General features: G+C 38.0%; 2 protein-coding genes across 3 annotated transcripts; both read right to left on the reverse strand.

Annotated features, from left to right (window-relative positions):
- Nucleotides 1–25,569: 25,569 nt before the first annotated feature.
- pou4f1 (POU class 4 homeobox 1) lies at nt 25,570–28,968 on the reverse strand. Its single transcript, XM_026933502.3, has 2 exons — nt 28,500–28,968; nt 25,570–28,180 (listed from the first exon to the last, which is right to left on the reverse strand). Exons 1-2 carry the CDS (start codon nt 28,620–28,622, stop codon nt 27,137–27,139), a joined length of 1,167 nt encoding a protein of 388 aa, XP_026789303.1. The 5' UTR covers nt 28,623–28,968; the 3' UTR covers nt 25,570–27,136.
- Nucleotides 28,969–34,888: 5,920 nt separating this feature from the next.
- obi1 (ORC ubiquitin ligase 1) lies at nt 34,889–45,445 on the reverse strand. Of its 2 annotated transcripts, none has more exons than XM_034310133.2 (6): nt 45,101–45,445; nt 41,911–42,046; nt 40,500–40,591; nt 39,423–39,641; nt 38,428–38,516; nt 34,889–36,975 (listed from the first exon to the last, which is right to left on the reverse strand). In XM_034310133.2, the coding sequence occupies exons 1-6, from the start codon at nt 45,122–45,124 to the stop codon at nt 36,054–36,056; spliced, it is 1,482 nt and encodes a 493-aa protein (XP_034166024.2). In that variant the 5' UTR covers nt 45,125–45,445; the 3' UTR covers nt 34,889–36,053. The 2 variants fall into 2 exon arrangements, with proteins under 2 accessions (XP_034166024.2, XP_026788941.3); XM_026933140.3 differs by lacking the exon at nt 45,101–45,445 and adding an exon at nt 44,050–44,258.
- Between the last annotated feature and the right edge of the window lie 26,644 nt (nt 45,446–72,089).

Here is a 72,089-nt window from a genome sequence, read left to right on the forward strand (position 1 = left end):
GTGTGAGCCTTACAGGTCAAGGTTAAACGTTTTCACCCTCAACAATCATCACCAAAACCCTGACAATCTCATCTGATTGAGGTTGAATGGAAGGTTCATTAAATTCAACTACATCACAGTTAGGGCTGAAACAGAGCACTAACAACCAGTTCCAACAGTTATCAAAGTCTTATACCACAGCGCTGCTGAATGCTGGATTCTGGTTGGTCAGTAGGTGTTGATTAATTTTCTATAAAAGCAGTTCTGGCAGTAGTTCTGGCTGCAAAGTTTTCATTAATGAGCTAGTTTTAATATCTTATCATTTCTATAGTACCAGCATACTTATGGACTTGTACAGTGGACGCTCTACATAAATGAATTAAAAACACACATGTAATGTGAGGAGATTTTTATTGAACATTTTTGGAAGGGGTCTCCAGTGTCAGCGCTTTAGAGGTAAAGCTGTAACTTTGTAAGTTTTCTGCGAGAAAACAACTTCAAAGTTTATAGCTACTATAAGTCACAACAGGAACTAATTTGTTTCGTAGAACTCCAACATTAAACTTAACTATAAACAGATAAAATATACAGTATATGTTGTTCTTTCATAAATCAAAAATTGTAATCATTAGCAAATTGCTGTGATATAAGAGAATTAAAACACTTCATGACATGCTTTTATTGTAAAATAATCAATTTCGGGATGGTAACAGCAACTCCGCTTCACATCAGACCACTTCACACCACCTCTTTGTGGATTATTTTCCTATAACAACACATGCCCAATTGTTTTATTCCTTATTTAATACTAAACTTTATTGTGTAACAGGCTAAACCCAAAGCCCTATATGAAGGGATATATGAGAAGACGCCACAACCCGAGTTTAACCTGAAGATTAAAATCATACCTCTTTATAAACCCATTCCAATTCTTGGCATTATTATCATCATTACTTTAATTCATTTAACTATTCTGTGTGTTTTGGGTGGTTTTATGCCAGACGCACAAATCAGATATAATAACTAGTGTTAACCAGTGAAAGAGGTAATTAAGCAATTAATTAGAGTTTATAATCCTGGGGAATTGTCTTAATATTTAATTATACAAGGTTGCATTAATTAGGTTACTACACAAAGAGGCAGGTTGGTTAATTCATTGTTTTATATGGGTTTTCCAGTGCAGCTAATCATTTAAATTTATAATGCTTGATTTATTTAACAAATCAACCACTGGTTATACCCATGAGTATGACTAAAGTTTCTGTTTGTCTTAGCATTATCTTGACATTCACTTCCCTGTGTTTTACCTCCCGATAAATATTTGCATAATGATGTTAATTCACATACAAGACACTTAGTTGTTACACAACTTTTTCTTTCTTTTTTCTTTCTTCCATCTCTATTAATTGGGATTGGTTAAATCTTTATTAAAATCTGAGACTAGTTTTATGACCTTTTTGTATGTAGGTTATTTTAGATAATATATGATTCAATATTTTGTCTAAATGTGTAATGCAGCAGTAAAAAACAAGATGAAACACTACACAAACAATTTTTACACTAAAAACACTCAAATGAAATTTTGACTTTGTTACTTTACTTAGGTCAAAACATCCATGTTTCTATGCTAACAGCAGCAATTTAGAAAACAATAAGCTTTGCTGTTGCTATAACTACCAGTGGTCCACATGGGCAGCTTAGTAATATGATGATGAGCAGATAAAGAACCTGTGAAATTAGACAGAACCATACAGCTAGAACATTTCTCGGCCAGTCAGGTGGTGTGGGCTGGACATGCTTGGATATAATAGTTAATTAAACACATTTAATATGAGAATATCCCATAATGCACAGGCAGCTGGAGAGTTAGTGTAAGTAAGGCTCAGAAAGGTGGTGTGTGTGTGTGTGTGTGTGTGTGTGTGTGTTGGAGTGTGTATTAGTGAAAGAAAGCTTATGCTTGTATGAAGCACATGTGTGTGATCAGAGGAAGACCCATATGTTCATTAACCACGATCATGGCCAGACACACATACTCAGGAAATGTGTAGCTGCAGGGTGAGTGGGGGCAGGACACTCAGCATTACCCCATGTCTCTTTCTGTCTGTCTGTCTGTCTCTCTCTCCCTCTCTCTCTCTGTGTCTCTCTCTCTCTTTCTCTCTCTCCATAGCCTGCAGCTCTCCCCATCAGCACATTGATTTCCATGTAAGACTAATTACTGCTCATAATCTATTCTATTCATACGCACACACCTACAAACACATACACATACACTTATACTCCTAAAAAATAAACTCGCAGATACTCACAGCTCTCCCACAAAGTTTTGTAAAATATGCACAATGACACTGGTTCCACCCAGTCATCTGTTTTGTATCATGATTAAGTTTTAATGAGATTTTAACCAAATTCATCAACAATTTCCTAGTATTTTTTGTACAGTTTTTTAAGTTTTCAGAGGAGGGGTTTTAGGTTTAACATTATGCTTTGGGAGGGATTTTGGTTATGATGTACTGTGGGGGGGGTTTGGTTATGATGTACTGGGAGGGGTTTGGTTATGATGTACTGTGGGGGGGTTTGGTTATGATGTACTGGGAGGGGTTTGGTTATGATGTACTGGGAGGGGTTTGGTTATGATGTACTGGGAGGGGTTTGGTTATGATGTACTGTGGGGGGGTTTGGTTATGATGTATTGGGAGGTGTTTTGGTTATGATGTAATGTATTGGGAGGGGTTTGGTTATAATGTTATGTATTGGGAGGGGTTTGGTTATAATGTTATGTACAGTGAGAGATTTGGTTATGATGTACTGTGGGGGGGTTTGGTTATGATGTACTGTGGGGGGGTTTGGTTATGATGTACTGTGGGGGGGGTTGGTTATGATGTACTGTGGAGGGGTTTGGTTATGATGTACTGTGGGGGGGTTTGGTTATAATGTTATGTACTGGGAGAGGTTTGGTTATGATGTACTGTGGGGGGGTTTGGTTATGATGTAATGTATTGGGAGGGGTTTGGTTATAATGTTATGTACTGGGAGAGGTTTGGTTATGATGTACTGTGGGGGGGTTTGGTTATGATGTACTGTGTGGGGGGTTTGGTTATGATGTACTGTGGAGGAGTTTGGTTATGATGTACTGTGGAGGGGTTTGGTTATGATGTACTGTGGGGGGGGTTGGTTATGATGTACTGTGTGGGGGGTTTGGTTATGATGTACTGTGGAGGAGTTTGGTTATGATGTACTGTGGGGGGGTTTGGTTATGATGTACTGTGGGGGGGGGTTTGGTTATGATGTACTGGGAGAGGTTTGGTTATGATGTACTGTGGGGGGGTTTGGTTATGATGTACTGTGTGGGGGGTTTGGTTATGATGTACTGTGGGGGGGTTTGGTTATGATGTACTGTGGGGGGGTTTGGTTATGATGTACTGTGGAGGAGTTTGGTTATGATGTACTGTGGGGGGGTTTGGTTATGATGTACTGTGGGGGGGTTTGGTTATGATGTACTGTGGGGGGGTTTGGTTATGATGTATTGGGAGGTGTTTTGGTTATGATGTACTGTGGAGGGGTTTGGTTATGATGTATTGGGAGGTGTTTTGGTTATGATGTACTGTGTGGGGGGGTTTGGTTATGATGTACTGTGGAGGGGTTTGGTTATGATGTACTGTGGGGGGGGTTGGTTATGATGTACTGTGGGGGGGGGGGTTGGTTATGATGTACTGTGGAGGGGTTTGGTTATGATGTACTGTGGGGGGGTTTGGTTATGATGTACTGTGGGGGGGTTTGGTTATAATGTTATGTACTGGGAGAGGTTTGGTTATGATGTACTGTGGGGGGGTTTGGTTATGATGTAATGTATTGGGAGGGGTTTGGTTATAATGTTATGTACTGGGAGAGGTTTGGTTATGATGTACTGTGGAGGGGTTTGGTTATGATGTACTGTGGGGGGGATTTTGGTTATGATGTACTGTGGGGGGGTTTGGTTATGATGTACTGTGGGGGGGGTTTGGTTATGATGTACTGTGGGAGGGGGTTTGGTTATGATGTACTGTGGGGGGGTTTGGTTATGATGTACTGTGGGGGGGTTTGGTTATGATGTACTGTGGAGGGGGTTTGGTTATGATGTACTGTGGGGGGGTTTGGTTATGATGTACTGGGAGGGGTTTGGTTATGATGTACTGTGGAGGGGTTTGGTTATGATGTACTGTGGGTGTTTTGGTTATGATGTAATGTATTGGGAGGGGTTTGGTTATAATGTTATGTATAGGGAGGGGTTTGGTTATGATGTACTGTGACGGGGTTTAGTTGTGATGTTATGTACAGGGAGGGGTTTGGTTATGATGTATTGGGAGGTGTTTTGGTTATGATGTAACGTATTGGGAGGGGTTTGGTTATAATGTTATGTACTGGGAGGGGTTTGGTTATGATGTGACGTATTGGGAGGGGTTTTTGTTTTGATGTAATGTTTTTGGAGGGGTTTCAGTTATGACATAACAAATGGGATGTTGAGAGGGATGTTGAGAGTCAAATCCTGCTTTGGAGTGACGGCTGTATTTACTCTTGTATAATTTCTTACCATCCAGAGTGGTTTGAGTAATGTTTGAATGTATATAATTAACAACAACAATTGACAAATTGTTTCTTTAGCATCACCACCCACCCTACACCCTACCCACACACACACATATCTTCACGATCTGTCATATATGACCCTGTCTCTCTCTCTCTGTCCTTAATTCCAACCAAACCGTTATGTCTTTCCCCATGTTTTTATTTCTTCCTCTGTGTATGCGTGTGGGTGGGTGTGTGGGTGTGCATGCATATGGCTTATTGAATGGTTGCAGTTGTGGAATCATGTTCCGGGTTGTTGTTGCATTGAAAATTGGATGATATGGAGCGCACATACACACACACACACACACACACACACACACCCTGGATCACATAGCTCAGTTAATGTATTATTTAGCAGTCATTCACACTGCTGCTATTGATCACCTGCGTTCAGCACCTGTAGGAGCAAGCGGCTTACAGCTACTACTGTTCCATATTACAAAGAATCTTCAAAGATTCCCAAAATATGTAATATTTACTTTTTTGTGTAGTTAACATGCTTGCATGGGGCAGTGCATTGAGATACTACTCATTATTCATTAAATTGTAACACTAAATGTTTTATTCTGAAGGCAAATAACATTGAAATGTGATATATTATGTCAGACAGAGCGATGTCAAGCAAAAAAGAAAGACAGAAAGAAATATATAGTATTGTATAGTATAGTGCTTTTTACAATGGTTAATATTGCTTTTAATAGTATTTAGTACTATGGGAATGCAAATATGGAAACAAAAACATCAAATATCATGATAATTGAACGATTTCATGATGCACAATATGTACAGTATATTGATATTTATACCACAGCACTGTAATGACTTGTTATTATATGTCCCACATAATCTAAGACTAATAATCAGTGGATTTAAAAATATATATGATGTTTTAAATAAGGAGACATTTATTTAACATTAATGGGAAGAGTCACCAGTGTCAGTTCTTTTGTACCAGTCAGAGGTAAAGCTGTAACTTTAGGTTTTCAGACACAGGAAAGTCTGCATGACAGAGCAGTTTATGCATTCTAATTTTACCATAACATGGAAAGAGGTGTTTTTGTCTTACTAAATTCAAGAAAAAGGTGAGGCTGAGGAATGATTATTTATAGCTGCTATAATATAAGTGAGAACAGGAACTAAAGTTTTTGTGGCTATTTCGCAACATTAAATTGTTGAGAAGTTGCTATGGTATTAGAGGAATAAAACACTTCAGGACATGCTGTTATAGGAAAATAATCAACTTCTGGGTGGTAACACTAACTCTGGTTACAGCAACAGTATATTTTAGCTACATCTTTCAGCCATTACCTAGAGCAGAATAAGTTCATAATGTAATAGAAATGGCCAAGAAAGAAGGACTTCCAAAGAAGGGATGATTAAATTCAATTTTATTTGCATTGTGCTTTTAGTAGAAGTTGTCACCAAATCAAGTCAGCTTTATTTCTGTGTGCTATATTTATGTGCTATAGAAATAAAACTGACTTATCTTGACTAGACTTGACTTGACTTTATGACACCAAGTACTGAAAGAAAGATAGCTGGATAGGGTGACATATAGACAGGCATGTAGTTTCATTGAGTTTAAACGAAGCTGCTGATTGGTCAGCTGCAGTAACATCCATATTCAAATTTTTTTTTATTATTTCAATAGAACTGTATTTCAATAGGACGGTTTCTCAGCATGGACACACTACATAGCTTTTTACACTCTAACATCATGTAGAAGAGTACAGAAATAGAAGTGTACAGAAGTATGCAATTTGAGAGACAGATTAGGATTCATTGTGCGTCAGACCTCAGATTCCTGGAGTTCACCTTTAATGAGCTTTAATCATCTTCTCCGTGTCAGCATGACACCCGACACCAGGGGCTCAGAGGCAAAGAACTGTGGAGATAGAAAAAGAGCAACTCTTATATCCATCTTTTAATCATCACACTCACTTCAAAAGGTAGTAATAACTTAGTAATAGAGTAGCAGGATTTTATAAATAAATATAAAAATCTAACTGGAAATATAGTACCATCTAAATCAAAATATATTTATAATTAAAATTAAACTTTGGGCCACACCTCCTCTCCTCTACTTGAGTTTCAGTCGAAAGTATGTGCTGAGGAAGAAAGTGATTCAGATAAGAGCATGTTATCCAGAGTCAGAAACAACTTGTGACAATGATTTGAGCATGCAGTTTATACAATACTAACTTGGTACTATAAGGGTGAGTAATATGGAAAAAAAAACATGATGGTTGGCATGATGTACAATATGTATATTGATAATTATACAACAGTGCTGTTGAATTTTCAAATCCGATTCATTTTTTTGTAACAGCAGCTCTGAAAGTAGTTCCGGCTGTAATTCGAATCACAGGTTAATATTAATGCACTTGTTCTAATATGTTATCGTTTCTATAGTAACAGCTCACAGGGGCTTATTTGGCAGACATTCTACATAATCCATGAGCAATAATAAACAGATTCTTTTTTTTTTTAATGTTCTGTAATTTAACAAAAATAGGAAGCAGTTTCTAGTGGAGTTTACACTTCCTGGTTTCTCCGTTTATAGCTGCTATAACATAAGTGAGAATAGGAACTTGTAGATGTTCCACAACATTAAACATAACTATGAACATATAAATAGTATGACACGTCGTTCTTTAATAAATTAACAATGGTAATCATTGAAAATTGCTGTGGTTTCATAATCAATAATCAACTTCAGGGTGGTAATGGTAACTCTGCTTATCAATAAACAGGAGAGTAACAAGTTAAATCTTTGGTAAGAAAAGTAGCATTGACTAGGTTCACATTCATTTAACTACAGTGCAGTTTTGATTAGACAGTGTGACACCCTGGTTATTTCAGCTAATTAATTTGGCTAAAGGGCTTTTTACATGGCAGGCGACAAATCGCTAGCATGTGTGATGGAGTAACTATAGTGGCACCAGTAATAACAGCACATTCTACTCACATGCTATCAAAAATAGAAAAAAGATACATGCCTCCTATTGTCGCAGATTGAAACCTATATGAGGACGGGTGATTGTTGTCTTCCCTGTAAAACACTTTTTAATCTCCTTTTATAAAACCTGTAATTAATTTATGACCAGGTCAATATGATATCGTCATCATCCTTCAGTGGAGGCTGAAATTAGCCTCAAAGCTCCAGGAAAGAACTAAATACGCCAATTTCACATGCGTTGTATGTCTTAAGTTTTGGAATTTTTCCTTTAAGTTTTAGACACCAGAAGGTTGTGGGTTCAAATCTCAGTACTGCCAGTGAATTTAGTGCAGAGAGATGTAATGCTGTTTGAGGATTGTGATTGGATGGGTGCTGAGAGGTCTGCAGGGACAGACAGACAGAAATGCTGTTGCACCTGTCAGCTCACACACACACACACACACACACACACATACATACACACACAGCTGTCAGAGTGTCAGTCTGATGAGAGAGGGAGGAAATGGCCCAGAATGAAGTTGAGTGGAGAGTTTCACCCTGTTGCAAAAGATGCATGTGTGCGTGCGTGTATGTGCACAGTGATGGAGACGCAACACAGCCTTACTGCATTGCACACACTGGTACACACTCACATAACGCTGGGTTGTGTGTGTGTGTGTGTGTGTGTGTGGGAGAGAGAGAGAGAGAGAGAGAGAGAGGTGGACAGAGAGAGAGCCATGGAAAGATGGACAAAGAGAAAGATCCTGTAATTGAATCTTGTAGATGTTATTACACTCTTGATCCAGGACACACACAAACACACACACAGGAGTTAGTCACATGACCATGTGGTATGAAGTCATCAATGTTACCCCATGTTTATAATGATAAAATTTATTTTCACAAACATCACATCATCTGTGATAGCGCTATGATTGTCTCTCCCTCTTCCTCTCAAAAGAAACACTTGCTCTAGGAATATCACACAGGCAGGTGATCTCTAGTCTCTGCTTTCTTATTTTCTATGTCCCTAATTTACGTGTTCACTAGTTTACAAATGTTCACTAGTTTATAGATGGTCCATGGTTTACATGTGTTCACTAGTTTACAAGTGTTCACTAGTTTATAGATGTTCCATGGTTTACAGGTGTTCCCAAGTTTACAGGTGTTCACTAGTTTACAGGTGTTCCCAAGTTTACAGGTGTTCACTAGTTTACAGGTGTTCCCAAGTTTACAGGTGTTCACTAGTTTACAGGTGTTCTCTAGTTTACAGGTGATCACTAGTTTACAGGTGTTCCCTAGTTTACAGGTGTTCCCAAGTTTACAGGTGTTCACTAGTTTACAGGTGTTCCCAAGTTTACAGGTGTTCACTAGTTTACAGGTGTTCTCTAGTTTACAGGTGATCACTAGTTTACAGGTGTTCCCAAGTTTACAGGTGTTCACTAGTTTACAGGTGTTCACTAGTTTACAGGTGTTCTCTAGTTTACAGGTGATCACTAGTTTACAGGTGTTCCCAAGTTTACAGGTGTTCCCAAGTTTACAGGTGTTCACTCGTTTACAGGTGTTCTCTAGTTTACAGTGTCCATGTTGTACATGTTGCCTAGTCTACAGGTGTTCTCTAGTTTACAGTTGTTCAAGTGGGTTTCAGTGTTCCTATTTTACAAGTGTTCCCTACTTTACAAGTGTTCCTTACTTCCTTACTTACTTCATAGGTTGTCATAAGTTCCTTGGTTTACAGTGTTGTTTAGTTTATAGGTGTTCCCTTGTTTACAGCTGTTCCCTAGTTTACAGATGTTCTCTGGTTTTCAGTGTCCCTATTTTACTTGTGTTCCCTAGTTTATAGTTCTTCTCTGGTATTCAGTGTCCCTATTTTGCAGGTGTTCCTTAGTTTACAGGTATTCTCTAGTTTACTGGTGTTCTCTAGTTTACAGGTGTTCACTAATATTCAGTGTCCCATTTTACAAGTGTTCCCTAGTTTACTGGTGTTCCTTAATTTACATGTATTTACTAATATTCAGTGTCCCTATTTTACAAGTGTTCCCCAGTTTACATGTGTTCCCTAGTTTACAGGTATTCACTGTTTTACAGATTCAATTCAATTCAATTCAATTTTATTTGTATAGCGCTTTTAACAATGGACATTGTCACAAAGCAGCTTTACAGAAATAAATGGATTCACAAAAATATATTGTAAATATTTGAATTTATCACTGTGAATTTATCCCTAATGAGCAAGCCAGTGGCGACGGTGGCAAGGAAAAACTCCCCGAGATGATATGAGGAAGAAACCTTGAGAGGAACCAGGCTCAAAAAGGGAACCCATCCTCATCTGGGTGCAACGGATAGTGCGATTGTAAATAAATCCCTTCTATTGTGTACTATATGGACAAATAGTGCAATTGTGCAACCAATAAATTCATCACAGTTTTTGCAAGAAGTCTGGCTGGTTAAAATCTATCCACTGTCCACTGATGGAGTCCTGAGTACGAAGCTGCTCATGGCAACTGCAGCCCCAAAGCCACTACAGCAATCGCAGTCCCAAGCCATTACAGTACAGCTCCCCATATGTGATCCCCAAGCCATCTCCACAGCCCCCAGATGTTCATTGGTTTTCAGTGTCCCTCTTTTACAAGAGTTCCCTACCATTCAGTGTCCATATTTTACAAATGTTCCCTAGTTTACAGATGTTCATTTGTTTACAGTGTTCCTGTTTTACATATTCCCTAGTATTCAATGTTCATATTTTACATGCTTCCCCTAGTTTACAGCTGTTCCCTAATTTACAGATGTTCCCTAGTTTACAGATGTTCATTGGTTTTCAGTGTACCTAGTTAACAAGTTTTCCATAGCATTCAGTGTCCATATTTTACGTGTTCCCTAGTTTACGTCTTCCCTAGTTTACAGATGTTCCCTAGTTTACAGATGTTCATTGGTTTTCAGTGTACCTAGTTAACAAGCATTCCGTAGCATTCAGTGTCCATATTTTACAAGTGTTCCCTAGTTTACGTGTTCCCTAGTTTACGTGTTCCCTAGTTTACAGATGTTTATTGATTTTCAGTGTTCCTAATTAACAAGTTTTCCCTATCATTCACTGTCCATTTTTTACTAGTGTTCGCTAGTTTACAGGTGGTCACTAGTTTACAAAAGTTTCCTAGTTCACAAGTGTTTACTAGTGTTTGCTACTTTCCATGTTGCATGGTTCTCTTCTTCCTAGTTTCCAGTGTCACTGTTCCATATTTTACAAGTGTTTCCGAGTACCCTGGTTTTCAATATCCTTAGTTTCCTTGTCCTTTAATTCCAGGTGTTTCCTAGATTTCTATGTTTTGCCTTGCAACAAATGTACTTGATCTTCATTAAGAATCGTTTGGATAGTTATAGATTCTTTGCCTCCTAAGGGCTTTCTACATGAAACCTTTTCTGATAGAAAACCCCTAATATACAGGGTTCTGTTTAGAACCTCTCAGAGTTCCACCACAGGCACACCTGAAGAACCTTTAATGGTTCTAGATTTACCAGGATGTAGGATGTGTTTAGCAGGATGTGTTTGATGCCTGAAGTTAATTCATTAGTGCAAAAGTTATTACCAGGTTTTCACACACTATCAGAGTTTTACACTTGTTCGCACTGGGTGAAGGAGGAAGTGTACAACATGACTAAACCCATGTCCTCATTTAAAACCCTAAATCTCTCTCTCTCTCTTTCTTTCTCTCTGTACCTGTCTATCTCTCAGGCAGTAGATGAGTTGAACTAACCCCTCTGACCACACTCTTTCCTGTCTCTGCAGCACCACATGCCTCATGAAATATTTAATGTGCTCCACACTGACCTCTCTCTCTCTCTCCTCTCTCCCTCCCTCATGCTCCCTCACTCTCTAGTCTTCCTTTTCCTTTTTCCACTCATCCGTTCCTGTCAAGTTCACTCCACTTCTTTTCCTCTGTGCTTTGCTGCTCTTACTCACTCATTCTCTCTCTCTCTCCCTCTCTCTCTCTCTATCTCATTTTTCATTGATTCATATCCACCCCAATCACTCTCTTTTTTCCACTCACATCAAGTCTACTGTGATGTTCTTTCTTCATCACTGCTATTTTCCTGATTCACCCCTCATCTAGTCTCTCCTCTCTTCCTGTTTTTATTCCTCCACCTCATCAATTCTCTCTTCTGTTATCCTGTGAAGTTCAGTCTACTCCTCTTTCCTCTATCATTACTGCTGTCCTCTATTCATGCTGTCTCTCTCCTGTTTCATTCCATCATCTTTTTCTCAATATCCTCCACTTCACTTTCACATTATCACTTTCACATTTCTCCTTTCTGCATTCTTCCTCCTCTATTTTTCTTCTCCTCTCCCATGCTGTTATACCTCCTCCGTCTTTCCTCTCCTCCCCCTCTGTTTTTTTGCGTGAGGCTCTGAATTGGAGTGGATCTGCGCTGCTGTCCTGTTTAATCAACACTGATGAATATTTGATGGTGTGGTGAGAGCAGGCCGGCCTTTCTCATTATCACACACCGAGAGAGAGAGAAAGAGAGAGAGAGAGAGAGAGAGAGAGAGGCAGATGCAGAAAGATGGGGAAATACAGACTTTCGCTAGATACACATGCAGTTGAACACATAGTGTATATACACTAGGAGAGAGTGATATGACAAAAATCTATAAAATGATAGACATGAAACACATTTACATCACAATACATTATATTTGTCAGTATATTTAATTTAGCTTAAAACAGTAGAACCATCTTATGAAAAGTGCTCTGCTGTTTACAGTGACATCATCGTGTGAGTTTCTTCTGATTACCTAGTATTTGTAACTAGTGGAAAAACCAAAATCAATCATGGATGTTGTTTCAGCTATATCCCGCTAAAGGATAGACAGTATATATACTATCAACTGCTCAACAGTCACAACTTGGCAGTGTTGGGGCTTGAAACCTTGACATTCTGTAACCCGGAGCCTTAACCTTTGAGCCACCACTGCCTAATCATTGGTTGGGATGGATGGATGGATGATGAGTGGAAGGATGGCTATATAGATGGATGAATTAATGTGTGGATGCACTGATAGATATATGAATGGATGGAGCATGGATGAGTGGATGGGTGGATACATGCTTCAATAGATGCAGGATGTATGGATGGAAGGATGATGGATGTATGGAGCATACATGGATGTGGATAAATGGGACAGATGGATGGTTAGAAAAATGTATCAATAAATAGAAGAATGGATAGATAGATAGATAGATAGATAGATGGAAGGATGGTGGATGGATGTAGCATGGTTGGGTGGATGGATGAATGGATGGATAGATGGAACATACATGGATGGGGATAGATGGATAGAAGGATGGATGGATGGATGATATTGGGTGGATGAATGGAGCATATATAATAGATGGAGGAATGATGGACGCATGTGTGATGGATGCATGAATGGATGGTTTTATGACTTGATGGATACATGAATGGATAGCTGATGAATAGTTGGATGCATAGATGGAAGGGCTAAATGGATAACTTCAATTCAATTGTCACAAAGCAGCTTTACGGAAATAAATACATTCAAATTAAAATAAATCATAATAAATGTGTGAATTTATCCCTAATGAGCAAGCCAGATGCAATGGTGGCAAGGAAAAACTCCCTGAGACTATATGAGGAAGAAACCTAAAGAGAAACCAGACTCAAAAGGGAACCCTCCTCATGTGGGTGACAACGGATAGTGCAATTATAAATAAATCCCTTCTATAACTGTGTACTACATGGACAAATAGTGCAATTGTGCAACAAGTAAATTCATTACAGTTTTCACATGAAGTCTGGTTTGTTGAACCTATCCACTGTCCAATGATGGAGACCTGAGTGCTCACGGCACCTGCAACCCCAACACCACCACAGCAATCACAGTCCCAAGCCATCACAGTACTACTCCCCACATGAGATCCCAAGCCATTTCCATGGCCCCTAATCAGCACCATCCCCAGCAATCCCAATGATCTTCAGGCTGTCCATGTGGGGCCAACCCCAGCAGCAGCAGCAGCAACCGATGAGATCCCCAACCAGAAGTATGGCATCAGGATGGAAAGCAAAAGGGGTCAGGATCATTGGTATCTCAGGAGTAGCATGTGTAGCTCAACAAAGAGAGAGAGACAGAGAGAGACAATGAGAGAGAAAGATTGTTAGGTATGTTTTTGTCCAGTAATGGTTAAGGACAATGTACTTTGCATGCAGATTGCGAGCAGGGACTCTGGCAAGACTAGCTGTTACAGTATAACTAAAAGGGAGAGCCCGAAGGTAACACAGACATGAGGGTGCCCTGGGACATAAAGTGGCCTGCTACTCCACCGTCAACAAACCTGAGTGAATTTGTGAGAGTGGAGGGGGGACAGCATCCAAAGATCACAGTTCACCACAACACTCTATGCCTGTGAACCCTCCAGATATGCTCCTTTGCCTGGGAAAAAAATTATTCACAAAAAGCTTGACTAAACAAATATTAGTCAATGAATTAAACACTGAGACTGTGTCTGAGCCCTGAACACTAATTGGAAGGCTGTTCCCTAACTGTGTGACTTTGTAAGAGAAAGTGGTACCCCATGCTGTAGCCTTCACTATTTGAGGTACCAACAAGTAGCCTGCACCTTTTGATCGAAGTAGGTGTGGTGGATCATAAAAGACCAAAATTTCCCTCAGGTACTGAGGCACGAGACCATTCAGTGCTTTATAGGTCAATAGTAGTATTTTTATAATAAATACGAAATTTGATTGGGAGCCAATGCAGTGTGGATAAGATAGGGGTGATGTGGTCATATCTTCTGATTCTAGTAAGGACTATTGCTGCTGCATTCTGGACTAACTGGAGCTTGTTTATGCACCTACTGGAACATCCAGACAGTAAGGCATTAGAGTAATCCAACCTAGAGGTAACAAAAGTATGAACTAATTTTTCTGTGTGTAACGACATTATATTTCTTATCTTATCAATATCTCTGAGATAAAAGAAAGCTATCATAGTAATATTATTTACAAGACTGGAGTCAATAATTACACCAAGGTCTTTTATTGCTGCACATGATGACAAAGAAAGGCCATCCAGAGTTATTATATAAACAGGAAGCTTAATCCTAACTGCATGTGGTCCTAGTACAAGTACTTCTGTCTTGTCAGAATTAAGTAAAAGAAAATTAATAAGCATCCAGTGTCTAATGTCCTTTACACATTCCTCAAATTTATTAAGCTGGAGTCTGTCATCTGGCTTAGCTGGAACATACAACTGTGTGTCATCTAATTCCATGTTTACGAATGATTTAGCCCAGAGGTAGCATATATAAAGAAAAGAGCAGTGGGCCTAAAACAGAACCTTGCAGTAACAGAACTTTGCCTTAGTATGTGTACAGAGGACACCATTTACGTCTACAAACTGACAATGATTAGTCAAATAAGACCTGAGCCAGGAGAGGGCTGTTCCTTAATGCCTACAACATTTTCTAGTCTATCAACAAGAATAGCATGATCAGTGGTATCAAAAGCTGCACTAAGGTCAAGTAACACAAGCAAGAAGACACAACCCTGCACCATTTGATCAAAGTAGGCATGGCAGATCATAAAAGACCAGTAGTAGGTCATTTACCACTTTAACCAGCGCTTTCTCTGTGCTATGATGCGGCCCAAATCCTGACTGATACATTACAAGAATGTTATTCCTATGTAGGTATGAGCATAACTGCTGTGCTACAACATTTCTAGGATCTTGGAGATAAAGGGAAGATTTGATATTGGCCTATATTTGGACAATTGACAGGGGTTGAGGTCAGGTTTTTTAATCAGTTTGATAACTGCTAGTTTAAAAGATTTAGGTACATAGCCAGTGCTAAGGGAAGAACTGATTATTTTAGAAGAGGTTTGATTGTTTTTGGAATTATCTTTTTGAAGAAACACATAGGTAAATGACCTACTATACAAATTGATGATTTTGATGAGGAACTGAGTGAAATTAGTTCAGTCTCTTGAAGTAAACAAGTAAACTCTTGGAGTAAAACATTCTAATTGTTGATCTGATATTGTTATATTACTATCTACAGGGTTAGTTACAAAACCGTCTGGTTTTACATTAATAGTCTGAATTTTTTGCATGATATTTTCAATATTACCATTAAAAAATTCATGAAGTCATCACTGCTATATAATGATTCTGTGCATGTTTCTATTTTGGTCTTATTCCTAGTTAATTTTACATCATTATTAAATAAGAATCTAGGATTATTTTTGTTATCTTCAATTAGGATGTAGAGGTACATTGATATAGCAGCACTAAGAGCTTTTCTATAGCTCAGAAGGCTCTCCTTCCATGCTGTTTGAAATACTACCAATTTAGTTTGATGCCATTTACATTCTAATTTTCGAGTGGTCTGTTTTAAGGTGTGTGTTTTATCGTTATACCAGGGTGCGAGCTTTTTCTCTCTGATTATTTTTAATTACTAGTTATAAATGTATCGATAGATGGATGTATAGATGGAAGGTAAAAGGATGGATGGAGCGTACATTGATAGATGGAAGAATGATGGGAGGGAAGGAAGGATGATCTATGGATGGATGAATGAAGCATATACTGATGGATGGATGGATGGATGGATTGAATGCAAAAATATCTTCATAAAGACAAACATACACTCATACCATACACACAAATTCATATATACAGGAATGATGGATGGATCTATGGACAGATGGGTGGTTGAATGGATATATGTAGATGTATGGATGGATGGAAGGATAATGTATGGTTGGATGGATGAAGCATACATGGATAGATGGATGGATGGACGGATGGATTGAACACAAACATATTCATATAGAAACAATATACACATATTATACATACACGTTCATATAGGCACAAACCCAGACACACACACACCTCTACATGTTCTGTGTGTTTGAAGGCTGTGTATAAATCCACTGAATCTGATCACTACACTCACTCAGACTCAGGAAACTGCACTGCAGATGAGTGTGTGATGATGTGTGATGTCAGAGCTGATGTTTAAGATCTGGCTCATACATTATGTATCACATTATCACCTTCTTCCCCAGTGAGTGTCGACTTCTGAGATCAATAAGCCGTTCAGTGGGCGAAATGATCAGCTGACGATGTTTCCCACGGCAACTCTGATGTAATATCATTTACACACCGATTGTGTGTTTGCTTTAGGAACAAGATTATTCTAACATTATGTAAGAATGATGTCATTATGTCACAGCAGTCTGCATGTACATGAGCCACTCTAAATGCAGGCTGTAGGGTAAAATGAGTCTGCTTATCCCCATCATACTTTCCCCTAGATTTTGGAGCATGGCTGTGGGATTTATGTTCATTCAGCTACAAGAGCATTAGCGAGGTCAGACACTGATGTTGGGTGAGGAGGTCTGGGGTGCAGTTGGAGTTCCAGTTCATCCCACAGGTGGTCAGTGGGGTTGAGGAGAGGGCTTTATGATGGACACTTGAGTTCTTCCACGCCAGCCTTGGCAAACCATGTCTTCATGAAGCACAATTTGTGCACAGGGGTACTGTCATACTGGAACAGGTTTGGGCCTCTTAGTTCCAGTGAAGGGAAATTGTAAAGCTACAGCATACAAAGACATTCTATACAATTGTGTGCTTCCAACTCTGTGGCAGCAGTTTGGGAAAGAACTACATATGGGTGTGATGGTCAGGTGTCCACATACTTTTGCCCATATAGTGTCTTTTCTGTTAAAAATATATCAAAACATAGTATAAACTAAATGTGTACTTCCTATAGCCTTTGCAAAGTGGAAAATCGAAGCCAGGAATACAAACAAAACCATTCAAAATTCCCTCAGAAATTTAATTAATTATATACTTTTTTTTTCGAAATGTAAGTTTTTAAGTGTATAAGGAATAAAACACTCTGTGTTGTGTTGTTATAGGAAAATAATCAAAGACAGTTTGGTGTGATGAGTGTTTTATTCCTGTTATACCACGGCAGTTACTTACACTTTTTACATTTTACATTTTTTATATATTACATTTTTTATTTATTAAAGAACAATACTTTATATCCATTCATAGTTTTATATAATATTGTGGACCATCTGGAAAAGAAGTTACTTCCCATTATCAATTATGTTATAGCACTTATGTTATAAAAAGTCTTTGTCTTTTTTCTTTCTCTTGAAGTAAAAAAAAAATTAAAATGCAGCTTGTGCTACTGTTACCAAGAAACCGCAAAGCTTAAACTCTTCTGTCCTGAACACTTGCTCATGTTGGAAAACTTACTGGCAGGGTTACAAAGCACTGACACTAGAGACTCCTTCCATAAACGTTAAATAAATAAATGTCTCTGTACAGAAAAGTTCACCATATCAGCAGTTACACACGAATTATTAATCTCTTTATGCGGAGAGTCCTCCAAACAAGCCTGTGTAAACTGTTACTATAGACAAGATAACATATTACAATGAGCACATAAATATTAACCTGTGATTTGCCTTGCAGCCGGAACTACTGTCAGTTGCTTTTATAGACAATGAATCAACACCTTCAGATTAATCAGAATTGAGAATTAATCAGATTAATCAGAATTGAGAATTAATCAGATTAATCAGAATTGGGACTGATTGGAACCACAGCAGGACTGTGGTGTAAAAACAAAATATATTACAGTAAGCATCTTGCACTGCAAACACTTCTTTTTGTACAATAAGTGCTGCTGTAAATTTCATATATGCTGCTGATGAATTACAGCAAATGAAACAAAACACAGCGCACTCAATGTCTTTCAAAACAATTAAAATTTATTTATTTTATTTATTTATTTTTTCATTACCGTTATGTTGACCAGATGTAAATGGTAAATGTGGCTCTACTGCGTTGTCCTGCAATAGTCCTCCCACTACTTCGAAGTAAATACAAAAAATACAATCAGACACATTTGCACTGTTAAACTCTAAAATTAACACAAAATGACTTGCAGGTTTATGGTGTGTCTGACCACAGACTGGTGCTCATTTGAGTGGGACATTCGTATTTGTTTTATAATAGCCAGCTAGCTGGTATTAGCAATAAAGATCTATGAATATAACTTTAAAATCCACTCAGAAATGTTGAACAGGTTAGATCACAAAGTGTGTGGAATACACACACACACACACACACAGGCATGGCAGAGACATCCCTTTTTTTCCATATCTGGGCTCAAAGACAAGCCCACGTTCCTATATATGGCCGTCAAGTCATGCCCACTTAGACACTCTAATTTCCATATATGGAAACAGACCCTTTGTTTTGAGATACACACACACAGAAAAATTGCATGTTAGAGCCCAGGATATAAATTGGTACACAGTGTGATTTCCTTTCAGCTAATATGACACTGCGATACACATCCACCTGATACACTGCAGTCTCTCCTCTTCATCAAACTCCTCAAGCATAAAAAGCATTCGAGAGTTTTCACAGAAAACTGTGTCCATTTTGTTTAGTTATTTCCACCATGAACACGAACGCCGCACTGAGTGACTCCAATTTCTCTCTTTTTTTTTAACCCCCACTTTGCTCCATGTTTGTGTGGTTGTGTCCCGGAGCTGCTTGGGTAAAGATCTCAGTGCTTTGGGGAGAAGCAGGCACGAGCGATGGAGTCCGCAGGCGGAATGAGGATAATGATGAGGGGCGAGTGTGTTCAATAGGGAGGTCAAAGAGACACGACGCCCAGGGCCTTCAGAGAGCTAAAGAGACAGAACAAATGAGAGGAAGGGCTTTGGCATTTATACAGCCGATCATACACACACTGACGACTGACGGGCTGTAGGGAGAGGATGATGCACAGGCACCTGCTTTACCAACACACTGCTGCTAGATATGGCATTACCTATTCATTTCTCTTCAAATAGTTTGTATTTTTATGTTTTCTGGCTGTTTTTTGTTGTTGTTTAATTTTGTGCTTGATCTCTTTGTATGTTGGATTGTGTTGCTTTAAAAAAAATCTGATCTGGGAATGAAACAATGTTTAAATAAACTTTATTCTGGATCATATCATTCTTTCTGAATAATTCCAATCACAGGTTTATATTAATGCGATCATTCTAATATATTATTGTTTCCATAGAAACAACTCAATCACAGCGATTTCTATGGCAGACGCTTTGTTCTGTGGCTTGATAATCAGTGATATAGTGAAGCTTTCTGTAAGGAGACATTTATTTATCATTTATAGAAGGAGTCTCCAGTGTCAGTGCTTTGTAACAGTTTGTAGGTTTTCCACTTTTTCTCTAATAACAAGACATGCTGCACTTTTTGTCTTATTAACTTCAAGACAGAGAAAAAAGAAAGGCTGGTAAGGGAACGACTGTTTATTTCTGCTATAATGTAAGCAATAACAGGAACATTAGCTAGTTTTGTGGATGTTCCTTAACACTAAATGTAATGGTTAAAAGTTGTAGTTTAATTAATAAAAAATTGTAATTGTTGACAAATTGTGGGATAATAGGATTAGAAGATAATCAACTCTACTTTGCATTGGGCCTCATCACAGCAACATGTCTTGGATTTTTTTCCTATAACAGCATATCTTCAAGTGTTTTATTCCTTGAATTCTGACTTTATAACAACAAAAGCATCTCATTCTGCTAAAGTCCCATTTTAGTCATTAATGTCTTCCTGAAAAGAGCATTTTTCAGACTGGCATGCTATTTTTAAGGCTTAAGCTTGAACATATAGACTGGGCTTAACAAACACGTCCCATTCAGCCGGCACATTTTCGGGGTTTTATAGGTCATATTATAAATGCACCCCATGTGCTTTCATCTGCATGGGCCATTTTGAAGGGCACTTTAAAGATCTTAACCTTCATTTCACACTAGCAGGGGGCCACGTCAGTAAATACATGCTCCTTCCTACAGGGGTCAAACCCGGCTTATCAAATATTTTTCGACCAAAATGATGGATTTATTAAACAAATACGTTTTGCGGCTGACTCCGAAGCCCCTTGTGATTGAAATTTGCTGCTGTGTCAACTGGAGCTTGGGCTGAGATTACTGAGCAAATACGAGCTGGAGATGAACATAGATCCGGCGGAGACACTTGACACACCCTTATTTAACACCCCACCCTTCACAGCGTCCTCCATGAGGAGAGAGCATAAGGGACAGAGAGTAATAATAATAATAATAATAATAATAATAATAATAATAATAATAATATGATGATGATGATGATTATGGGTATAATGGTTTTGGTAATAACACTAGTGATGATGATGATGATAACAATGATGATGCAAATATTGATGATAATACGGAGAGCAATGGTAATGAGGATGATGGCAATGACTGGGATGTTGGTGATGACAGAGTTGGTGATGATGATGATGACGATGGTGGTGGTTGTGAGTGATAAGACAACAGTGCAGTGATGGTGGCTGTGATGAGAATGTTGATAATAATGAGGATATCAGTGGTAGTCATGATGATGATGATGATGATGGTTGGGTGGTGGTGGTTGTGGTTGATGTGATAGTGATAAGACAACAGTGCAGTGATGGTGGCGGTGATGAGAATGTTGATAATAATGAGGATATTAGTGGTAGTCATGATGGTGATGATGGTGATGAAGATGATGATGATGGTGGTTGGGTGGTGGTGGTTGTGGTTGATGTGATAGTGATAAGACAACAGTGCAGTGATGGTGGCGGTGATGAGAATGTTGATAATAATGAGGATATTAGTGGTAGTCATGATGGTGATGATGGTGATGAAGATGATGATGATGATGGTTGGGTGGTGGTGGTTGTGGTTGATGTGATAGTGATAAGACAACAGTGTGGTGATGGTGGCGGTGATGAGAATGTTGATAATAATGAGGATATTAGTGGTAGTCATGATGGTGATGATGGTGATGAAGATGATGATGATGATGGTTGGGTGGTGGTGGTTGTGGTTGATGTGATAGTGATAAGACAACAGTGTGGTGATGGTGGCGGTGATGATATCAGTGGTAGTGATGACAGTCATGATGGTGATGATAACAACAGTGATATGATGATGATGATGATGATGGTTGTGGTGGTGGTGGTGATGCAAATGTTGATAACATTTATGATAACATAATAACGATGATGATGATGATGATGGTTGTGGTGGTGGTGGTGGTGGTGGTGATGCAAATGTTGATAACATTTATGATGATGATGATGATGATGATGGTTGTGGTGGTGGTGATGCAAATGTTGATAACATTTATGATAACATAATAACGATGAGAGCAATGATAATGATGAATGATGCCGGCAATAACAGAGATGATGATAGTGGTGGTTGTGGTTGATGTGATGGCGAAGACATTAGTGCAGTGATGGTGATGATGAGAACAATGATAATAATGAGGGAAGCAATGGTAATAAGAATGACAGTGGTGACAGTGACTGTCACAGCAATGACACGGATGGTGGTGATGACGACAGTGATGATGTGGCTGATGTCATGGTGATAAAATGACGGTGCAGTGATGGTGGTGATGTAAACATTGATTGTAAGAACTAAAATAGCACTGGTAATGAGGAACAGTTATGATGGTGATAGTGATGATGATTTTCATGATCATAATGATGGTTGTGGTTGATGATGAAAATGACTGCACAGTGATTATGTTGATGAGAATACTGATGTTAATAAAGAGGTATAATGCAATGGTAATAATGATTATGGTGATGATGATGAGGGAAACATTTCACATTTATAGGAAATAATCACACTGCATATTTGTATGCAATACACTGTGCTCACCATTTATCAATGCAAAAACGTCTTTGATCTCTTCAGGTCTAATGTGATTTATTTCTAATCATCTTTGGAATGATTGCACATGGACCCCAGACCAAGCCATCTCAAAAATTACATGACACGAGTTTACAGTTGTGTTCCAATTAAAGTTTTAAAGCATTGTCATGTTTTCACTTAAAAATGCTAAATTAGAAAAATTGGAAAAATGGATAGAAATTCGCTAACAATTTCATCTGGGAGTGAAAGATTTGTTTATAAATCCGTCAATTTGCAATCAATTTTTATTTATTTTTATTAAATGTTTTCAGTGGTATAATTTGAGTGCAAAAAAAACTGGTCAAAGTGTAACATCTCAGTGGAAATTAGTCATTAGGATTGAACACGTGGCAGGAGAGTGTTATTGCATTGCATGCAGGCCATAGGATAGCGGTTTACCAGGGGAAGTGGGCGGGGCATTCGTGGTTAAGGCGTTTCTAATTTGCATATTCATAGCATCTCGATTTATTGCTGAAGGTGAAGTGGAGGCGCTTCTGTGCCTTTTATCTGTGATAATTTTTGGGAAAGCGTCATGTCAAGCAATTTATTATACAGTATGGGGGGAAAGCGTCCTCAGCACAAGTTAGGAAGAGATAAACCCATGACAGAGCTATTATTATTATTATTATTATTATTATTATTAAAGGATCTGGTCTCTCCTGGTTTTGAACTTTATGAAAGGTTTTTATTGTTGCTGAGTCGGTGTTGATGTAAATCTGCTGATTAATAGCTCCATGATGAATAGCTCCATATGGCTGGTGGAGCAGCTGGGGTAGCCGAGGGCTCCCCTCCGGCCAGGGGCAAATCGGGGGGTAAATCAGAGGGATTTTACTGCCATCACACACTCCGAGCACACAGCGAGCAGACAGACAGCAGAGCTAGCAGAGCTGTCTGTGGGATGTGGAGCTCTCCATAATGAACAAAATAAAGAGCTGAAACACTGCACTGCAAGCAAAACAAGCTTTAGAAATGAAAGCAAAAGGGAGAAGATTAAAAGCCAAGTTCAGGGGGAAATCCTGGGTTTATCCTCAGCTTCTGGAGCTGCACAGTTTGGGAGAAAAGCTTCAGCTCCAAAAATATATACAAAATAAAGGCAAATACTGTCTTAGCTATACAATCAAAATTATATTATTAGAATAATGTGTCATATGTACAGTAGGTTATATAGTGTCCCGCGTTTTCCTTTTCAGCTTTCTGTCACTTCACAAAAATTCCTAACATCATTCTTTAAACAGTTTTAGAAATCCAACCTAAATACAAATCATCAAGAACATTTATAAAAGCTAGATGTTAAACAAAAAAACCCCAAATAAATACATTTTCGTTTAGATTTCCAAGACTGAAATGATTCGGATCATTTTTGCTAGAGATAAATAAAAGTAAAAGTGCTTACTCACACTGCAGCTCGCTTTTTCACGTCGCCGAAAGCCAAACGCGCACAATAACCGCCTCTTTATTTCTCCTTTTTCTCTCCTTCTTCCTGTCGTTTTCTTTGCTCTCCGGCGCTGCTGCTCTGCTCCGAATAAAAGCCCTTCAGCTCCTTGAAATATTGCATTTTATATCAGCGCCCGTGATTAATATTGCATCACTTACATTTAACATTTATTTTCTTTTTTCTTTTTTTCCTCTGTAAGGCGGCCACAAAGCTGCAGAACAGCGCGTGCTGGAAGTTAACTGCGATTTCACCGCATCTCCAAAAATCATTTCCAGCAGCCAGATGAGGAGAATTACAACTGTTATAGATTTGTTGGGATTTTAGCTTTAATTTTAATCCTAGATTGAATTTCTCACTCAGTCTCTTTCTAATTCCGGAAGCCGCAATTAATAATAATGTTATAGCTGTAATTAAAATGGTTTTATTTTAATGTATCCCCGACAATAACTAACATGGGCTAAACCTCAGGCTGAAATAAATAGTAAAATATTTTAAACATAGTATTTATAACAAGGATAATATTTTTGAATGAACTTAAAAAAAGACTTTTGTCTTAGTATTTGTTAGTTGTTGTTTTTTTTTAGTATTTTTGTTTTGGTATTTGTTATGAATTAGTATTTGTTATGAATTTGCATTAAGGGCTGAGCTGTGCATGTACACCAGCAGCACATTAGGGCAGACTGTACTGAGTGAGAGGTCGCGGTGTCTTTTTACGCTCCTCTTTAATGCCACTTTGTCTGACATGCTGTAACATCCCATTAGGCCGAGTGTAATCATAATTATAATAATTACTCAGCTTTTTAATTAGCGCCTCTTTGTGTTCGCTTTATTAATTTCCAAATCTCAGAGCATGAATTATTTATAAAAAAAGCGGTATATCAGGGGTATTCACATTTAATGTAGAAGGTAGAATCGACAGCTTACACAGCTGTTTAACGCTTACCTATTGTTATTAGTAGTAGTAGTAGTAATAGTAGTAGAACTGCTGCTTCAGTTGTTAGAGCTAATACCAAAAATTTACATTTATATTTACGGCATTTGGCGGACGCCGTTATTCAGAGCGACTTACAATTATCTCATTTATACAACTGAGCAGTTGAGGGTTAAGGGCCTTGCTCAAGGGCCCAGCAGTAGCAGCTTGGTGGTGCTGGGGTTTGAACTCTCAACCTTCTGATCAGAAGTCCTCCCATTTCTCCATCTAATCAATAATAATAATAATAATAATAATAATAATAATGATAATAATAATAATAGAACCGATTCGTGCTCTCAGCTGTGAACTATTTATTTTGAATTAGCCTCGTAAGATCCTGGAGATTTTTTTTTTAGGTTTTTGCTTTGAAATTTGGGGGAAAAAAGCGAATGTAATGTTTCCTCCTTTCCTCTCCTAATTTGTCTATTTATCAGTATTATTAAAACGTATTTACCATATTTACCTTTTCATTCAAATGGACTTACAGGGGAGTTAATAATAATAATAATAATAATAATAATAAGAGTGGCTTTCTGGCAGTGCTGGGATTTGAACTCAGAACCTTCAGTAATGCATCTTGATAGACTTGTCTGCTGAAACTCAACAGCTGGACGACAAAAGCGTTCAACTTATGCATCCAGGTTTTAATTATTAACAGTGAATTATTAATATTATTATTACAAAGTACTATGTCTGTTTGATGCAAAAAAAACTTTTATATATGGATTTGTATAGATGTAACTGACATTAGGAGGATTGTACCTGGTGGACACACAACAACATTTATAATAATAATAATAATAATAATAATAATAATAATAATAATAATAATAATAATCAGTCGCGTTGTTTCTCATTTGTCATTAATTTATTGAGAAGTGTATGGGCTCGCGGAGTGGATTTGGCTTTACAAAACAGAAGAGGTGATGGATTGAAGGCTGGATGGGTGGATGGGTGGATGAGTAGATGGATGGATGGGTGGGTGGAAAGATAGAGGGACGCAGAGCGCGCGCGCGACTCACCTTGGCCGCCGTCTGTAAACATATGTGCACAAAATAAATCACTACTTACACAACTTTCTCTTCTTTTTTTTTGGACAATTATAACACGACAAAACGAACAGTGTGTGTGTGTGTGTGTGTGTGTGTGTGTGTGTGTGTGTGTGTGTGTGGCATTAAACAGTGACACCATCCACAAGGCTAACAGCAGGTCCTCTAATGCGGTAGTGCTTCAGTCGGTATTACTTTAATAATGCATAGAATGTTTGCACTGCAAACCAAAGTGTACAAATTCAAAATAAATAAATTAATTAATTAAAAAAGACAATTTTATATATAGTTTTTTTTTCTTGTTATTATTATTATCCTTCATTCTGCTCCATCAGGATGGAAATGTGATCGTCTGACACATGCGAAGTTGTTATAGAGCCATCATAAAATAATACCAGTGACAGATTAATAAATTAAATAAATAAATTTGAAAAAAAAGAGGAAAAAATGGGAATCCATGGTGAGCAGGTGTCTGTATGTTTATATATACAAAAAGCATTTCAATAGAGCTAACCAATTCGAATAATAATAATAATAATAATAATAATAATAATTTTAAGAAATTATATACTGTATTTCAGTGCAATATAAAAAAAAACAAACTAATCCAAGTGGTGGTTGCCACCTCTATTACAGACTCAACCATTAAACAGAGATTTTGTATCCTCTCTCTCTTTTTCTTTTTTTCTTTTTTAAATTTAGCCTCTGCTTTTCCATCAGAAATGACTTTTTAAAGCTCCCGATTACAAACACACAAGCCAGGAAATAAATTATAATCCGTAAATATAATTATCTAACTAAATCAGCTGATAAGAACTAAAACAGGACGACGAGTTTAGAGTATGAGGTAATCCTTCCATGGCTATTTCATCATTTCAAATAAAAGTGTGTTTCTAAAAAAAAAAAAAAAAACGAAAGAAAAGTAAATTAAAAAAAGCAAATAAATAACCCCGGATTTCTGTGTTCTTGCGATGTTTTTGGGGAAGAAGGCATTAAGTGTTCTCCGCAAGTCTGGATTACCTGGAGTTTGCATACTTCAGCATCATGGGAAAATAAATATATAAATAAATAAATGATAAATATCATCATCTTAAATTAATTCAGGGCGCGAGAAGGGTCACGTAAAGTCTCATCCACAATAATAAAGTAATAAATCTGATTGATCATGAAAAACCCCACCGGGTCGCAGCAGACCTACAAACACGATTGTAGATCCCTTGGTCCAAAACATGTCCTCCTCCTCCTCATCATCATCATCATCATCATCACTGTCATCATCACTGTCATCATTGTCATCACCATCACTATCACTATCATCATCATCATCATCATCAGTGCGCCGCGGAAAATTTCAGCCGTTTCTGTTTTTGTCTTTGGTTGCAAAACCAGACGCGCACCACGTTCTTTTTGAGGTCCAGTTTCTCGGCGATGGCCGCGATTTTCTCGCTGGAGGGTCGCGGCTGAACGGCGAAGTACGCCTCGAGAGAGCGCTTCTCGGGCGCTGCGATGGACGTGCGCTTGCGCTTCTTCTCGGCGCCGTTAAACAGCTCAGGTTTGTTCGTTTTCTCGCGCTGCGCGCCCTCGGCCTCCTCCAGCCAGGCCTGGAGAATGGGCTTGAGCGCAATCATGTTGTTGTGTGATAGTGTTAGAGACTCGAACCTACATATGGTGCTCTGACTGAGCGAGCCCACGCCGGGGATTTTCAGGTTGGCCAGGGCGCTGCCCACGTCCGCCTGAGTGACACCGAGTTTGATCCGCCGTTGTTTAAAGCGCTCCGCGAACGCCTCGAGCTCGCGCGGGTCCGTATCCGAGTCGGGCAGGGACGGAAGTCCGTTGGGAATTAGGCCCGAGGCGCCCTGAGCGCTGCCGGGGTGGCTGGGTAAAAGCCCCGGATGAGGGTGGTGAGGATGGTGGTGGTGTCCGAGCGGGGAGTTGATGTTCATAGCGGCCTGGTGCGAGAGATGGCTCAAGCCGTGCATGTGTGAGTGCGGATGCGCCGAGGTGGAGATCAATCCGCCGCCTCCACCACCTCCTCCGCCGCCTCCACCTCCTCCACCGCCGCCTCCTCCCGCTCCTCCGCCGGCCTCGTGCGCGCTGCTCATCAGGGTGAGTGAAGGCGAGCTGATGTGCTCCATCAGGTCCGGTGGTTCCAGGTTCTGGTGGTGGTGGTGATGGTGGTGGTGGTGCGGGTGGTGCGGCGGCGCGATGGGCACCGTGGACGTGGACGAGCACGGCACGCTGTTCATCGTGTGGTACGTGGCGTCGGGTTTGAACGGGTGCGCTTTGCCCTGCGACACCGCCATGTCCACGGCCGCCAGGGCCTCGGCGCGCGCCAGCAGGGTCTCATCCAGGCTCGCGAAGATGTTGCTCTGTAGCTGCACGACGGAGCGGAGACAGCAGAGTGAGAAGAGTTTGAAGGAAATGTTCATTATTATAAAATGATTAGTAAACAGATCATCTATCTGGGAGTACTTAGAGTATGTTATGTTTAGAAGCTTGCAAAACCAAAAAGCCTAACAATAAAAGCGATGTTTTTTTTTTTAAATAAGTATACTTCCACTAAAAATAAAATACAAAATAACATGCACAGTTGCATGCACAAAGATCAAACATTACAGAAATACAGTATGTTCACTGCAACATTTCATCTCTTCAGAAATAAAAAGAGAGAACTTGGTAGGTGATTTTTTTTACCTGTGGAGTTTGCAGACACGCTCTCCGGATCGCTTCCGAGCTCGAGTGTAAAGTGGTGTATTTGTGCTCGGGTAAACTCGGGTGCATGGCGAAATGAGGCTGTTTGCTGTTCATGGACATCATGGTGTTTCTGTTTTGTTTTTCTGCAAAAGCGTCCCGCTTCGTCGAAAAAAATAAAGTGCACAGCAGAGGAGAAGAAATAAATAAACAAAAATAATAATAATTTGAATAAAAACTAATGCAGGCTAAGAGAACATAAATAAATAAAGATGTAAATAAAGTGGACGATGCTGCTCCAGGTCCAGGGCTGCGGTGTTTGTTTGTGTGTGTGTGTCTGTGTGTGTGTGTCTGTGTGTGTGTGTGTGTGTATGTGTGTGTGTGTTGTGCAGTCTCAGGTCGCGGTAGTGTGAAGTTTAGGAGATCTGAGAGCCCGGTGCAGAGAGGAGATGCCTTGCAGTGTCTCGGTGGCGCTTATCTGTCTCCCTGCACGCGCTGCGCTGCGCTCTTACACCTGAGTCCCCTCTCAAAATCTCGTCCAGTAAGAGCTCGCGTTCTCTCGCGAGACTTCGAGCGGCCACTGCCTGAGGCTATGACTATGACCAAAGCCCGCGCGCTCTGCCGAGCTAAATCTACTGCTGTCGGAATTACCGTAAATACGAGTTACGAGCGCTACAAAGTCGTAAAATACCAGCGGAGGGGGAAGAAAGTCTGGATATATATATATATATATATATATATATATATATATATATATATATATATATATATATATATTGAGTTGTGACGTGTTACACATGAAAAATGGATCAAATGAAAAAGGAGGGGAATAATACTAATTACAGCATAATTTTTTTTTATTGTTGTTAATTTAAAAATTAACATTTTTTTTCTGTTTTTAGCTACATTTGTATTTGATATTATATATCAAATTAAGTTGATCCGAATGTTTTATTATTATTATTATTATTATTATTATTATTATTATTATTTCAGCTGTCGTTTGCAGCAGCAAGGCTTAAATCTGGTCCTACACTGAGTCCTTCTTAACATTGTGGGAGTAAAGTGGTTGTAAACCTTTTTTTTTTTTTTTTCTTCAACTAAGAAACGGCATAAAATATGGCTACATCTAGGCAGGAGATTTACAATCAGATAACTGCTTTAAAGTCCATCGCAGTGGCACATCCAGACAGGAGAGTTAAACTATACTGTCTAAACTAGAAAACTTTACTGTAAAACTTTAAGAAGAAACAACTAGGCCAATCATAGCCCGATTTTATTAGGTTAAACAATGTAACTTAAAGCAATTACTGTTGATTTTCAGTTACATTTGTATTAATAACACCACCATTATTTATTGAAATTTGTTACTATCAATGTCATTTTTTAAGCTCATGCCTTAATTTTATGGGCAGAAAATTCAATTCATTTCAATTTTATTTGTATAGTGCTTTTAACAATGGACATTGTGACAAAGCAGCTTTACAGTAATCCAGATATAATTTTTAAATTTATAAATTTATCTCTAATGAGCAAGGCAGGGGTGATGGTGGCAAGGAAAAACTCCCTGAGATGACATGAGGAAGAAAACTTGAGAGGAACCAGAATCAAAAGAGAGCCCATCCTCATCTGCATAACAACAGATGGTGTGATAGTAAATCATTTCTCTTTCTTTAACTCTATACTATATAGTCAGAAAGTGTTAAATGTGTAAACAGGGACTTGAGTATGAGCATCAGAGTCTTTTTCCGAATTCATTATAGTCTAACTTGAAGTCTGTCATATCAAACTGGAATTATCAACTGGTCAATGGTGGAGACTTGAGTGCAAACTGTTCTTAGTGATTGCAGTCCTAAGGAAAGAAAATCCACAGCCATCTTTATGTGGTACCATCCAAAGTTATCTCCTGGTGATCTTTAGGCTGTCCATGTGGAGCCATCCTCAGCAGCAGTGAGTGATTTTCATACAATTGTGCTAACAGGTTGTAAACCAAATTTTCACTAAGACCAGACACAGAAATAGGCTTATATATTATTTATTTAAAATCAGATAACTGTAAAGCTGAAAAGTTTAGCTACACTTTCAAAAAATGACATACCTTTAACATGTGATCATTTTTTTCACATGTGATCGTGTGCAAGGTTTTGGAATTAAAATGGTCTATCTATCAGTTTAGCCTACCATTCAAATCTGTACATTTTATAATCCTTGTAAAATGTTGCCTGTAGCTATAACATCACTGTTTATTATAATATAAAGATTTTGAAATGATGTTGTATAGGGTAGCTATAGTTTGCTGTAGTGACTGGTAATATGATAAAATGAAGTCTAGTTTTGAAGTAAAATTCACACACAGAATAATTAATAATGGTTTTTCATCATAATTAATGTAAATCTGTGCATACTGTGTGCTATATATCACTTTGTTTGGAACATGTATTCCTTATTTAGTCAAGTAATCAGTAAGAGAGGTATGACAGAGTCGCCTACCATTTTTTACTCGCACAAATGCAGTTTAAAAAAAGAAAGCGTATATCTGATGGTATGGTTATAAAGCATTATAGATCAGGTGTAACAAAACACAGCTGGTTTAAAAGGCACTCTGTATATGTGTTTAATCTTTAGCGTTGCATTTTGTAGGCCTTTTTCCTTTTTCAAAAATGCCCATTAATACCATTCATTTATCTTTGTAGTGGAATAAACAGACCAAAATATATAGAACTGTACGTCAGTTAATTAGATCAGATCTACTCTTCTTGTCATATTCTTGTTATTATGTTACCATATCTATTTTATATTCATAAATGGTATAACTAAATAAACTGTTCTATTTTATAATTATAGTGTATCAACGTTGAAGCCCAAATTTTCTAAATTCTGGTTTCAATCTCCTCCAGCAAGATCTCGCCTTGTGTCTTGAGATTGTAAACAATAGCAGGATGTCTAGCTTTCTGATGAAGGAAAATCAGTACACAGAATTATTCATAACTATTACTTATTATCATAAATAATTGTTAATATTTTTGTAGTATTTACAATTTACTGACCTTCAAAAACCACCTTTTCCCCTGATGTTCTTATTTTTATTATTTTTATTTATTTTACTGTCTTTCTGTGACCATTTTTTCCATCAGTGGTAGCATTGTGCTAGCATTAAAATAACACTTGTTTTATATATTTTTTATTAAGTTCTTGTGAAATCTGACAGATTTACTTGTAAATTTGGACACATATTAAGAACATTAATGTTTATGTGCCATTGTTTATTACAACAATATAAATATAATTTTTAAATGCTGATGTTTAGGCCACTTAAGGCTAGCTAACTAGTGGTTTGTGACCTGGTTCTGCTACAGCTAAAACCACATTATTGCACAAAAACCAATAGATGTTAGCAATGTAGGCTAACAGCATAATTGTCATATGATTTATCACCTTCAAAACTGTATCTAAATCTGTAAATCCTCATTTTTCCCATTACCAAATGTTTGTTAATGTCTGTTTTCACATGACAAATAATCCCAGATTCATAAACTGACAGGTTAATTATGATGAGCTTTTATTCAGGAGTCCAGTAGTAATGGCTACTAAAATAAATAACATTCGCATTATTGGTCATGGTACACTAGTTTCGCTGCTTTTAAGAGCTTCTGCCAAAAGCCTGCATGGTCGCTGTCATTTACCAGCTTGATTTATTATGCAAATGTAACCATATCATGTATATTTCACCAACCTCCAATCATTGCATGAAAGTTTAATAGACAGACCGTGGCGTGTTTGTGAAATGAAGCGTCAATTAATTTTCATTCATTTGCTTAAGAGCAGTGATTTTTCAATCCTCAGGAACTACAGCTAGTACATATTTTTTACTCTGTCCTGTTTTTAATTCAGCCATCTGCTGAAAATGTAAAGGTTCTAGTCCAAGCCTCTTAATGGCCTCCACCTAGGGGTCCTGAGTACGCAGTTCTGCTGTTCCCCTTGTTCATTACTGTATACTTTCTCCAAAAGACTTTACATTTCACGGAAACTCTAGACGTCCATATAAAAACGTCTAGATAATGTTGCATAAGTATTTGTTTCCTTTGAACTTACACTATCTTGTTGTGTTACAATCTGGAATTAAATAGCCAAAAAGTTCAGTTTTGATCTCACGAGACCAGAGAACCCTTTGTTACATGTCTACAGTCTCTCAGTCACTCCAAACAGAATTCCATATGGCTCTTTTTCAATAATTGTCTAGTGAACAGCTTATCCCATCTGAACAGTGGATCTCTCCAGCCATTACCCTTGGTTGCCTCTTGGTTGCTTCTCTGATTAATGCCCTCCTTGAACTTGTGCCCACTGTAGCCTCAGATTCCTGTTCTCTCGCTCTAATGGGAGTGGAAAACAATGTGGTCTTCTGCTGCTGTAGCCCATCTGCCTAAAGGTTCGACATATTGTGCATTCTGAGATGCTTTTCTGCTCACCACAGTTGTAAAGACTGGTTATTTGAGTTACTGTAGCCTTTCTGTCAGCTCAAACCAGTCTGGCCTTTCTTCTCTGACCTCTCTTATCAACAAGGTGTTTCCACCCACAGAACTGCTGCACGGTGGTTGTTTTTTGTTTCATGTACCATTCTGTGTAAACTCTAGAGACTAAAAAACTCAATACCCAATGTCTCCATTAACAACCATGCCATGGCCAAAGTCATTGAGATCACATAGTTTCCTCATTCTGATGTTTGATGTAAAGAGGAACTGAAGCTCTTGACCTGTATCTGCATGATTTTATGCACTGCTGCTGCCACATGATTGGCTCATTGGATAATTGCATGAATGAGCAGGTGCTCCTTATGAAGTGGCTGGTGTGTGTATAATCCCAATTTCAGTTCCAGGTTGTAACATTACAAAATGTAGCAAAAGTTCAAGGGGGTGAATATTTATGCAAGGCACTGCACCTTTAACGTGGTCATGAATATTTTACTGTTGAATATGGGTCTGGATCACCCTGAAAAATCACACAATCAGACACACACGCACTGTCACACTAATGCTGAGCAATACATGTCCAAATGTCACATCTATAAATCACAGGAATTTACTATTCTTCTACTAATTTTATTCTCTAAAATGTACACACTGTAAATCTAAAGAATATAAACCAGACACTGAAATGTATTTTATATACCAACCAAAATGGAGTTTACATTATTAAGACCATGCATCCTAAAATTTAAGGCAGAAATGTATGTATACAGTGTACTGTTTTTTTCCCCGTACACTCAAGTTCTAATATTGTATGATTTATTTTGTTTTCTACTCATCCCACTCTCAGACTTTTTATCAAATACAAAGTTGCTCACAAAATAAACAGGGCTATGTACAGTTTGCTGGCGTGCTGGATATTGGATCACTTTGTTTAGCTGACGAGTGGTTCTCAAAGATCTTAGCCTTAATCTACCCAACTCTATGCATCAGTGATGGCTTAGAACCAGAGAACTTTTATAAAAGCATCAGGCTGACAACGTGGCTACTTTTTAACACCTAAAGTAATTCATAAATTAAGTAATTTTGGTATTATGTACTAACATGCTGCAATTTCATAATAAAAGTAGAGATGGCAACAAGCCGATACCCAGGATCAGTACTGAGCCCAAAAGCAACAAAGAATGGTAGCTCAGATAAAAAGAAGAAAAAAAGAGAGAGAAAAAAAAACTTGTTCCAATCCTTTAACAAATGGACAAGATTGGAATTGGATTCGGAATTATTGTAAGTGTTTATATATAAAAAGACTTGATTGTATTTGTTTACTGAGATTTATCTTTATTATATTTATACTATATTTGCAGTGCAAGTGGTTTTTAAGTGAAAGTTGCCATTGAAAGTCATGTTTTTAGCTATGAATATTTTCCTGTATTTTTTTAAGCTCTTCAGTTTAAAAAAAAAATCATTTTAAAGCTTAGTACTTTTTAATTAAAAAAAAAATAATCGGCTAATACGCAGTATCAGTATCGGTTCAGTATCAGTATCGGAAAAGGAAAAAGTGGTATTTTGCTATCTCTAAATAAATTATTAATATAAGGGAATGTTTAATGGTTTTCAATCAGGAGAGACTTTGTTGTCAATGATGTCGTGAAAAATATCTGTCGTTTTGTTTTCACAGTGAAACCATTCGCCATGGCGTCATCCAGAGACAGCATTACTGCCTGGTTTAGACTATACAACATACCTTTACAACACGTTCTTTAATTGAAAATGTAACATCACTTTTGCTTTAAATTATGTAAAAACGTGGTTGCTGATTTGCAAAAAACTTGTTGTCAGGGGCAACTTGGAATCCAATAACACTGAGCCTGTCCATGTCTTAGAGTTGATTTGAATAAAAGTCATAGAAAATGATATTAGATACTCAAATTGTGTCTTCAAACATTTTATTTGGTACAAGTATAAACTTTGACAGTGGATGATTTCAAAACATCTTAAGGTGTAATGACAGAGAACTTCCACAGTTCGTTAAAAAAAAAGATATAGCCGAAAAATCATTTACAACATGGTGGCCTGGTCTACTGTAGTACTTGAGGGTTAAGACCAAGAACTCTCATTATTTAACATGAACATAGCTGCCATTAGGGGTGGATAATACAGCCCAAAAATATACAAAAAAAAAAATTAACAAATGAACAGGAGGAAATAAATAGATTTAATCAGATACTTGTTACCTGACACACAGTAGAGTCAGGCACTGGTATAAGAGTATCTTGAGGTAACTTAAAAAACAAAGTATAACATTAATTTAAAAAAAGAGAAGCAAATAAAATAACCTAAAAATGAAAATAACTGCACTATAAACCCTAAACTGACCCTAATCTCAGCCTCAGAGGTTCTGCCCACTGGATACAGAGCTCAGGTCTTTTGTACACTTTTCTGACCACATGCTTCAGAATACTGAAGGCTGCAATCTGATTGGCTATTTGCTCTAACACATATAGACACTTCTAGGAGAACACAATGAGCAATTCAGTGTAAGACAGTCACTGGACTGAAAAAAAGGTTCCCAGAATCCCACCTTTAAAAGTTATTAAAGAGTTTGATTTGAAGCACTTAGTGGTAAGAAGACTAGATGATCTTGCATGGTTGATGATGAGCTAGGTGGGGAAAAGTCTGTGATTGGTCGTCTGCTAGTCAATGTCAAATTACCTCATTCTGTGAAAGTAGGAAATATTTATAAAGTATCAGTCTGACTAAATGTTTCCAGATCTAAGATCTAGATCTCATGTTTGCTGGCCAACTAGCATTGGCATTGATGATTATGAACATTTATGCATTTGACTTTAAAAAGAATCCTCTCAGAAATCCTGGTAGGTTAGCATACTGAAGATTAAGAATATTTCTAATAAATTGTGTCAGTTTAGTTTATATTGACCAGTTAGAAGAGTGTTAAGATTATGAATCTGACAGAAATCCTGTCATGTTAGCTCATCTGTGCTAGCTGGCTAACAAAATCTCTGGCATGTTCATACATGAATACCAAGTCATGTTTTCCAGATTGGAGGGAACTTTATAAAAAAGTGATGTGAAACTATTTAATCCTGGACAGTTTGGAGGGACTGGACGTTGCTAAGCTAATGGGACATTTCCGCTTCACAGATTCACCGAAGGTCTCTGATACATCTGCAGCACTGTGCTGCTGCTCTCTGGCTGATTCAGGATCAACATGGACGACCAGATCTGATAACAATGCGGCATCAAAGTCAGGCGGAGGCCGATGTGTGCGAGAGCGAGAGTTTTCCCCTTCGGCCATCATGGAGTCAAGCTCAGAGACGATGTCAAGGAACGCTGCATCCATACGAGCTTCTTCTGCTAAGGAGACGCCCTCACTGACGTTCTGTTCGTTTTCCCTTGCACTGTGGAAAGCACTGGAACTAGGCCCCTCCCACCTGCTCCACACACTCTGACTGGCTAAGTTTACTGAGGTTTTCTGCTCTGATAGATTGTTGCTGACTTTAGGAGAAGTGTGTTCCACTGAGGAAAATGCTGTGAAGCTGCTTGAGCTGCCACAGTCATCAAAGCTGAGCCTCCTCAGATATGGGAGGCGGTTACAGCCGGGCTTTTTCTCGCTCCGCACCACAGGGCTTTTCAGACTTAAACGACCAAGGGCCGAGGAGGGAGTAGGAGGAGTGGAGGGCATGGCAAAGCTCACCATCGTGTCCTTCTGAGACCCTGAAGCTTCATCAGAGGGAGGAATGTGCAGGAAGCCATGACTGTCTGAAGGATCCACAGATGCATTGTCCAGCTTCGAGCTCCTACCGTCTACAGCTCCGTCCTGCCCCTGCTCAGAGGAAGTGCTCTGTGATGGAGGCCCACTCTGGCGTTTCGACACTTGGGACTCCAGCTCCTCAATATACGCATCGCTTCGCTCCAGAGCCTTCTTCAGCTGAGTCATCTCTCGCTCGTACTGTGAGATCTTAGCCTCCAACGCTGCTACAGTATATCTGCCAAACCTGAGTCAGGAGGAAAAATTTTTTAAAAAGAATGAAAGAAAAATAATGGAATGTGAAAGTAAGAAAGAGCAAGAATTGACAATGAACTAAAGAAGGAAAGAAAGGGAATGTGAAAGAAAAAATAATTAATAGCTATAGGAATAATGATTGATGGAGGGAGAGAGGGAGGGAGGGAGGAAAATAGCAAGAAATAAAGTAAACAAATGGAATGGAAAGGAAGAGAAAGAAAAGAATTAATAAAGAATCAATTAAGGAAGGAAAGAAGGAAGGAAGGAAGGAAGGAAGGAAAGAGACAGAATAAACATTAGCAGACAGAGTGAGAGAGTGAGTGTGAAAGTGTGTGTGTGAGAGAGAAAGAGAAAGAGAGAGAGAGAGAGAGAGAGAGGATGAGAGTGAGTGAGTGTGTATGAGTATGAAACAGTGGGACTGAGTGAGAGATAGTGAGAGAGTGACTGAGTGAGTGCAAGACTTATTGCACTAAAAAAGTGCTTATTGAATTGAATTGAGTGTGAGACTGAAAGAGTGAGTCTGAGAGAGAATGAAAGAGTGTGAGAGAGTGAGTCTGAGTAAAAGTGAGCGTGAGAGAGTGTGAGACTGAGTGAGAGTGTGTGTGAGAGAGTGAGTCTGAGTGAAAGTGAGAGTGAGAGAGTGTGAGACTGTGTGAGAGTGTGCGAGTGAGAGAGTGAGTGAGAGAGAAAGAGTGAGACTGAGTGAGAGTGAGAGAGTGTGAGAATGAGCGCGAGAGAGTGTGAGACTGAGTGAGAGTGAGAGAGTGTGAGAATGAGCGCGAGAGAGTGTGAGACTGGGTGAGAGTGAGAGAGTGTGAGAATGAGCGTGAGAGAGTGTGAGACTGAGTGAGAGTTTGTGTGAGAGAGTGTGAGACTGAGTGAGAGTGAGAGAGTGTGAGAATGAGCGTGAGAGAGTGTGAGACTGAGTGAGAGTGAGAGAGTGTGAGAATGAGCATGAGAGAGTGTGAGACTGAGTGAGAGTGAGAGAGTGTGAGAATGAGCATGAGAGAGTGTGAGACTGAGTGAGAGTGTGTGTGAGAGAGTGTGAGACTGTGTGAGGGTGTGCGAGTGAGAGAGTGAGTCTGAGTGAGTGAGAGAGAAAGAGTGAGTCTGAGTGAGAGTGTGTGTGAGAATGAGACTGAGAGAGTGAGTCTGAGTGAGAGAGCGAGTGAGTGTGTGAGAGAATGAGAGTGTATCTGCACTCAGAGAAGTGAACATTACTGATGCATAGCTTTAATGGAATCACCATTTTAAAACACACAATAATACATCATGTTAGTGTAAAGTGATGAAAGCTTACACGTTTTTGGGATGCGAGTAATAAACATTAGCATGTGCTGGGATTAAACACAATGAATCGTGAGTGGGGTTGTTGATGTGTGTGTGTAACAGAAGTCACTGTGTTACACACTGAATGAGCTAGTGGTAGTGAGCTAGTGCTTACTTCTGAGGAGATCTGCTCTCCACCTCGGCTCTCAGGCGCAGGTTTTCCTGGACAAGGTCGACGTTCTGGGAGCGCAGAGTCTTGTTTGCCTAAGGGGGGAAAAACATGAGAGTTTGCCTTCAGACCAGTGGCCTTTTGATTAAGCAGCTCAGGAGCTGAGAGAGAGCGCAGGCCTCAGAGACGCGAGTAAGAGCGGCCATTTTCCACAGAGACAGGGTCAGGCCCAGTTCACACACTGCAAACACACACGGCTAACTATAGTGCACTTCCAGAAGGTAATGCTGCACTCACACACTGCTGACAGCCACAGGGTAACAGATCAAGTTTTAAATAAGAACAAAGGAAAGAAGGAAGAAATAGAAGAAAAAAATATTTTAAAAGGAGAAAGAAAGAAAGAAAAATAATGAAAAATAAAAAGTAAGAAAAAGAATGAGGAAAAATGAAGAAAAGAAAGAAAGAAAGATTTCAGAGAGTTTTTAAATAAGAGATGAAAGAAAGAATTAGGAAATAAAAGAAAAAAATATAAAAATGAGGGGGAAAATAAAGATGAAAGAATGAGAATGAGAAAAAAAAATAATTAAAAAAAGAACAAAATCTAACAAAAGAAGAATAAGGTAGCCCTCAAAAGCTGTGGTAAAGGTGTAAATGTTCATATTTGAAGTCAAGAGAGAGAAAGAAAGACCTATGACATCAGCTAGCAGTTTCCAAAAATTTCATCCAAAAAAAAAAAAAACACACACACAAAAATATATATTTAAAAAAACCGAAACCTAAAAGTAAAAAAACAAAGAAAGGGAAAGAGAAAAAAAAAACACAAACAAACAAAAGGAAGTCAGAGATGTTAACCCTTAAAAGCTGTGATAAAGGTGTAAATGTTCAGGGTGGAAGAGATATTGAGGGAGGGAGGGAGAGAGAGAGAGAGAAAGAATGAAAGAAAGAAAGAAACAGACAGAAGTAGTGGACTTGAATGGAGGGACAGTGGACGGAAATCGTACGTCTCTCAGCTTGTCCATGTCCTCTTGCACTTTCTGATAGAGCTCAGTGGCAGCTCGCAGCTTATTGGCTGTTTCCTCCAGGAGGGCGGAGTCAGGCGGAGTGTTGCTAGGAGAAATCAGAGTGGCAGCAGGCTTCAGTGAGGCCTTCAGCTGTGACTCCAGACTCATGCTTCTGCTCTTCAGCTCTTCGTTCTCCTTCAGCAGAGTCTCCAGTTCATCCTGGAACAATGAAACCCTCAGAGACACAACATCTCAATAATAAACATGAAACTCCGGCTTTATTGTATACAGCATAATCTGTTTGCTAATGACTGAAGCTAAACATTTCTACAAATGCTGTCCTATAACATGCGTATGTAGAAATTAAAGTAGCTTACACCACAGATTGGACAGGAGGTGTTGATTCATTTTCTATAACAGCAGCTCTGACTGCAATACAGCTACAAATCACAGGCTTATATTAATGTGCTCATTCTAACGCGTTATCGTTGCTGTAGTAACAGCTCATTCATAGAGACCTGTATACTGGATGTGCCACATAATCTAAGACTAATAATAAATGGAGTTTAAAAAAAATGCCATTATTTACAAAAGAAAAATGTACAATAATTAATTTTGTGAAATGTTTTGTAATCTTTTTCATGGAAGGAGGCTCCAGTTTTCCACTATGGGACAGTCTTCAGAGGCGTTTCTGCTTTCTCGGTAACATGACAAGCTGCGTTATTTTTTGTTTTATTAACTTCAATAGAGAGATAAACAGAGGCTGTTATAATTTTGGTATCAGGAAATTGTTTATTTTTTTATTTTTTTTTTTTAGACGTCCCATAACAATAAATGTGACCATAACTGAAAAAAAAGTATGACGTGTCATTCTATAATTAATAAAAATCATAATCACTGGAAAATTGCTATGGTGTAAGAGGAACAAACAACTTCAGCACACGCAGTTATAGGAAAATAGTTACAGTAGCTTCTCTTCATGTCTGGCTGCATCACACTACCCTGTCATTGATTATTTTCCTTGAACGGCAATGTTTTATTCCTTACATACTACACGTATGAACACACAGATCTGACCTCATATTCTCGCAGCAGTAATTCCCCTCGCGTCTTCCTCAGATGCCTCCTGACCGAGTGGCTTTCCCTGGACTCGCTCTCGTTTGTAGCTCCTGTTATCACCAACAGCATGAGTCAGAGACTTAAAGAGGTGAAAAATACATGTGCACAGCTTCAGATATCTAATCAATTTAAACAATGCAAAGCATAAGTAAAATGACACAACAGTGTCCAGTACAATGTGGGGATTTCTTCATAAGACCTCTAAATTGAGCCCTGGGTTTCTCTTTGTTTTGAACGGAAATATTATTAGATATACACTGCTCAAAAAAATTAAGGGAACACTTAAATCACACATTGGATCTCGATGAACGAAATATTCAAGTTGAAAATCTTCACTTGTATACATTGTGTAATTTGTTGAGAACAAAATGATGTCACAATGGTCAAAGGAATCCAAAGTCATCAGCACATTTAGGGCTGGATTCAAAATCACACTGAAAATCAAAGTAAAAAACTGAAATTAATGTAACTCATAATGTAAGTCAGTAATGTGTATGGCCCCCACGTGCCCGTATGCACTCCCGACAACGTTTGGGCATGCTCCTGATGAGATGGCAGATGGTGTCCTGGGGGATCTCCTCCCAGACCCGGATCAGGGCATCAGTGAGCTCCTGGACAGTCTGTGGTGCTACTTGGTGGCTTCGGATGCTCCGATACATAACGTCCCAGAGGTTCTCAAGTGGATTCAGGTCTGGGGAACGTGAGGGCCAGTCAATGGCATCAATGCCTTCGTCATACTGTACTGTAATGATTAAGTGTTCCCTTATTTTTTTGAGCAGTATATTTAAATGGTGATGATGTATTGATATGACGACAAACTAGGATTAGGAACTGAAAAGTGTTATGTGGCTAACATTATGCAGCAGGGATACAGATCCATGATTCTCGGGGTGTTTTTTTGTGAAACTACAGGGATGTAGAGTCCAGGTGTCTGCAATTCTATACATCATCATTATTTTTAATGATTGAAGGTGATCACTATCAGCTACTATTATTAATGTCATTACAGCTGTCATAGTTATTATTTTATAATACTAGTGTATGTCAGCTGGCTTGTGTCAATTTGAATTGAACTGCAATTTACAATAAAACTAGGAAATGTTCTGTTCACAAGATACAAAATATTTTGAATCTGCAGTCTAACACAGTGCAACTAGTTTAGGTTCTAATTGTTCTGATAAATAAATATGATGGTGTATATTTGCCTAATGTGCCAATAGTTCAATAGTCAGATTTAGTTGGCTCATATTTCTTATTCTTCATAACAGGTTTATGTTTAGTCTCTAAATGTGTCTGAGGGTGATAACACTCCTCAACACTCAAATAAACACTGAGTATCTGAACATCAATACAGGCTCCTGACTCTTACCGATAATTTCTCGGCACGGATTTTCAGGTGTGATGGGAACTCTGCAGGTGGGACACTGACTGCACTTCTGAAGCCAAAGCTCAATGCAGGCTGCACAGAACACATGGTGGTTACAGCAGATCATCGGCTTACGGACCTGCGCACACGGGACAAGACAAAAGGTCAGTAAGATGAGGGCTTACAGGATAGAGAGGATGTGGTCAGGGACATAATGCATATATGGATAGTGCTAAAACTGTCCAGGCACATTCTCAGAATATGGTGACTTTCTGACCAGGAAAAAAAACAATGATGTTTTCATTATTCTATATAAAGGAAATTGTGACTATAGTGAAATCCTTTTTGAATGAATAACCAGTATTCTTGACCTTTAATGTGGCACTCAGAGCACACATCATTTATCACATAAATCATCAATAAATCAATAAATTATTCTATTAAATCCTTTTTTATTTCATAAAAAATTATTTTACAGGAAGATTGAAAGGTGTAACTCTAATAACACATCTAAAATATATGGTAAATTAATAATATATAGAGTGTGGCCACTTATTCTTCTGAACTTTGACCCTGGAACCACAACTTTTCGACATTTCAAAATACAAGTTAAAAAAAGTTCTATTTAAAGGTACATTAGGTAAGATTAGTCTCTTTTTATTTTCAAGATTAGGTCTCTAAGTTAGGTGGGTTCGATATTTGAATGATTCCTGCCCATGTTCACGAAGCTCTGCCTGCAGGATCTTCGGTGGGCCGTACAGTGTCTCTAAATGACTGACAGGAGGCACTTCCCAACACAAACCAGCATTCAGGACCTGACATCAGTTCCAAACGGCTTTTCTCAGTGGTTAAACATTTTCTAAAGCCACAGCTTTATCCATTGTTTTTTTTCCTTTCCCGCCACGCTATATCTTATTTGTACAAGTAATGAATAAAAAAAAAAATCTAATATTGCACCTTTAAATAATTTATATTATTAAAAACCTATTTTATACAGCTAATTTACAATTACAATTTATAATTTGACAGACCTCATACTTTTGTTCAGCATATGATATTAAAATTAATAAGGAATATTAAAATTAATAAGGAATTCTCTAAAGTACTCTAAAGTACTCTAAAGTAGTACAACTCAACTGGCTTGTGGGACAAATTATTTTTCCATGAAACCATTTTTATTGCTTTAGGAACCTTTGAAGTTATCCAATCAAGTCTGTTATTGTGGGGCTTTTTGAACATTTTTAAATTATGTCATGACCAATAAGTTAAGAGACAGGTTTGTCGCCATATTCTGAGAATGACTCTCCTACCCAAGCATTTTTAGGTCAGTATTTTGTGCTATTTTGTGCTATTTTGTCTACTATATTACTGTGACCTTATCAGTAAATGTCTCCATTAAAATATATGAAGAAGTAGGAATCTAAGACGTGCAGAAGTGAAGTGCGCATGCGCAGAAACTGAACCGGTAGAGCAATTTGTCAACACCAGGACATTAATTCAGAATTAGGAAACAATGTAGCTAAATATATTTTCATACTGATATTTAATATTAAATACGGAAATACACATAAATATAAAAATACAGGCGCTTCAGTGGAGATTTGTACCGTGAATACATATAACATATGTACTGTTAAGCATGATTAAACTGGAACAAACAAACTAACAAACAAACAAACAAACAAATAAAGTAAAATAAATCAACTATCATTAAGTCAGTGCAGACATGCCAATTATTTTCGGTACATCCGAGATATTACAAACAATATTAAAATCTTAAAACAATATTAAAAATCTTTTAGCGTTAATTCAGATCTATTATCACAGATAATTCAGAACTTTTTACATTTAACAGAAACAGTTTGCGCTAACCAAATTCAATTCAACCTATATACATACATACACACACACACACACACACACACACACACACACACATATATATATATATATATATATATATATATATATATATATATATATATATATATATATATATATATATATATATAAATTTAGAAATATAAAGTAAATGGTAGTAGTCTTCAAAAGTAAACAGAATCGGAATTAAACAGGAAATAAGCTGGCTAACTAACGTGTTTTTTAATTATATTTAATAAGATCTTATTTAATAAACGTTACCTTTCCCAGGCAAATCTGACAAGATATGGGTAATGTCAGAGACAGAGTCACGTTCTGGACGTTTTGAGCCATTTCTGAATATAAGATAAAGCATTAAAGTTACTCTGATCCAAACACCACAAAACAAAACCAAACAAAACTCCCTCCTCTGTAGCGCAGCTGCTACAACTACGGCGAGTCGGAAAGACCAAACAACGCGAGAGCGGATTCGCGAATCAGCGGAAATGAGAATGATGCGCATGCGCACTGAGATTGCATTCGTTGCCATTTTGACTCGGGTTTGGGGATTGATCTATTTTCTGTGCAGACTCTTTGTATTTTTGTGTATTTTGGTTTAGTTTTGGAAGATAAATAGTATATGGCATGTTGCGACATCTCCAAACGTATAGAACTTTATAAATGTTTTAAGGTTGCAGAAGCACAACATTCTGGGAAATTAGCCTGATTAAACATGGCAATCCATACAAACATCCAAATATTGCGTGAATTAATACAGAAACACTACCTCCTCTTACTGTATTTTTTTCTTATTTTAGATGTTGCATGTAGTTTGCCTGTTTATTTTAATATTAATTCATTCAGGGTCACTGTTGATCCGGAGACTATCCCGGGAACACTATGAGACAAGAATAGACCCTGGATGGGTCGCCAGTCCATCACAGGACGCCATGCAGATACACATTCACACCCTCATTCACACCTAGTGGCAATTTCACACTCACTTTCAGTAGCTGCTGTGTAGGGTCGCAGTATAGTTTTGGAGCCTATCTCAGGAACACTGCGTGAGGCAGTAATACACCCTGGATGGGATGCCAGTCCATCGCAGGGCACCATGTATACAAACCTATGCTGCCTTTGCAGTGCCTTGTAAGCGGTAATTTGCAAGTTGTAATAATGTCATTTCCCATCTCGGGATGTTCAAAGTGCTAAGTGTAAAAAAATCTCCACGCCTCCACAAAAGCATGTGTTTTGTTTGCTCTGTTGGAACAAATAAAAAGTTACTTTAACCACACTTTAAAAGCAATTTAAAAGTAGAGAAGGGGGACTTTACACAGTTCACAGAGTCCGCAGCCATGTTGATTCGACGTCACTCCATAAGCAGGGAAGGAACTGATAGTTTAAAGAAGACTACCGCAAGTTGACAAGTTGGGTCCCTGGAGGTCTAGTGGTTAGGCCTCAACGCTCTCACTGCTGTTGCCTTGGTTTAATTCCTGGCCAGGGAACCAACCCCAGCCACTGGGTTTGCGTGCAACAGTGCGCTCTCAGTGCCGGTCCCAAGCCTGGCCGAAATTGGTGAGGGTTGCATCAGGAAGGGCATCCAGTGTAAAAACTTTGCCAAATCAAATATGCGGACCAATAATCCACTGTGGCAACCCCTAATGGGAGCAGCCGAAAGAGGAACAGCTACCCCAAGTTGAAATTTCAAGTTGAGGGGGCATTTTTGGTGGCTTTTGCTGGTAGACAGGGAATTACAAGTTGCAACTTCACTTCAAACACAGCATTAGCCAGTCGACACACTGGCAGGTTTTTGAGAAGTGGGAGGAAACCAGAGAATTTGGAGGAAATCCGCAGGGACACACAGAGAAACTCCACACAGACAATCACCCGATCTCAGGATCAAACCTGGAAGCACTGTGACTTTTTTTTTTTTTATAGCATTTTAAAATTTCTGACTCACAAACCTCATGTGGAATTCACAAAATCAACAATTACACAACTACACTTACATGTGAAGTGAAGTGAAAAAGTTGCCTTTCCAACAATGGTAAGTGAGTGTAGAAATGTATATTTATTACATATAACATTTTCATAATAGACACAAAACTAGCAGGAGAAGGAATACTGAACTTAGTAAGCAAGATTAACAAAGTTGGAAGATGATAGTGCGCTCTTAATGCCATCCAATGCAATTAAACCATAATTCCTAAAGAACATGGCATATGATTTTAACTTATCTGTTAAAACCTGCACAATATTCCCAGTCTGTAGCTATAAATAGCTAGCTAATTTTTTTAATAAACCTGTACAGCTTGCTAGCTGCATAGTTAACATAGTTATGGAATGTTGATGATTTCTTGGTTATTTAAAATAATTATTTCAAAATAACTCTTATATTTGGTTTTCCTCAATCTGAAAAAGCAACTAGCAGCAATTAGCAGTTTTAAGGGAAACTTTGGATGGTGAATTCATATATAGTGTGCACGTTCTGTTACACATATTTCTTAAAAAATAATAATAATAAGATATAGTCAAATTATAACATAGTGCCAACATTTTTTTCATGCATTCTAGCCAAACATTTTGAAATACACCTGTAAAATGATCCATTTAAGTGCATATTAGCATATCAGCTAGCTAGCAACTATATTTAAATTTAGCTAATGTTGGCTATCCAGGTAGTACTCTGTAGGCCTTTGTTTTTAATATATTATTAATTCTTTAAGTGAAGGACAGAACGTTCTCCACAGGATGCTTTTGGACATGCTTGGTTGGCGATGCCTCATAATTCATTGTCAAATATCAGGGCAGAATATGCGTGTTGCTTTATTGTCTTATAGTTTAATGGCAGACAGTCTCCGAGGCCTTGTGAGCTAACTTGATTAGCATTGAACCGTTGGGAAAACAGTGTTGTACATTGATTGGAGCAATGCTGGGACTACATTAGTGTCATTTAATGCAAGTGTTTCATTTCAACACACCGTCCATCGCTGTCTCACTATTAAAATATCGTGTGTAGATGTGCATTATGAAGAGACAAAGCTCCAGGCCATTGCTGTCTTAAAACCATGACCTTTGGCTTTCTTAATATTTTACTTGGCATATATATATATATATATATATATATATATATATATATATATATATATATATATATATATATATATATATATATATATATATATATATATATATACTTGCACTTTCATCAAGAAGATACAATGAAATCTGAAATCTAAAAACCTGTTTTTAGGTTTGATCTGAGTTATTCTACAACTGTGGTCTCCTAACCATTCTTAGTGGTTAGCATGTTTGCCTTGCACCTCCGGGGTTGGGGGTTCGATTCCCACCTCTGCCCTGTGTGCACGGTTTGCATGTTCTCCCCATGCCGCAGGGGTTTCCTCCAGGCACTCTGGTTTCCTTCCCAGTCCAAAGACATGCATTTAGGCTGATTGGCATTTCCAAAATTGTTTAGTGCACAATTGTGTCCTGTGAGTGGTTGGCACCACTTGCAGGGTGGCCCCTGCCTTGAGTCCCGTGGGGTAGGCTCTAGGTGACTCTGTGTAGGATAAGCGGTACAGAAAATGGATGGATGAAATAGAAAAAGGCATTACAAGTTTGTTTGTTGTGAATTTCATTTGACTTTCAGTATATTATTATTATTATTTCTATTGTTTTTGGTACAAAAAACCCAAATCACTTATTTGTTAAAACAAAGAAAAATACATGTTAATATTTAATGAAAGATAAAAATTTTGTCAATTTTATTTAAATCAAAAATAACCTGAATATCAACATTTTTATTTTTATTTGTGTACTGGTAACGGCAATGAGAAACACAAGCATGGTTTTAAAGTGCATAATTTAAAAATATTATAACAATTATTATGCTTTTTTTTTAATCACACAGAACTGTACAACCCTATTATATAAATTACAGCGTGTTCTGAAAATGAATTGTAACATCTTTACAAGAGTTAGTAGGATGTTTAGTTTTCACCCAGATTTAAACGTTTTAATAGTATGTCCATTTTAGAGACACAGTAAGTGAATCTATACAAGCCATCAAAGTTAATATTGACCAAAAATATGTCCAAAATCAAGGGAGACCAAAACAGACCAGAAAAATGTCTTTACGTGTGTCAGTGTAATTCAGGCCTGAGCTGCTAATGGGTATCCATGGACGTCTGTGGTTAGTCGTTGCTCACTAAGTATGAATTAGAATTTTTTCTCAAAGTGTCACAACACTGATCATCACATGAGTTGGTATGCTTGTATTTTAAAAATCAGGTCAGACTGAGCCAGGTGAAATGAGAGGAGGAGGATTTGTTGAGTCAGTGTTCCTGCTCTTGGTAGTCAGCATTGTCTATAATAAATGAGGCAGCTCAAGTCCGAGTCACACAGCATTACAGTTTACTGTTATCCATTATAACCATTATAACCAAACAGATGTAATGCATCATCAGTGTGAGTTACAGATCACCTCACTCGTTCTCACTACCACTTTAACCAGCCCAAAAGTTATTAACCCAGTTGTGCAAGCGACGCCTGAGGCCGCAGTGTGGTGAAGGGACCCCTGGTGTTTATCTTTATTGCTATTCTCACCACGTTGCTCAGAGGTGCAAGTTGGAAAATGTTCAGTAATAAATGGTTTGATATGATTTTAAACACACACAAACTGACTAAATCGCCCCTCTAGAATTTTACCTTTATTAAAAATGTTAGGGTTTATGAATATGCATGATATGCAACTTTGAAACACTCCATATGTCCTCCTGCCTTCCCAAATAGCTAACCTGCTAGTTAACAGCAGGAAAACCCTTCAAAATGAACAAAGGCTGTAAAAAACTGTTTTTATCACTAACATTACCTAAATTAGGTGAACTCAGAATGGTTTACAAGCAGCATTTTTGTCTTATTAACTTCAACAGAGAGAAAATAGAGAGGGGCTGGTGAGGGAAGACTGTCTTTGCTGCTATAAATGATAACAGGAACTAACGTTTTCTGGATGTTCCACAACATTAAATGTAACTATAAACATAAAAAAATTATGACATATTGTTCTTTGATTAATAAATGTAATCACTGGCAAATTGTTGTGGTGTAAGATGAATAAAACACTATTACTGACTGATTTTTTTTTTCTTTTAATGAAAGCATTTTGTCTTTTAAGTGATTAATATAGATTAATCATACAGACATGTGAGTGTATTTAAAACCTTTATTGTAAGTAGAGATGGCATGATACTATGTTTTCTTTTCTGATACCGATACTGAAACCGTGAGTATCAGCTGATATCAATACCCATCCGATATTGTCTTCTTTAAAAAAAAAAACTACTACGCTCAAAAAATTTTAACTGAAGCACTTCACAGTTAAACTCTTTCACACAAAAATCACTTGCATTGTTAACTATAACAAATATACTAAAATATAAAGAATGAATATAATAAAGTCAATCGTGTAACGAAAGAAAAAAACAGTCAAGTCTCTTTATATGTAAACATTTCCAGTTCCAAAATACATCTCTTTTAGAAATCCAATTCCAGTCTTTGGCATTTGTTACAGGATCTGATATCTGATATGTTTTCTCTTATATCCGATCCACCCTTTTTTTGCGGATACTGGCCAGATATAGATACTGGGTGCCATCTCTATTTGTAAGTAGCAAGTTGAGCGAAAGAAGCAAAAAGAACGGCTATTGATGTTTTCACATAGGATTGCGATTGGCTAAACAGATTTAAACATATGGCTAAACATATAAGCTCCGCCCTTATTTGCCCAGAGGATGTGTTATTTTTGCTGAAGGCACACAGCATTATGGTCAACCGCTGTCTATTCCCTCATTCACTGCAATGCAAATGTTTTACCCTTTAATGTTCTTCTTCTTTTGGCTGATCCTGTTAGGGGTTGCTACAGCAGATCATTGGACCGCATATTTGATTTGTCATAGTTATCCTTCTTGACGCAATTCTCCCCAATTTTATCTGGGCTTGGGACCGGCACTGGGAGTGCACTGTAGTGTGTCGCTGTTCCCTGGCCGTGACTCGAACCCGGACCACAGTAGTGAGAGCTCCGAGGCCTAACCACTAATGTTTTGCACTTTAATATAGTGTGCAATTTTTAAATTATGTGTAGAAAACAGTCATTATTTGTACAGATAATAAAGCACAGTGTTGGAATATTCAGTGCTCTTTCTGAAGATCATAACCCCCCCCCACTCACACACACACACACACACACACACACACACACACACATGCCTCACACGCTGCTTTGTAATCGTTCACTCATTAATTGGTGACAGTCAATTAATCACAGCCGGTTGGGACGCTGTCGCCTATCGATCTCACCCACCGCTCTTATTTTTCATCCCCTAAATGACACGGATCAGCAGAGCCGCCTCAGCCGCGTAATGGAGGGTGGTGGGGCGCATGACCCACGTGTTGGAATGGTGTCTTTACCATTTAGGCTGGAAAGGTTTAGACTGCCTTAGAGCAGGGGATTGGGACGGAGCCGAGCTCTGCTGCTCGCCTGACCTTTTCGGCTCGGAGCTTAATCACTGACAAATGCTTACATTAATTAGCCATGCCCCCTTCCTTCCCTCCCACCGTCCTACACATATACACACACACACACACACACACACATACACACACTAGTGTGTTTTAGCTGAGCCTTAGCATGCCGAGGCTGAACTCTCAGGGCGGTTGAGACATTTCACTGCACTTCCTGCAGGTGGGAGTTATTGATTAGGGATGCACCCGACAGGGATCGCCATGGAGACAGGATCTTAGGGTGCTCACCTTAGACCTCTGTTCAATTTATCTCAAAGTGTTCACTATGCACTAATCCTATACACAATGTATTTGACTATATTGTACCTAGATGTTTATAGGGCAGTAGTATTCCCATGTCCTACAATTCCGTGTTCCCTAGTTTACAGTTTTGCCCTAATGTCTCTAGCTTCTTTGTCTTCTAGTGTCTATACTTTTCCTGTTCCTAGTGTTCTGTGTCCTGATTTCCTTATTCCCTATTTTTTCTCCTGAATTCCAGGAATCCTGGTTTCCTCATTTTCCAATTTTGAGGTGTCCCAAGTTTCTCTGTTACTTTTTTCCAAAGATAATCCCTAGTTTCCTGTGTTCCTAGACTTGTTGTTCCCCAGTGTCTACTGTTTCCCACGTCCAGTTATCTTGTTCCCTAAATTGTTCCAATGTCCTTCTTCCTAGATTCCTCATTCCTACATTACAAGTGCCCCTAGAACACTGTGTATTAGTTTCCTTGTTCCCTAGTTTCATTCCTTCTGGTTGTGCTCTTTTTCCCTAGTTTACAGTTGTGTCTGGTTTACACATGTTCCCTAGTTGCCCATGTCCCTAGTTTCCTTGTTCCCAATGAATGAATCAGTGTCAGTGTTAACAGGGATGAGCTAAGGGAAAGGGTGCATTTAAACTCTGATGGAATAAGAGCACTTCACTGTAGCTCATTCTGTCTTTTTATACTGAAGAGGGTGTATTTGGAACAGGGCCGGTGCCAGTGTGGTGTAGATCTCTTGGACTGAACTCAGTTACACACACTTATGCACTCCTCTTATTTCTGTAGCAGAGAAACACAAGAAACACCATCAGCACTGATCTCTGTCTCAGTCTCTCTCTCTCTATCTCATTCTCTCACTCTCTCACTCTCTGTCGTTCTCTCTCTCTCCCTGTCTTGTTCTCTTTCTCTCTCTCCCTCTCTCTCTCTCCATCTCTCTCTCCCTCTATCTTTCTTTCTTTCTGTCTCTCTGTCTTTTACCATCTCTTACTTTTTGTCTTACTATCTTCCAGTCTGTCTGTCTTTCTTTCTGTCTGTCTCGCTCTCTTTCTCGCTCTCCCTTTCTGTCTCTCTTTCTATATCCATCTCACTCTTTTCCTCTCACATTCTTTCTCTCTCTCTTTCTGTGTGTATGTCTCACTTTATTCTTCTCTCTCTCTCTCACTCACGCACACACACACAATGCCTCTGTTTCTCACTGTCTGTTTTTCCCTCTTTTTTGTTGCTCTATCTTCCTTCCTGCCTCTCTCTTTTTCTCTTGTTGCTCTCTTTCTTGTCTCTCTTCCCATCTCCATCTCTCTCTCTCTCTCTCTCTCTCACTTTCTCTCTGTCATTCTGTCTCCCTGTTTCTGTATCTATCTTTCTCTGTTTCTCTCCCTCTTTCTGTTTGTATATTTCTGATTTCTCTTTTTTCAGTCTTGCTCTCCGTCTATTCGTTTCAGTTTCTCTCTCTCTCTCTCTCTCTCTCAATCTCTCTCTCTCTCTGTATAATGTGCATTCTTTATTGCGTGGCCTGCAGCGGTGTCCTGTTCTCTCCATGCTCCTTTACAGAGCAGCTGCGTCCCCTCTCAACCTCTGAGTGTCTACACACAAACGCACACACACACACATGCACACAGAGTCAGGGGGCCCCTGGGAGCACGCAGGGTGGATTATTATGGAAATGCTGTGCTTTTTCCGCTCTGTCCCTCCTGTAGCACAGCTGGGTGGAGCTCTATTACAGCACCATGCCAATCTGTTCCACACACACACATCCTCTCCTCCTCTCCTCCGCCTGCTGCTACACCTGTATCTAGCACTCTAAAACCACACACCATCCTCCATCACTCGTCACACACTCACCTCCAATTCTCTAATCTGTCAATAAAGATCACATTCCTCATACAGACATGATGTTCAGGTCACTGTGAATTGATAATAAAAAAAAAATAAAATAAAATCACTAAAATCAGTATTATTAGGTTCTGTCTGGAATGTTAGTCAAAAATGAGTTTCCACGTAGACTGTCGACTATGAATGAAGTTTTTGGTGTGATATATATTTTTTTCTAAATCTAAAAAACTCACAAATAAACTTGTTTTTATATGGTTCAAACTTCCAGCCAATCATCATCCAGGATGAACTCAACATAAGCATTATTAACCAAGAAACAGTTATTGAGTGTTCTAATGCATTTTAATATTGTTAAATGTTTTCTGGTGAAATTTCAGAGTAAAAAATGTTTAGGAACAACTTCAGACATGAAGTGAAATATCTTGTATTATCCATCTTAGATAATACATTCAGAAAAATTACATTTCTTTAAAAGCATATATGATTGTAATGTGGTAAAGTCTTTCCCTGGTGAGTTTATTACCATTTATTACTTCTTTAATGAGATTAAAAGATTTCATAATAAGATAGAATCTTATAAAACCTTGTATACAATGAAAAATAATAAAAATCTGTGTTTGTCTACTGTTCAAAAAATTCACTTTCTGATTGTCTTAGAATTTCAATAATGTACACTCCTGGGCCAAAAAAATGAGCCACGCTCAAAATGGCAAAATATTAAGCTTTTAATGGTCTTAACAACAAATCATTGGTCAGGAAATTAGCATGAACAAATCTATAAAACAAATAGATAAAGGAAGTTATTATGGGAGAGCTTTTCCCTTTGATTTCTTTAAATGTTTAAGTCTTGTGGTCCTTGATGGGCTGCATCAGGTGTGGTAGATAACCAAATAATGACTAATCTTTTAAGAAAAAAACATCCCAGAAGATATTTTTGGATCATTTTGTGCACTCAGTCATGTCATACTTTTATATTTTACACCAAACATTTTAATCATTATCATGATTTTACCTTTGCGTACAAAACTATATAAGTGAATTTCCCTGTTTCTAGCTTTTTCCCCAAACACTTGACTGCAGCAAAATTAAACGAGCAAATGGTGGCACAGGAGATTTCAGGAGTGCGTTTGTTTAATTCTTGCTAATTTTCTGACCAATGATTTGTTGTTAAGACCATTAAAAACTTAATATTTGCCATTTTGGGCTTGGCCTTTTTTGTTTGTTTGTTTGCCCAGGAGTGTACATTTGAAGTAAGCTCAAAGTCTAGGTCTTGTTGAGCTGTACATGTAATTTTCAGTACTTCAGTAGTAGTAAATTTCAGTGAGTTGTACTAGCTGTAAGGTCAAAAATGTAATGTTCCATATCTCAAAATGGCTCTTCACCCAGATAGAACCTTATAATACCAAGGTCATGAATTATCCTAACTTCAGCATGAACCCACAAGGATATGTCTAGGGCCCCATCAGGATTTGATTGAAAGTTAAAACTAAAAATTAAGTCTAATGTAGTTGTTAATCTGAAGGTAATCATGACGGCAGAGACAATCCTGCTCGTGTTGCTGCTCGCTAGCTGTTATCGTTGTGAGTGGAGCACAAGCTGACTAAGCATTTTCTGTCTAGCTGAATGTCTGTGAGAAATCTGAGCTTTTTATGCCTATTTTTTAAAATAATGGTTTTAATCTGCTGTTCTATGAAACTGATTATGTTCAAATGGTGTTATTTGGTACATTAACCTTGTAGCTGCAGAGCAAAACTAAACACGCAAAACTCAGACACCAAATAATGTCTTGGCTGATCGACCAAGTTTGATCTAAGAGGCATAATTGTGTTTAATTTTTCACAAAACTTCAATGCATAAATCGTATTGATAATGACATTACAAAATGTTTTGAGGAGCGCTGTGTCATATGACTACTGCATTTTTAAAGTTAAAATGAGAGAAAGTGCTTTCTATGATAAGTCTTTCATATTTTCCACACCTTTGCAGGAACAACTGATAATAAAATTACAGCATCTAAACAGCAGGATTGTCCTCCAATTCAGCCATGTGTATGTGTGTATGTATGTGTGTGTGTGTGAGAGAGAGAGATAGAGAGATAGAGCAGTCCTTAGTGAGTTATTTCATTCAGTCTTGTTATCAGATTAGCTCTCCCACTGAGGATTATCAGTCACTGACCAATAAAGCAGCTCAGGCTCATCCGTCACATTACTGTACTCAATACTTCCTCTAGACCTCGTTCACTTCCTGTGTATAAATGTGATATTCTGTAATTATGTAAATATGTTACATTTTGGGATACTTTTGATCACGTGTCCAAATTCAAATATGAATACTGATACAAACAATAGGTGGAGTATTAGGGATTTTTTTTTTTTTTTTTTTTTTTTAATAAAAAGCTTGCCAGAAAGCTTCAGACTAGGTGTGTGTATCATGATTCTATAGGACTAAACAAAAGAGAGTGTGATATTTTTACTGTAATGTTGAGCTTTAAAGGACAGTGCACTGAAGCTCATGGAGGAGAGTTTAAGCAAAACTACACAAAAATACTCAAATTGTTCAGGCATATGAACAGCAAACACGTTTCTTCTTTTTCTCAGTATTATCAGGTGAAACAAGTTAACAGTTGTGCAATCCTGATTTGCAGTGTGTATATACATATATATATGTATGTATTACACTGTGCACAGGATGCCATATCTCTGCAAAGCGCTCCAAAAAATAATCATTTTTAAAAATAATGTTAAAAATATAAACTAGCACAAGCACATACAGTATACTGCACATCATTCTTAAATGATCATCCTCTATGGTTATTAAAAGAAAATCTCCCTGGAAAATCGTAAAGGCATTATCATGAATTGATTCCCATTTTGACTCGCCGAAGCACTGTGTCCCAGCTTCATTACAGATTCTGATAGTTTGTACAGCGAAATTTACTGATCTTTCTGCAAGGTAACAAACCCAAAAACAGAAGTAAATCAGATAAATTGTTAGATGGCTGTTGTAAATGGTAAATAACAGTTTCTTGATTTGAGAAAGATTATTGCTTTGAAACGTAGTTCGCTTGTTTACTCAGTCACATGTTCTGCAAATTGTATTTTGTTGTTCTAATTTATGAATGAAATTATATATTATCTTTCCAGCAGCCCTGTTTTATCGTTGTATTAAAAAAAAAAAAACCTGCCTGGTATAGACCACACCTACTTCTGGTATATATCTGAATCTGAAATCACATACATATATTTTGAGCACTAAACAGATGCAGATAGAAATACACATAACAGCATTTTGGTACATTCCTTTTTGCTGCAGCTATCAGCTCTGTTTGTAATAGATTTTTTTTAATGCTTGCTAAAGGACATACTGAGTAATGTTAGTGTGTAAGGATGGAGTGCAGTGTGAAGGTTTAGTCATTACATATAGACTGCACAGATTGGTCTCGCTTAGAAAAGTACTCATTTTATTTCAAAACCAAAGAGTCCTAGTGTCCTTGTGTGGAATAGTGATATTATTCATCTGTAATTAAGTCTGTGCCCGGTTATTTGCAATGTCACTCAAAAGGGCTTTTTCTGTGAAAGTCGATAGTTCTTGGCCACATTTAGTGACACAAAGTACCAGATTCTCTAGAGAATGTGTTCTTAGGGTCCAGGGTCCTCTTTATGAACTATTGAAATATTAGGTTTATTATTTAAATGTGGTCGGTGATATTATAGATGCTGATTTTGGGGCCTCAGAGCTTTTCATTCCGGACCTTTCCACTTACAGAACACCTTATGTCCAAGCTGACATTATTGATTGATTGCAGTTCGGATGAAACTCATTTCAAGTGACCAGTCAAACAGACTAATCACTAGAAGAATTCAAAAATAAATATAATGGTGATGTTGATGTTGATAATGATGATGGAATTTGATTTCCTCCACTATAACAAAATAAGGAAATCACAGACCCCCTGGCTATGCTACATGGGCCACCATTTGGAAACCACTACGTTTGACAAAGCAAGAAATGCTCTAAACTGTAATCTGGACTCCTAAATTACACACCCCCATTAACTTTTAATCTTTTTTTTGTCATTGTTTCTTTTTTTTTTTTTTTTAAACTTTGTTCCCTTTCACACTCAGAATGATATTTAAACATAATAATAATAATAATAATAATAATAATAATAATAATAATAATTTGTGCAATCTATACACAGCTGAAGCGAGTACATTAGTGTTGTTTGTACTGTGTGGAGTGAAGCGTAATTCACTTACAGCACTCCCACAAACTGCCTCAATACTTTTGAATTTTTTATTATGCCACTGTTGTTCAGTTTCAAAACAGGCACACGTGCAGGACATCCCTCTTATACTCTCTCTCTTTCTCACACACACACGTGACATAAGGCCTTATTAATTATTTGTGGCCACTTGACTTCATATGGTGCTGTCGGTGTCCTGGTCAAAGATTATAATTACCACATTTCTGTTTGTATCGTGTTCATCTCCCGTTGCTCTTAGTAGCATATTACTGCCCTCATCCTCTCTCCTTCTCCCTCTCTCCTTCTAACTCTCTCCCTTCCCCTCCGTCTCCCGTACACAAGACCAAAAGTGCAGGCACATCATTTATTGATAAGGCAAAAAAAAGAATGTAATGAAATTATCAATGTTCTTGAATTAATTATGACCATGATTAAGAAAGCTAAAATCTCAGGAGCCAGGATCCCATTACGCTTTCAGTCTCGGGGACGGCTTTCACTGAGGGAGAGGCAGAGCAAGCTTCGCTGCCTCCTCGCCTCCGTCTCTCCTCTCGTCTTCGCCATGGAGCACCTCATTCCACCCGTCTCTCCATCCTTCCTGTCGTCCTCCACGGCCTGCCACGAATCCTGCGCTCTCCTGACCCTGACCTCACCCTGATCCAAGGTAAGATCACGATTCCTGCTTTTTCTGTTCCTCTAACAGTGATATTTACACTTACTGGATGATGTTGAGCAACAGTGTTAATTAGAAAATGTTTGTAAATGTGATGTTTAGAGGCATCGCAGTTCCTCTTTTCCACTCCCACCTGCACACACACATACACACATGCACACACACACACACACACACACCTGCCGTCAGGAGGGGAAGTAGGTGGGAGCTTTGGGGCGCAGTTGCTATTATGTTTATATTGCGATGAAGATTTTGGGGATTATGCAGTGAAATAAGCATTACAGGTATACTGATCTAAACTCTAAACACACGCCCTGGGCCAAGGGCTTAGTATTGAACGCTGCATTAGGGATAAACGTCCGTCACGGAGCAGAAAAACAACATGCTTCTGTAGTGTTAGTGTCTGCAATGCACCATGTGACAACACACTGGGGTTTTATTTTTATTTTTAAAAAGATGTTTCAAAAGTATAATCACAAAAATGCAGAAAATCAATTCTATTTATAAACAACATTTATATAGGGTGTTATAAGGTGTGTGTTCCTAAAAAAAAAAAAAAAAAAAAAAGTTTGCAAAGTGATTCATTAATTAATTTTAATTTCATAATTAACTAATTTTAATTTCATAATTAACTAAATTTTAACTGAACAATTAGCTCAATACTTTTTTAACAGAAAACATTACACATAAATAAAAAAGTCCATGTTCTAAACAGTGAATTTAGCATTCATCACTGATCATTAGTTAGAAAATATATATTTAGCAATGTAAGGGTAAAATGTAAGGGTTTTTTAATTAGCTGTAAAATACATAATACTCCACTTACTGCACTAAGTGTTTAATAAGTTCATTTCTGTGTGAATTTTGTTCTGTGTATGTATCCTGTATTAAACTCAAATAATTAAAATGATCATTTACAATGACGGCAAACAAAAAAAAAAGAAAAAGAAAAATACAAAATTAAGTAAAGTGCAAAATGAATAAGATGAATCTGGCCCAATCTTGTATAAGTAATCTTATAGCTGAAGTGTTATTCTATTCAAATATTTGTGATGTTATTATATTTTTTAATATTGTACCTTGATTATACTGTAATTTTGCTATATTTGAAGGTATAATTGTTACATGTTATTGATATTCTCTTAAAATATAATTGGTATTAACTATATTTTTTAATCATCATCATCAATTATCACACACTATATAATTTATTATAATCTGTTTCAAATTATATACCTATCAGTTTTTTAATTAAGGATAATAAAAGTTTTTTAAATAATAAAGATATATGAAAAGAATTCAGAAATTATAAATTTTAAAATATAAAAGATTATACAAATAATCTTAATTATCTGATACTTCAGCTAATGGAGTTTAATAAAAAGGCTCTATATCACAAATAAGCAGAAAAACAGATTTTTATTTTTATTTATTTATTTATTTTTTATTAAGTAGCTTGCATTAAGACAATGTGTGTGTGGAATGTCAGCAGCATGTGTGTATTGTGTGACAGAGGTGTGTATGACTCTCAGCCACTTGGGAGAAAGTGCATACTAGCGCACTCCAAAGTCCCCAAAGGCCTGAAAATGACGCTTCAGTCTTCCACTGTCTTTATTTTCCCTCTTTTCCCCTGCTTCGTTCTCGCACACATGCTCACACACACAATCTGCACTAGCAGCCCAATCCAACAGAGAATGTAGAGGCTCTGCATTGTGTGTTAATGTAACAGTTATACCAATACATGTATTCTAACAGTTTATTCTACAACGCTGTTGCATTCTGATTGAAATCCGATTGGTCAGAAGCTGCTGATTAATTTACTGTATCTGCAGCTCTGACTGTAGTGCCAGCTGTAATTCAAATCACAGGTTTATATGAATGCCCTTGTTCTAATATGTTACAGTTTCTATAGTAACAGCTCAGGGACTAGTCTATGCCTAGTAATAAACATTATTATTTAACAAATAAAAATCATTGAGATGGCAAAGTGTAAACATTAAAAATAAGTTTAAAAATAAACATTAAGGAGATCTTTATTTATAATTTATGGAAGGAGTTTCCGGTGTCAGTGCTTTTTTTTTCTGACACTGGAAAGCCTTCCTTGTTTCTCGGTAACATGACAAGCTGTGCTTTTTTCTTACTAACTGAAAAAAGGGAGAAAAAAGAGGGGCTGGTGAGGGAACTACTGTTTATAGCTGCTATAATGTAAGTGATAACAGGAACTAAATTGTCTTATAGATGCTCTGTAGCATTAAATGTGACTATAAAATGATGTCATAAAAAGTATGATATTTTCGGTCATTTAAAAAAATGTAATTGTAACTGTTGGCAGATTGCTGTGGTGTAAGAGAAATAAAACTATTCAGTATATAGTTATTAAAAAATAATCAACTTCAGGGTGAAAACATTAACAAAGTTTAATTATCTTAATTATCTAATACTTCAGATAATGGAGTTTAATAAAAAGGGTCTATATTACAAAAAAGCAGAAGAACAGATTTTTATTTTATTATTATTTTTTAAGCTAGCATGCATTAAGATGGTGTGTGTGTGTGTGTGTGTGTGTGTGTGTGGAGTGACAGCAGAATGTGTGTATTGTGTGATCAAGGTGTGTATGCCTTTGATAATTTTCTGCCTTTGATTATTTTCCTATAACAGCATGTCTGTAGGTGTTTTATTCCTTAGATACCATCTTTTCATCATAAAGAATCCTGAAAGGAACAACACCACGATTGTCCACTGTAGGGAATAGGGAGCGGGATTGTGTTTGGCCCAGAAAACTGCATTTTTATTTTCTCAGCTCAAAAGTGACCCAAACATCTTCTCTTTGATAGAAATATGATTTTTAATAAATGATTCTCAGATGTTTCGTGAAGCAGACTAACCAGTTGAGTCTTGCTCCTCACATATCTCTCATCTGTGTTAAAAAGTGTTTAGTGCTGATCCTCCACACTTCCACCAACATAATAATCCTGATTACTAAACCAAACGGCGTTATCAATGAAGAGCAGACATCTTTTACTGCTTGCTTTAATCCCTTCTAATGTCCGTCTGTGGCTTTTAGAGCCCCAGCCCAATGACACAGAGCTAAAATATTCGTGCCATTGGAAGCGAGCCGGCCTGTAACTCGATAAGGCCCTGAATTTACTCCATGAGGTAAAAAGTTCCTGAGCTCAGCATCACGTGGGCTTCGGGAAACCGTATCTGCCCCAGAGGAGTGTCCGCTCTGAGAAAAAAAAACCTTATCACAGGGGCCATCTCGGCTCAAGCTAATATCCAGTAACAGCAGTAAGAGCGTGAGATCCAATACACCGATCAATAGCTCGCTTTTAACCCTTCCAGCCTCCGAGTCCACATCATCAACAGATCAGTACAGTCACGCTGCCTGGTGCTCAAACAGGAAGTATTACAGAAGATTACAGGAAATAAAGAGGGTTTGGTATAACTGCTAGTGGAAAGATGTTTAATACACACACACACGCACACACACCTGGCATCCGGAGAAACCTGAAACACACAGTTTAATCAGGACTGTTTACACTTTTCAAAAAGTCCAATATTTTTAATTACTACTGTGTTTTTAAAGCTAGAGAAATTAGCCATCAGTGTTCCTTTCTTTCTTTCTTTCTTTCTTTCTTTTTTCTTTATTTCATCCTAGTATCATTTCTTTCATGTTTATTCTTTCTCTTTTTTACTGTCATTTTCCCTTATTTTATATTTATATATTTATATTTTCTTTCTTTCTTTCTTTCTTTCTTTCTTTCTACTCAACTATCCTTTCTGTGTTCCTTAATTTCCTTTCCTCAATTTCTTACTTTTTTTGAATTGAGATAAAGATTTGGGATCCCAAAGCCAACAATATTCATTAAAGAATGACATGTTATACTTTTTATCTGTTTATAGTTACATGTAATGTTGTGGAACATTCATGAGACAAGGCAGTTCCATTTATTTATTTATTTATTTATTGATTGATTGATTGATTGATTGATTGATTGTCTATGTGTGTACTGTGACATTAAGTATTAGAAAACTGTGTGTTATATAACTGGAATTATTGTTCCAAACCTGTGATTTGAATTATAGCCGGAACTACTGTCAGAGCTGCTGCTATAGAAAATTAATCAACACCTGACCAATCAGAATCCTGAATTCAACAGCACTGAAAACTATTAACTATTTATTTTTTATCTTGCATATTGACTGATTGTTTTTTATAAAATAACGAAGAACTTTCTGCTTATACAGTATATTTAATAGGAGTGCTGATTAATGTGACCACACACTCAATATTACTTATATATCATGAAGAAATGATAGACTTGGGACAATCTATATGTACTGCTATAAAATCTAAACAGTTGAAATGGGACAGTCGTTTAATAAGTGAGTGTTAATTAGTAGAAGTTAAGAAGTGACAGTCTTGTAGTTGATGTTACGTTTGGTGCTGCTCTAATGAAGTCAGCTCAGCATAATGGGTCCCGTTTCTCCCCTTTAAAGTGTTTTTCACTTTCTTATGTCGGGGAAAATAGGGAACGTAGCATTAGAGGCACTTCCAGGTGGCATCTGGTGCCCACTGCTTTGCCAGCAACTCATCACACAGATGGCGCTTTTAAGCTGCCTAATTGTTTTCAACACAAAACTCTGAAAGTGCAATGCACCGGGATCCGGTTTCCCCACATCTGACCTGAAGGCTGCGTCTCAAATAATAGTGTGGTTACTACAATATCAGCCACCATGAGGCTCTGTTCCAAATTATATTGTCCTGGTTACTAGGTCAGCCACTGTGAGGCTTGGTCCCAAACTATAGTATCCTTACTACAGCACCAGCCACTGTGAGGGTCTGTCTCAAATTATAGTTTCATTACTACTACATCAGCCACTGTGAGGCTCTGTCCCAAATTATAGTGCCCTCACTACATCAGCCACTGTGAGGCTCTGTCCCAAATTATAGTGCCCTCACTACATCAGCCACTGAGCAGCTCTGTCCTGAATTATTGTGTGCTTTCTACATCAGCCACTGTGAGGCTTTGTCCCAAACTATAGTGTCCTTACTACATCAGCCACTGTGAGGCTCTGTCCGAAACTATAGTGTCCATTCTATGGCATCAGCCACTGTGAGGCTCTGTCCCAAATTGTGTCCTCACTACAACATCAGCCACTGTGAGGCTCTGTCCCAAATTATAGTGCACTTCCTACTACATCAGCCACTGAGTGATTCTGTCCCAAATTGTCTCCTCACTACAACATCAGCTGCTGTGAGGCTCTGTCCCAAATTATAGTGTCCTTACTACATTAGCCACTGTGAGGCTCGGTCCCAAATTATTGTGCACTTCCTACTACATCAGCCACTGTGAGGCTCTGTCCCAAATTATAGTGTTCTTACGACAACATCAGCCACTGTGAAGCTCTGTCCCAAATTATAGTGTCCTTACTACAAGATCAGCCACTGTGAGGCTCTGTCCCAAATTGTGTCCTTTCTACAGTATTAGCCACTGTGAGGCTCTGTCCCAAATTATAGTGTCCTCAATACAACATCAGCTGCTGTGAGGCTCTGTCCCAAATTATAGTGTCCTTACTACATAGGTTAATGTGAGGCTCTGTCTCAAATTATAGTGTCCTCACTACAACATCAGCCACTGTGAGGCTCTGTCTCAAATTATAGTGTCCTTACTACAACAACAGCCACTGTGAGGCTCTGTCCCAAATTATAGTGTCCTTACTACATCAGCCACTGTGAGGATCTGTCCCAAATTATATTGTCCTTACTACATCAGCCACTAAGCGGTTCTGTCCCTAATTACAGTGTCCTTACTACAAGATCAGCCACTGTGAGGCTCTGTCACAAATTATAGTGTCCTTACTACATCAGCCACTGTGAGGATCTGTCCCAAATTATATTGTCCTTACTACATCAGCCACTAAGCAGTTCTGTCCCTAATTACAGTGTCCTTACTACAAGATCAGCCACTGTGAGGCTCTGTCCCAAATTGTGGGGTACTTACTACATGAGTCTCTGTGAGGCTCTGTCCCAAATTAAAGTGTCCTCACTACAACATCAGCCACAGTGAAGCTCGATCCCAAATTATAGTGTCCTTATGACAACATCAGCCTCTGTCAGGCTCTGTCCCAAATTATATTGTCCTTGCTACAACATAAGCCTCTGTGAGGCTCTGTCCCAAATTATAGTGTCTTTACTACCACATTTGCCACTGTGAGGCTCTGTCCCAAATTATAGAGTCTTTACTACCACATTTGCCACTGTGAGGCTCTGTCCCAAATTATAGTGTTTATACAACATCAGCCACTGTGAGGCTCTGTCCCAAATTATAGTGTTTATACAACATCAGCCACTGTGAGGCTCTTTCCTGAATTATTGTGCACTTCCTACTACATCAGCTACTAAGCGGTTTTGTCCCAAATTATAGTGTGCTTACTACAACATCAGCCACTGTGAGGCTCTGTCCCAAATTATAGTTTCCTTACTACATGAGCTATTGTGAAGCTCTGTTCCAAATAATAGTGTCCTCACGACAACATCAGCCTCTGTGAGGCTCTGTCCCAAATTATAGGGTCCTTACTACATCAGCCCTTTTGAGGCTCTGTCCCAAATTGTGGTGTACTTACTACAACATCAGCCACTGTGAGGCTCTGTCCCAAATTGTGGTGTACTTACTACAACATCAGCCACAGTGAGGCTCTGTCCCAAATTATAGTGTTCTTATGACAACATCAGCCAATCTGAGGCTCTGTCCCAAATTATAGTTTCCTTACTACATCAGCCACAGTGAGGCTCTGTCCCAAATTATAGTGTCCTTACTACATGAGCTATTGTGAAGCTCTGTTCCAAATAATAGTGTCCTTACAACAACATCAGCCTCTGTGAGGCTCTGTCCCAAACTATAGTGTCCTTACTACAACATAAGCCACTGTGAGGCTCTGTCCCAAACTATAGTGTCCTTACTACCACATTTGCCACTGTGTGGCTCTGTCACAAATTATAGTGTTTCTACAACATCAGCGACTGTGAGGCTCTGTCCCAAATTATAGTGTCCTTACTACATCAGCCACTGTGAGGCTTTTTCCCGAATTATTGTGCACTTCCTACTACATCAGCCACTAAGCGGTTTTGTCCCAAATTATAGTGTCCTTACTACAACATCAGCCACTGAGTGGTTCTGTCCCAAATTATAGTGTCCTTACTACATCATCAGCCATTGTGAGGGTCTGTTCCACATAATAGTGTCCTTACTACAAGATCAGCCACTCTGAGGCTCTGTCCCAAATTATAGTGCCCTTATGACCACATTAGCCACTGTGAGGCTCTGTCCCAAATTATTGTGCTCTTCCTACTCATCAACCACTGAGTGGTTCTGTCCCAAATTATAGTGTCCTCACTACAACATCAGCCACTATGCGGTTTTGTCCCAAATTATAGTTTCCTTACTACATCAGCCCTTTTGAGGCTCTGTCCCAAATTATAGTGTCCTCACTACAGCATCAACCACTGTGAGGCTCGGTCCCAAATTATTGTTCCCTTCCTACTACATCAGCCACTGAGCGGTTCTGGCCCAAATCATTGTGCCCTGACTACATCAGCAAGTGTGAGGCTCTGTCCCAAATTATAGTGTCATTATTACGTCAGCCACTGTCAGGCTCTGTCCCAAATTATTGTAGTGTTCTTACGACAACATTGGTCATTGTGAGGCTCTGTCCCAAATTGTAGTGTCCTTACTACTACATTAGCCACCGTGAGGTTCTGTCCCAAATTATAGTGTCCTTACTACATAAGCCACTGTGCGGCTCTGTCCCAAATTGTGGTGTCCTTACTACATCAGCCACTGTGAGGCTCTGTCCCAAATTCTAGTGTTCTCAATACAACATCAGCCACTGTGAGGCTCTGTCCCAAATTATAGTGTCCTCATGACAACATCAGCCACTGTGCGGCTCTGTCCCAAATTATAGTGTCCTCATGACAACATCAGCCACTGTGCGGCTCTGTCCCAAATTATAGTGTCCTTACTACATCAGCCACTGTGTATTGCCTCATAACTCTGTATGAGCATCTGTATTATCCATATACATAGATGATGTTTACACAGATATTCTTTCTTTCTTTCTTTCTTTTTATCCCTCTTCTCTCTACTTTTTCTTTCTTTATTCACTTTTTTCTCTTTTCTTGCTTTCTCTTCTTTACTCGTAGTTCTCTTTTCTTACTTATTTTTTTTTCTTTTTCTTCCTCTCGCTTTCCCCATCTCTTTCTTTCTTTTTCTTTCTTTTTTTACCGTACTATCCATTCTTTTTATTTTGTGTTTTAATTTGTAACAATTTGCTTTCTTTCTTTTTTCTTTTCATTTTTCTTTTTCTTGCTTTCTTCTCTACTCCTTCCACTTTATGTTCACTTTCTCTTTATTTATTTATTCATGTATGTATTTTTGTCTTGTTTCTTTTTTCCCTTTATTGATTCTTTGCTTTCTTCACACTTTCTTCTTCTTTCACCTTTCTTCTTTCTGCACATTAGTTGTAGTTTCAGTGGCTCTTCCTCTTTATGCTCTGCATTCTGCTGTTAAATGAATAAACCTATAGAAGTGTTAGCATTATTAAGAGGATATACTTTTTACAGTTCAGATTTTCTCAGTGCAGCTTCACAGACATCAGGAGTTTGAAAGCGTGATAGAAACCAATATTAAGCAGCGGAATCTGTCCTCTCCCATTTTAATATTATCTCAGATTGTCTAAGACTTGATATGGATAGTAAGTTCTTTGCTACCAGTAAGGATATGAATATTATAAAGTTATGACAGGAGAAGTGAATGGTGGGTAAAGGAGACGAGTTGGTCCGTGTGTACAGGATCATACAGGCGTCACTGTGCCAGGAGAAGAAGTCAGTTATTATTAACACTACAGCGACACATAATCAAGCTTGTCGGAGCCGGTCAGAAACATTGGAGGGAATAAAAACACGGTCTCCATGGTTAATATCCACCATTTTGTGCTTTAGTGGTCGGCCTGTTATTTTGTCCAGTGAGACTCAGGCTGAATAATGAGCCAATAAAGTGCGGGTCAGTGCAGAAACACCGCCTATCAGCACGGAGCAATAAGACTTCAGTCCATCTCAACCTCCCTCCTGAGGCCACGCTGACGTCCGGCTCATAATCAGGGTCACTTATGGAGTCAGTGCTAACTGCTCGTTCAGGACGGAGGAGACGGCATCCTGCCTGATCGCCCCGGTCTCATCCAGACTCCACACGGCATCAGTTAGGGCCAGAACAAGCTGGACGAGCAGTAAATATCCTGATCGCCGGGTTATTATCCCTGCTCCATGTGTGTGTGGTGATGAGATTGTGTGATACGAGGTGTACGTCTTCTGAATGAGACTTCCTGTCTGCTTTATGACACCCATGACGACAGCTGTGCTCAGGTTTCTGTCTTCGTGGAAGATGTTGAGCTCTATCGGCGAGAAACAATAAGCTGGTGATGTCAGAGAGGAGTCACGCTGTCACACACACTCATAACACACTCGTAATTCAGCACAGGGAATAATAAATAATCTCTTCAGGCATATGACCCACGTGTTCAAAATAACACAGTAATTTGACACAATTTTATAACTAAAATTCTTAAAAAATTTTTATATTATTTGAGGTAGTACCACAGCAGGATGCTTCCTTTTTTCAATGAAATTTTAAAAAGTAAGATTTTAGAAGTTGTTACACTTTGCTCTACAATTGTGGTGGATATATTTTTTTAATTCATAACTGCTTTTTAAAACTGATTAGACATTCAAAAATCTTTTAAAAACTGATCATACATTTCTGAATTATTTTGAATTTAAAAGGGCAACACATTTGTGTGTATTCAATGTAGGATTTTTTTTTTTTTTTACATATTTTTTACATATACAGCGTAGGATTTTTTATGTTTATATTTTCTGACATTAATATCAGTGCTGTTACTTAAAACAGAAGTTTCTCTTTATTATTCTCATGTAATGTTATTTCGACAGGTCAGTGACAGTAAAACTATAAAAGCTATACAGTGTAAAAAAACTATACAGTGCAGCAATCGTCAGATTTGTGTACTACTGTCAGTGGTGTTTCATCTCAGTAACAACACTGACAGCAAGGTAAACAGAAGTGTTTCTTAACGACCAGATTCAGAACGTTGTTTTTTTTTTTTTTTTTTTATGGAAACTACAAAACATGTCCGTAAATCACTTTTCATAAGGCCGTTTGCTAAATGCTGAAAATGTAAATGTAAATTTTTTTAAAAGGACCTGATGTATTTTCAAATGGCTGCTTTCTACTTGTGTAACACCAGTGACATACAGGACAATCAAATTGTTTGTCTTATACTAAAAAGAATAGCTTACCTTTGTGCCACATGGAGGATATTTTATCGTTTGCATCTACATTTCCTAAACACAATAGAAGACCATAATAGAAATAAAAAATAATTATAATAGAAAAAAGAATTTAAAATAGAAAAATAAAGAAACAATGTGTTATTGTTTTCATAATAAATTAATCTAATATTTTTTTTATTTATTAAAAGGTAAAGTTTTCACTGGTTACAAATCTGATAGACTGAATTTGCCACAGTTGCCACAGCTATAAAACAGGAAAAGACTGGCTCAATGAGACGGAATATAAGTAGTGTACACTACAGCACTTGATTCAAGCACTTGTTAAGATCCGCAGCTCCTCAAACGATAAATCAGTTCCTTTCCTCCTACTGCTGACGCTAAGCTCCTGTAAAGGGACTGCATTAGCCTGTGTTCCTGTCAATCATCAGGCATTTCCAAGAGATCAGTCTGTCTCCATCCTGCATGCCGTCAGTCAAACCTGTCTCACATGAAAGAGTGCGGCATCAGAGAGAGCATTCTTTCTCCAGGCAAGATTGAGCTGTGGCTTTTTTTTAAAAGCAGCTAGAAATATATTGTGTCCTCTTCTAACAAGCAATAATACAGTCGGTGTGGAGGCCGAGCTTAGATACTTATTGCTATATCACATGATTGTCATACTCAAACTGATTTGGGAGAAAATGCTGTAAAATAAAGTGTTTCTTTAAAAAAAAAAAAATAAGATATTAAATAAGTCAGTGTTACACAAGAAAGTTATCACTGCATTAGCTAAATACTATTATGTAACTGAAACAGCTAGCTAACTTTATTACCTACTGTTAAGTAAGCTAGCTAGCACACAGACAAGGTGTTGTAATCAACATACATTAGGTTAACACAGAGAGCCAGCTAACACAAAGCTTCACAAAATCAGGTATTAAATATAGCTAGCAGAGTAGGGGTATATAAAAATAAACTGCTAAATAAGAGAGTAGCCTGACAGGCAGCAATTATTATGCTATAATAATAAAACTAGTTATTAAGATGATACTGCTGCAGTGCTCTAAACTTTACCTATTAAATTCTCTATAAAGAGTTACAATAACATGCTCTTTTAAATAGCAAGCTAGATGAAAGTTATAAAATATAGCTAGCTGTCATTAGAGTGACTGAACATAAATAGCTAAATAGCTAGTTATGTAACAAACCTCTTTGTGTAACGGCTGGCTTATTTAATACCTTATTTAATTTTAATTTTATTAATTGACTACCAGGCAAGCTAATACCTTTAATAGATGAAAGCATTAAACAGTCTAGTAAATGTGTTGTTTGAAATAGCTAGCTAAAAGCTCCATAAAATAAGGTATGAAATATAGCTAGCTGTCATTAGTGATTCAAAAATAGCTCTAACAATCAGTTATTTATTTAAAACTTTATTTCATAGAGTGATAGTAAACTACCAAGCTAGCTAGCTAATAACTTTAATAAATAAAGGTATTATTACAAAGACAGGCTCAATTTTACAAGCAAAACTTTAGCTAAACAACCTAGACAGCTAGCTTAGCACCTTAATTTGGATAGGGACCTCAGTTCCTTCTAATGCCCTCAGTCTGTTGGACTGTATAAAGCACATTTGGCCGATATGACTCCCACTTTTACGTTAATAAAGTAGAGACATCATTAAGTGTGGAACCCACACTGTGCTGGATGTTAATCATTATCAGGTCATTGTTCTGTCCTTATAGCTGTACTGAACCAGAGCCCTGCGCATCAGGAGCAATAAAGCCATAAAACTCTGCTCATTTGTAAGTGCGCACTCCTGTCTCTTCCTCCCTCGCTCCCTAAAGAGTGTCTCCATCTGCTTTGGGGAGCGTCGGGTAGCACGCTGCAGCCAGAGCACGATGTAACACGCTGTCACCCTGTCCACGCATTTGTGTTACGGTCCTCAGGGTAGCACGCTCATCTCTACAGGAAGAGAAACAGAGACAGAGAGACCTTAGTGTTAAAATCTCTTTATTTAAGTGTTTTATTATCTTAAATATAAAGATTTAGACATAAAACAGAACAGATAATGAAATGGAAAGAGAAAAGGCAGTGTGTGTGTGAGTGGAGGGCTGAAGCAGACGGAGCAACAGGAAGAGATGTTGGAGGCTGAGCAGCAGTGGCCCATGACCATAGACTTTGGTGGGGCAGGACTACATTAATAACGACATAGCCTCAGACAAAATTATGTCAAAAGGCTATCACAATTGACTTATGCTATAAGCTACTGTCTAGTGAATTTTTAGAGTAACCCGGAAATAGGCAGTTCACAGTCATCCAGCATATAGTCTAGCAGCTCGTTTTGAGCGGTTTTAGATGTTCCTTTGTTCAGCCCAATTTCTAGCCCAGTGGTTGGGGGTTCAATCCCTAACACTCTCATGTTGCCACTGTTGGCCCTTAACCCTATCTGCTCCAGGGGTGCTGTACCATGGCTGACCCTGCGCTCTGACCCCAGCTTCCTAAGAAGCTAGGATATGCAAAGAGAAGAATTTCGCTGTACTAAAATGTATATGTGACAAATAAAGGCTTTCTACATTCTACCTCTCAAAAACCACACAAAACACTTGAAACTACCCAAAAAAAATCAATTGCATGGGGAAAACAGTCACCATGGTACACACACATTTCTAATGTGTAGGCATTATCCACTCCATAATCCTCATAGACACACTGTCTGCACTTACACTTTGCCTGAAACACTTTGACTTTATGAAGATTAAAATTTGTTGTTGGGCTTAAGAACACAAGTAAAACAACACCATATGAGCAAAATTCTATGATGTGAGCAAGATGATACGTATTGGTTAAAAGGGTATGATACAAAATTGGCAAAATGACGCAACATGAAAATGATATGATACGACCAAAAGGATATGCTAAAACTATACAATATTGGCACATCAATATGATACAGTATGGCCAGAAGAAGAAAACTATGCAGTATGGATAAAACAATATGATATGGGCAAACGATACAATATGAGCAAAATGATACGATATAAGCAAAGCTGTACAATACAGGCGAAACAATATGATATGGGCAAAATGGTACGATATAGGCCACATGTGACAGACAAATTATTATGATACAGACAAAAAGATATAATGTGGTGCGGCAGCCTGGGAAAATGCTTCAAAATTTTGAACTATGTATACTTCTGAAAAAACTGTTACAATCCCGAGGATGTTTTGGCTTGTTATACACAGGAGGTAACAAAAATGTTGGGATATTTAGAGGGGCATGGAGACGGGTTATATGTAACGGTAATTGTGTGGCCTGTGAGAGAGGCAGGCCAGAGGCAAGAGAACCAACATACACAGCACGAGCCATTATACTGCTGGGATATACAGTATTTCTAATCAGGATAACACACACACCAGGGAAAACAAGGGAAAAGACCGGAGGAAAGAAAACAACAGAACAAGCACGTCTAACCTGCTCCAGGATCCCTGTGCTGTCCCTGTGAAAGGAACAAATTCCTAACTGGCTTAATCTCGCCTAACCAAGCAAAATTCACGGGTGGCACTTGGCCGATTACCTGAGAACAACAATGTTCATTCAATAATAAATTGTTATTATTAAATACTTGTCTGGTCAAAATATGGAATGCATACATACTGTCGGTTGTAAAATTATTAATTGTATAATAAGAATGTGTAAATTGATTGCCCAAAGAATATTGACATTTTCTTACACTTAGAGAAACCACTTACCTTTCCTGGAACAACATTCTCATAAAAGGACCTTTCTTTTTGTTTTAAATAACGTTTTTTTGTTGTAGTTGTTGTTGTTTTTTTTTTTTACAAAAAATGATTGACACCCATAAAGAATATTTAAAATCAATGCAAACAAATTGTTTTCACTAAAAACAAATCAATGTTTTCTTTTGACTATGTCCTGTTTCTTTCAGGATGAATTCTGCTAAGAGCCAGGATATTTCAACCCAAAAATCTACTCGCCTCTGCTAAGAGGTTAAGCATTTGCATAAGTGCAAATTTTGTAGCAGAAAACTGAAAGTGATGCAGAGGATAATACACTCCTGGGCAAAAAAAATTGACCAAGCCCAAAATGGCAAATATTTAGCTTTTAATGGTCTTAACAATAAATCATTGGTCAGAAAATTAGCAAGAATTAAACAAATGCACTCCTGAGAGCTCCTGTGCCATTTGCTGGTTTAATTTTGCTGCAGTGAAGTGTTGGGAAAAGCTAGAAACAGGGAAATTCACTTATATAGTCTTCTTGTACACAAAGGTAAAATCATGATAATGATTAAAATGTTTGATTTGAAATTCAAACTCACACTTGTCTGGGTATACAATATTTACTAAAAATATATTCTTGGATGTTTTTTTTTCTTAAAAGTGATTATTTGGTTAT

The sequence above is a fragment of the Pangasianodon hypophthalmus genome, chromosome 2 (assembly GCF_027358585.1).
Source record: "Pangasianodon hypophthalmus isolate fPanHyp1 chromosome 2, fPanHyp1.pri, whole genome shotgun sequence".
NCBI classification, from domain to species: domain Eukaryota; kingdom Metazoa; phylum Chordata; class Actinopteri; order Siluriformes; family Pangasiidae; genus Pangasianodon; species Pangasianodon hypophthalmus.

What these genes read in the sequence shown, in the direction of transcription:
- pou4f1 (XM_026933502.3), bottom strand. Translation starts at nt 28,622, where the DNA reads ATGATGTCCATGAACAGCAAACAGCCTCATTTCGCCATGCACCCGAGT. An exon ending in CGTGTCTGCAAACTCCACAG is followed by an intron (nt 28,181 to 28,499) that starts GTAAAAAAAATC and finishes TCCGTCGTGCAG; the next exon opens with CTACAGAGCAACATCTTCGC.
- obi1 (XM_026933140.3), bottom strand. Translation starts at nt 44,121, where the DNA reads ATGGCTCAAAACGTCCAGAACGTGACTCTGTCTCTGACATTACCCATA. An exon ending in TACTGCTGCGAGAATATGAG is followed by an intron (nt 39,642 to 40,499) that starts GTCAGATCTGTG and finishes TCATTGTTCCAG; the next exon opens with GATGAACTGGAGACTCTGCT. An exon ending in ACATGGACAAGCTGAGAGAC is followed by an intron (nt 38,517 to 39,422) that starts GTACGATTTCCG and finishes TTCCCCCCTTAG; the next exon opens with GCAAACAAGACTCTGCGCTC.